This window comes from Triplophysa dalaica, chromosome 14, assembly GCF_015846415.1.
Source record: "Triplophysa dalaica isolate WHDGS20190420 chromosome 14, ASM1584641v1, whole genome shotgun sequence".
NCBI classification, from domain to species: domain Eukaryota; kingdom Metazoa; phylum Chordata; class Actinopteri; order Cypriniformes; family Nemacheilidae; genus Triplophysa; species Triplophysa dalaica.
This window is the reverse complement of record NC_079555.1, coordinates 20,146,160-20,218,248: the sequence shown is the minus strand read 5'-3', so window position 1 is coordinate 20,218,248 and position 72,089 is coordinate 20,146,160. Positions and strand designations below refer to the sequence as shown.

Genomic DNA, 72,089 nt, shown 5'->3' with positions numbered 1-72,089 from the left:
AAATGTTCACTTCCGAAAAACAAATATAATAATTATTCCAAGTCTGTAACAATGGTAACCTGTGGATTATAGGACATACAAATGGTACAGTGCAGAAAGATTTGGTTTATAAATGTAAATACTTACCTGATTTGAAAGCTTGAATTAGTCTTCGCTGCTGAATAGGTGGCAGAATTCCATCAACATCCTCAGTCTTGACAAAGTTAAGGTCATCTACATTGTTTACTCCAATCTCCTCCAGTCTTGCCATGAGTGAGTCCATTACATGATTACTGAGCGATGGCATAGCTTTCTGAACTAATTCTTTCACAAGCTCCATAGTGGCATATGCTTAAGTGGGATGAGTAACCTTGCACCTCTGTGGTAAAATGAAAGTGGAGCATAATCATTAAGCTTGTCAAGACTTTCACAAACAAGCTTATCGGAACTATTTTTGTCGATTTCATAGACGCCAAGCTCAGGTATCCAGCTGGCAGTTTTCCCCCGTAGCAAAAGCAGGACAGTTGCTTCACTTTTGATAATAATGCTTGCTATTTCCCCCAACTGCAGTTGTCTTTTGGTGTATCTCTGTACAACAAGCATACCATTTGCATATGAAGTGCCTTTAACTTGCACTTTATCTGTAACAACTGAGTTACATGAGTTAAGTCCAAAGTCTGCAACTGCTGCCCTCATGCCACCATGATAGAGCTCTGGATATAAGGTAGTCGAGTCTGATACCTGAACCTGAGGGCTGAAAAAGCTGCCCTGACTCTGATAAGCCTGAAACAGCTGATGTCTATCAGCGAGTGACTTAGTGACATTCCCGAAGTTTTTACTTGACCTGATACATCTTTTGAAATAGCTATGCTTACTTTCAAAGCGCATGGTCCAAGTATGTATGAGGGGACCAAACTGTAGACTCAAGTCTGCATAGTGAAGAAGATAGTGGTGTTTTGGTCTCAGATTTGAATGCGGGAATAACTCTTGCCTCATTTCCACATACTCTTCAGTCAGAACTTTCATGTAAGCAATCTGAGACTCTGAGAGGCTAGGTGCACATACAAATTCAACTAACTCCCTCAGAAGAAGTACCAGCTGCCAGACAGCATTGTCAGCATCTGCAATTCTGTCATGCACCAAAATAGGAAGAAACCGCAATAGCCACCTGTTTTGGGCTGCATGACCTCCAAGCTTTTTTCCTTTGTTTGGAATAGCATTTGGCTTGTTGCTGCTTTGACCTGGAAATAATTTGAGTCTGTCATTTAATGACTCGTAACTGAACCACTTCTCTTCTTTAATTAAGCACTGCAAACACATTGCCAGGTCATAGTCCACAACACCCTCAAACAAGTCATGTGCTAAACAGGGCGGCAGTCCAGGCTGACAAACGTGGAAATGTGACAGTTTGTTGAAAACACTGTTGCCTTTAATGCCCTGATGCATGTTCACTTCAGGGTGACTCTCCAAAAACTCCACAGACTCATTATAATCAGCAGGATCTCTATGAGTAAAAACTGTGAGAGGGTTAGACAGAAACACATCTTTAGTGACTAGACAGTATCTACAGAAATACTGAGCAAAACTGAAATTTTCTGTAAACCCACCAATCATGTGGGAGCCCAGATTATCTCCCATTATGCATGCAACAGTACCTCTGTATATCTTATCCTCAAAAGATATGCCCTTTTTCTCAAGCTCACACAAGTCTGACACGAGCTGACTGAAAACTTTATCCACTCCAAAATATTTACTGTCTTTCTCTGTACAGAGCAGTACCAACTGGATCTGATCAACAGTTGATCTGATGTGAGGATAGAAAGTTCCAAGAGTGAAGTACACAGCTAAAACTTTGTGTTTTTGCTTGGCAGATCCAAGAGGATTAGCCACCTCGAAAGCGTCTTGAAAAAGCATCACCTTTAAAGAATCTGGATCTGTGGCAAACATTGCATTAGATCTAATGGCATGCCCATCAGTGAAATCACGAAGCGTTCTATCTTCAACATGTATAGGGTTAAAACTGTGCTGAGTTTCACTTCCCTTTTTCAGCATTGCTCTGAGGCTATCCAGTAATGGAATGTAATGATAGTGTCTCCTCTGCCCTTTATCATCGTAGCCAAGTGTGACTTCAATAGGCTGAACATAGTTAAAGTGCATCTTGTAATACTGCAGCCTTTGATGGTGTGTAGTTAAAGGACCGCTTAGATGTAAAGCCTCATGCATAGGGCTCCGCTCATATACACTCTTCCCCAGACATGTTAATGTTTCTGTTGGAACACCATACTGTTCAAGTTCTTGAGCTAGCACATCCATTGTATACTCCTGTTGAATATCCTGAAGAGTTTTCATCTCATTTGCTATCTCGGTAATTGTGGAGGCTGGGACTAAATTCTTTGCCTGCAAACCCAAGTAAAACAGAGCTAGATTTTCTGTGTAGGCATCTTGCACTTTATCACTTGAAGTAGCCTTACTTTGGTCTACATCAACATCCTTACTTTGGTCTAGATCAACATCCTTACTTTGGTCTACATCAACATCCTTACTTTGGTCTGCATCAACATCCTTACTTCGGTCTGCATCAACATCCTTACTTTGGTCTGCATTACTCACATCAATTATTTCATTCCATGCAACATGTGCCCTCTCACCTGGAAAATACTGTTCTGCAGCTTCGCACAGATGAACAGGTGCTATCTGGGTGACACTCCACCCTCTGTGATATCTGGATAGATGAGATGAAAAGGATGTCTTTACATTAAATGTCTTAGAACATCCATCAAAGGGACATGTTACAGTTAGACCCTCTTGTATGTGGTCACTCAAGTGAGACACAAGCCGTTTAACATCTGCATATTCTCCGCTGCAAAAATTGAACAAACACTTCAACTGCACAGACACACTCTGGTTCCAAGTTTGTCTGATCCCTGTATCTGGGTGTGTTCGTGACATGTGAACAGCAAGACAGTTAAATGACGAAAACCTTCTTCCACAATCTTTATGGCCACAGGATAAAAGTACATTATTAAGATGTCTGTGTGATCTGCAGTGCTTCATGTATTCTGTCAATGAGACGCATTTAAATGCACAGACATTACAAGCCAACATGACGGCACTCGTTAACTGCCGGGTTCCAGGCTGCTGAGAGATAACTGGACTCAGCCGGTTAGCAGGCTAACGTTGGCAAGCCAAAACAGACGGCTAAGGGCTAAAATATCATTTCTGTATCATGACCGAATAGGTGGATCGACTGAGGCTATGGTAACTTTAGCACGTTGTCTCGCTAATTTGTGTTAGCTGGTTAGCTACTGTGCCAGACCCAACTCTTACAGGCTAATGGCTAAGTTAGCATTGTGATAAGTCATCCGTTAATGTTAACGGTAACGTCAAAGACAGGTTAACACAGACTGGATAAGTCGTTATAATCAAAACTACACAGAACTATATATATGCTATATTATTATAGTAAAATAAAATAAAATTTGTACCACAGAGGAGCAATTGGTTTACACAACTTCGAAGATGAAACTTGAGGTAAACGTACGTTGATGCCTCCGCTGACCGCTTTTTCATTCAGACGTCACCACGTAACGGCGCTTCATGCTCCCACAATGCATTGCGTCTTTAAAAAATACGGCTAAAACGCCTGTAAAAAAATATTACGGAAAATTCCTTCACACTTACACGGTACATTGTGCCGTATATTTACGGACTTTTCTTACAGTGCAGGTCTTTATATCTGGGATTAAGTTTGCTTTCTCTACTAACATAAAAATCAGGACATCCAACATAAAGGTTAAATCGAAAAACACTGGGCCGGATTTATTACTGCCTGTGGTGCACAATTGGCGTAATTTTAGTGAGACGATCAGTGATTGATAAATACTAAACACTTCAACTATTCAGTGGTTCTGTAGTTTATGTTTCACAGACACGAGTGGAGATTCCCTTCCTCTGATTAGAGCTATGAAGTCATCTACATTCAAATAAAATTATACATAACTAGATACATTTTACACTGATTTTATAACTGTGATTATGTTTTTTTTTTACTCTAAGCTTGAGTTAAAATATTTTGGAAATGTATAAGACCATGTTTAAACATAAGAGTGTGTTACCGTGCAGCATATAAAGTTTTGAAATATTTTATATATTTGTTCTTGCTTTTTTCTCTTTGTGTGTATTGCTCAATTTTTTTGTCGGTCTTAAGAGGAAGCTTGACAACACTCTGTAAAATGATCAGAAGGCTTATAGTCTGTAAAGCAGCAATGAAATGATATAAATGGAAGATTGGACAGAAAATGGGTTGAAGAACAGAGGTCTATATCAATGAAAGCAACTTCCGCCATAAAAGAAAGGTGACATTTTGGACAATTAAAACAATAACAAGATAGCAATGTTTGTCATTAAAAAAAATTACGTTGTGGTTTAATGTTTGTTTTTGTTATTTATTGTTTTATTGTGTAAATTAGCGTATTTTAGCATATTATGTAAAGTACATTTTTTAAATAAAGCTGTTAACTTTTTCATTTCCTCATCCTCAGAAATAAATTGGTTTAATTAGAATTAATCTTTTTATAATAAACACCCCCTGATGTAATTTCATATTTAGTGGCTGACAACCAAAATATAAACCAAGCGTTAAAAGTCCACACTGAAAATAAATATTCTTAAGGGTTAGTAAATATTACCCATGCAAATCAGTTAAATTTTACTTGCATATATTAGGTAGCAAAGTAAACTATATGCAAACTTACTGAATCTACAGAATAAAATGAAGGCAACAATTTGGACTCAATGTTTTTTGGGACTACCAGTCACTACTCTCCTCTTTCTCTGGTAGTGTTACCAAAGCTAAAATGTCTTTCTATACCACCAAGGTGAGTAATGCACCTAACACTCGACAGCTTTTGACATTTATGACATTTAACTCTCTTCTTTGCCACCCTCCTTCACCTCCCACTTCATCTTTGATTGCGGAAGACTTCGCTTTATTTTTCACTGAAAAAGCATTATCCATCAGCAAACAATTCTCTGTACCTCAGACCTTGGTACACACCTCCCACACTTCAACCATCAAACTCACCTCTTTCACCCCACTGACGGACACTGAAGTAACCAAACTTCTCTCTAGCCACCCCACCACCTGTCCCCTTGACCCAATCCCATCCGATCTACTTCAGGCCATTTCCAGCACACTCACACCTGCACTCACACACATTATCAACACCTCCCTGCTCACCGGCACTTTTCCATCCACATTCAAACAGGCCCAGGTCACGCCCCTACTGAAGAAACCCTCATTGGACCCCTCTACTCCCGACAGTTACAGACCTGTATCTCTCCTCCCATTTTTTGCAAAAACACTTGAAAGGGCAGCGTTCAACCAGGTGTCTGAGTCCGAGTCCGGAGTTCCCGAGTCCTGTGGTGTCTAACCCCAAATATTTTTGGGGGGGGCGCTGTGGGGAGGTGACGGTCCGAGTGTCCAGCCCGGCCGCAGATTCTCTCCAGAGACCGTCACCCAGGCTGGTCCAGCAGCCGTTGCCAAAGAACGCTGCCCAGCCGCCGTCTAAGAGCGCTGCCCAGCCGCCGGCACCAAGCCCGGTCCAGCAACCGGCACCAAGCCCTGTCCAGCCGGCCTTCCGACCGGCACCAAGCCCTGTCCAGCCGACGATCCAGTCGGCATTCCAGCCGGGGTCCAGCCCAGCAGTCCTGCAGGGGACTAGGACAGTTCCCCCCAGGACTACCCCTGTCAAGCCTCCTGGGGCGCCGCGCCCTGGCGCGTCCCCAAGGGCTGGAACTTCCCCACCCAGCCCTACCCCTTCTGGACTTCCCCCAATGTTTCCTTGTTTGCCCCCACCCCCCCTCCCATGTTTGTTATTTTTATTGTCTCACCCTAACCCATTTGTAATTATGTCTTGTATGCCTCTTGTTATGTTCACCTTGTCTGTCTGGTTTTTGTCCGCTCTCTGCTGGACAATATCAAAGACCACATCAGTCTCAGAGAAGATTTGTTCATATGTGTACAACATGAACACAAACTCAAAATCCTCCAGTTTCCTCACGAAGCCTTTGGCACAATCCAGTGTATCATCATCCATTGTCGTATCTGCCATGATGTTATCAAATGTCTGCAGGAGGCCATCATAATTGTTTGCCACAGTGCTCACTATTGCATGATGTGAAATTCCATCGAGTAGGAGCGTTTCTGGGCAACCTTGAGCAGCCTGCAGACTCCAGAAAAGACGTCCTCTTTGTGGATTTTGAGAAAAATGTGGCAAACCCAGAGAGTGAGTGATGAAAAAAAATCTGCACTCAGGCAAGCATTTGGCCCCCTGTGACAGCACCAGATTCAGTCTGTGTGCATAGCAATGCACAAACATTGCACTGGGGGCTATTGCTTTCACTTTGGCCTGCAGACCATTGAGAGCTGAAGCCATGACAGCAGCCCCATCAAAGGTCTGTGCCACAAGCTTATCCTTAAAATTGTAGCCTGTTCTCATTTAAAACATCAAAAACGGACTGAGCATCTCGCCCCCCAGAAACATCAAAAAATCCAATGAAGCGCTCCTGAATTTTACCTGCACTATCCACATAGCGAACAATGACAGAGAGTTGGGCACGGCAGGATATATCAGTGGTTTCATCCACCTGCCATCCAAAAAAGGGAGCATCCTGAATTTCATCTCTGATCTGGTCAGAAATGGTGGCTGCAAGAGCAGAGATCAAGTCATTTTGAATAGTGTGTGACATACCAGAAAACACAGTTGAGGACTCGAATTGTGTGGACAGGACAGAGTCATAATTAGCTAATGTTTCTGTGAACTCTCTGTAATTCCCCTTGTTGGATGATTCACTACTCTCATCATGTCCCCTAAATGACAGCTCCTGCCGGCCAAGCAAGGATGTCACATCAATAAGGGCGTTTAGGAAGGCCCTGTTTTGTTTAATAGTTTCATTATGTTTAGCCACTTGAATGCGAGCACCTTCATTGATTGCATGCTCAACCCTGATCCTGCCCATGCAACTTAATCTTGCACATGCACTCACATGTTCATTGCTATTTTCATGCCTTTTATATGCCCTGTCAAAGTTTGACAGATCTCCAAACCCCAATTTTGACCAAACAACACATCCATGAGATGGTTTCATCAAGAGACATGGCCAGCAGTACATTTTCTTTTTCACAGCACTTCCAGTCAGCAAGCTAACTTTGTCATAGCAGGAGAGCTGAAAAGACCTGTTACTTTTCCCTATCTTTTGCACTAAATCAATCTTAGGTGTTGATCTGCCCTGCTGTTTAATTCTAAGTTTCTCCTCGTAAGGAAGACTTTCTAATGGCTTTGCCAAAATCAGGTCGACAATATTAGCACTGTCTGCCATCGTGTGTAGTTTGCTAGCTGGCTAGTTCAGACTATATGAATTAATGAACAAACGATCTAATATATATATATATATATATATTTAACTCAACGGGAGGAAATGTGGGAATTATGTTAAACTGAAACAATGAATGTGGTGTGAAATTGTGTGAAATATACGATGAAGGTTGCAGCAGTTTGTCTTTCGACTACACATGCAAAATCCGCGATAGGACTGAGTTGGAAATGGAGACACAGAGTGATTCGCGTCATAATCTGAAGACCACGCCCACACCAACCGTCTCTTTGCATTGCGAGAAGCTGCCGCCCCTCCTTGTCATTTATGATTTATAAAGAAAAAGAAAAAAAAAATCTAAAAGCTGATATGTGACAATGTGTATAGCAAACAAGCTAAAAAAAAACAAGAAATACGTTTTTATAAGCTGTCAACCCCAAAAAACGAGCGTTTTAGGACATAAAAGTGTATTAAAAAGAGATGACAGACCCTCCAATCATCACGCAGACGCTCGGAGTCCGGGCCAGCCCACTCCTCCATTCATCCCAGAGACGCTGAGCGTCCGTGGGCGGGACATAATCGCAGCATTATCCAATGACCGTCTTGTTTCTAAGCACTGAAAAAAACTGTTTAAAGCAGCCCCATTGAAGTCAATGGACGCTGGGCTTCAACAGAAAAATGCACTGTACGCTACGGGAATGAATGAGAAGGATATCGAGTCAGCCGACCAAAGTAGCCGATTCTGAACGAAATTGTTTTTGTTCGAGATGAACGCATTTTTAGTCAATAAAATGTTAACATAATAGTACATATATTTGACCATTCATTTTTTGACAATTATAGGGGAAGCAGAGCTTCCCTTGCAGTCTTAAAGAAATCGCGTCTGCATGGGACGCTTGCAGAGTGATATTAAACACTGGATACAGGATACAGGATTAAGAGAACAAAGTTTATGTAAAAAAGGTAAAGTTAATGAAATTAATAAAATGTTAAAACCTGTTTTTCCTGTTAATACTGTAATATGCTTAACAGTGCTGCTTCAGACTATCATTTACAACTACGTTTTTAAATGTTTTTCAAATGTTTCAAAAGAATACTTTTGAAAACTGGGATACCATGTTTCATAACCCTTAACTCCTTAAATCTTGAGTAATTACTAACGGGTTCCTGTGATTTTCACTTTGTAATACTGATCCAAAGTCATACGTTGGTTTTATCATTTTGTGTGTTCTCTGGGATCAAACCCCTGACCCTTGCGTTCCTAAGCTACAGGAACACTAAAACAAAACTCTTCAGTCATTGTCTACCAGAGTTGTCATGAGCAATGGGGAGAGACATCTAGATTTTTGTGAGGTGAGTTGGGTTGGGATGCAGTGATAAAGAGAAGGTGTCTTTCTTAAGATACTTTCTGGTAAAATATTGTAAAATAAATTTTTTTTGAAATTGAATATGGAGATTCCTAAGGAGTTAGCATATTTACTCTTTAGTGTGATGATGGGTTAAACAAACGATGCAAAATTGATGAAAAATGAATGTAATTAGTTAGAGATATATAATGATAATAATAATAATAAAGACAATAAACTTCCCCTTTATTGACATAATTATGCTGAAGTGAATGTTAAGCTATAGTTAATTTGTAGTTATTTTAAATTAATCTTAGTTAGTGAATAGTTCTGCAGGAAGCATGCAGCATTCCGTAGTTAATAATTACTGCAGTATAAGTAATAAGAAATGAATTTTTTTACTTACATCAAGCATTATTAGCTACTGATTAGTTATTAGCTAGTAGTTATTAGTAATTACTACAGTGTTAACACTGCGCTAAGCAGTTGTTCTGCATTAGTTCCTGATTAACTGCCTATTAAGTATGAAACAGTATTAAAACGTGTTATCAACGTTTCTATATAAAGAACATATACTTCTATGAGTGTAAATGCATGCCTAACCTCAAAATATCATTACTGTGTATTGTTCATGATGACCCGGTGATTCTGATGAGGACATCAAAGGTACTTTATTAAGTGATATTGACCCATATATCAACACAAGGAGACAGGTCATACAATTTTATAAGATATTGTTATGTGTTGGATGACTTTAGTTAAGTGGGTAAATTTAGTGGTGAACATGTAACTTGGGTCTACTGCTGAATAAAACAGAACTAACCTCAACGAGGACACATGTGTAATCTGATGTTCTGTTTTCAGGTGTTCATTCCTGGAAGCATAGATATGACTGTAAGATGTCTGTGTTGAAACTGGTGCAATGCTATTATGTGAATGTTTTCTTAATGTCAAATGTTCAGCATTAAATATTTTGTGTTGTTTATAAAAGTTAAACAACATCATGTGTAACATTTTTAGAAAGTGCAATCCTTTATACAGGTATGTATCTTGCGCCCCTATTTTTTTTAATTTTCTGATATAACAACATACCCAAATTGAAACGCCTGTCGCTCTTAAACAATATGGTCTACTTGAAATTCTGTTGCACAAGAGTCATAATATCTTAAAGTTTAAAAAAACAAGGTAAAACAAGGTAAAACATGGTAAAACATACATGGAAAGTGAATTCCGTTTATTTTGAATGAAGTTTACTTAGAGGAAAATGAATGAAAACTTGATGGTAAGAGTTCGAAACAAAGGATAAAAATGAATGTCTGATCATTGTTTGATTCAAATTTGAGGATGATAATAATCCCAAAAATGTAGCTTCTGTAACCTTTTTTTAAAGACATCTCTAGGCGTCCTTTCAAAAAGGCCACTTGGAGACACCAAAGGGACACTCAGTAACCAAATGACATCAGGAGTTAACACTTCATACTACATTTTGTATATCAATTCACCACTACTTGGCCCAACAAGACACACAAGAAAAAACTATTTCAGAACAACATTTGTACATTTGAACTCTTTATTTTGAACAAATATTATATATATATATATATATATATATATATATATGTATATATATATATATATATATATACATACACATATATATATGTATATATATATATATATATATATAATTATAACAAATATTTCAGAACTTTGGAATTGTAATAATAGTTTTTTACTCAAATAAATCTACAGTAAACTTCCAGTTATTACATAGAAAATATACAATTACTGAAAAACTAAAATATTTACAGTATTTACAAAGTGCAGGGAGACATGTTGCTCATGGCAGTCACAAAGGAGGTTTCTTCTCTAACAAACTGGAAACCCAAGCCACTAAAAGACAGAAAAAAAGAGAGAGTGAGTGTGGGTAAGTAGAACAAATTAAATTTGCAACACTGTGTGTGTGTGTTACATACTTACACAGTGTACTGCCTCACACCAGCATGTCACATTTGATTCAGTTAGGCCAAGGATACTGCAAAAGAGGGAGACAGAGGGAAAAAGAGAGCGAGAGCAAACAACCGAAACCAACAACAAAGTCCTAACTGAATAAATCTATAAAAATTTCTTTTGGAATAATGGAAACACAATAGCTCACAAACAGGATGAAAACTTACTAGTCATCTAAGTGTGAGTGTGAGTGCGTACTCGACCATTACCGTCTCAAGAAGCGATTGCTTCTCTCCATTCATTTTCTCCCCGGAACAGGAAATTTATGCAAGGCTCTGACCTAAACTAGGAAACACTTCTGGAACAAGTATTAGTTTTGAATAAACTGAACAATGTAAAAATAAAATAATCATTCAAACAACGATTAATATTTTCCAGTCTGCACATGCCAGTCATTGAAACAGTCCCGTTTAGGCAAAAAACACAGTGGCACCTCACATGTTGCACACATCACTGGCGTCTTCTGATGGCAAAGTCTGCACTTTCGTCGTCCAGAAGTGGTGTCGTCTGTGATGTGTTTTGGGTTGTGGCGACCAACATCAGAAGTCTGAGGGGCAGCAGTGCGTGATTTCAAGCCTGCAAGTTCCAGAACGAGCGTTTCCCTAAATGCTTTCTGTGTCAAGGGTTTTTCGTTTTTTGCTCTGGACAGATGCTGATGCAAAATGAAAGCGTTGACAACAGCAATATCGACAAAGTGATAGAAGAAGGTACGGTACCACTTCCGTGTCTTGTGGAGCACTTTGTTGTATCCAATGAGGGCATCAGACAGGTCCACTCCCCCCATGAACCTGTTGTAATCCAGCACTGCACCGGGAATAGGCACATGCACTTGAGACCACTGCCCATCGTTAGACTTCACCCTTCTCTTCACTGTGTCACCTTCATATGCTTTGTGGAGAGTGGAGCACATCAGCACTTCCCGGGTGTCTTTCCATTCCACAAACAGCAGCTCACCTTCTCTAAGCCATCTAATGGACCCTCGTGGAGCATTCCGTGGCAGTCGGTTTCTGATGGTCTTTGGGAAACCGATCCTGTTCGGACGTATGGTGCCACATGCCCAAATCTTCTTAGAGAGGAGGTCTCTGAAAAGCATGGGGCTGGTGTAAAAGTTGTCAACGTACAACTTGTAACCAGTGCCCAACCTTTTTTCATCCACAAGTGCCATAACAGAATCATAGCTCAGCCCATTCCGAGACTGCATTGCCTTGCCCTCATACACAAAGAACTCAGAAGTATAGCCACACAGGGAGTCTGCCAAAACAAAAAGCTTGTAACCCCATTTGGTGGGTTTGTTCTTCATGTACTGCTTGAGTACAGACCTTGCCTTGGATGCCACCATCCTCTCATCTATGGAGATGTTTTGATGTGGATGAAAGAAAGTCCTGCAGTCATCCCTAATGCTGTTATAGAGAGGCTTGATCTTCCCCAATCGGTCGTAGGCTGATGTACCCTTCCTCTCTTCATTTTCTTCATCATCCTGAGGATCGCTAAGATGAAGAGCAGATGTGATGGTAAGAAACTTCCTGCAGGACATGATCTGAGCAGGAAAGGGAAGACTGTATATCGTGGACCTCCTCCAAAAATCAGTCAAGGTAAAATCCTTAACAAGACCCATGTAAACAACAAGCGCCAGGTAAGACTTAAAATCTTCCCCCGAGATGTTATGCCATGGCTTGTCTCTTCCCTGATTCAGTTTAGCCCCATAGGCATTCGAGTTTTGAATTAGGGTCTGCAGCACAGATGTGGAAAAGAACAGCTGAAACAACTGCAGTGCTGTGTATGTTGCATTTAACAGCAGCTGTGGCCCAGGAGTACGAGCAGGCCTAAACACAGGTTGCTGGGGGACCCAGGATGCACTGACTGGCTCCATCTCCCTCTCCCCCCTCTCGCCCGCCCTCCTCTCGCCCGCCCCCCTCTCGCCTGCCCCCTCTCGCCCTCCTCCCTCTCCCGCCCCCCCCCCTCTCCCGCCCCTCCCTCTCCCTCTCCCGCCCCTCCCTTTACCTGTACCATTTTTAGCTGCAGCAGATGGAGATGCAGATGATGTAGTTGCAGATGATGACGATGGCTGCCGTGATCTTTTCCGGTGCTCAGGACTAGACTCTGGACACCAGTCCTCATCTGTGTCATTTGAAGGCCTATTTGACAGCACAGTAACAACAACAAAAAACTATTAGCAGCAGTCAGTCAATATAAAAAACAATATTAGCAACATAAATAGCATCAATATTACATTTACAAATGCCTGTTTGTCAAATTCTTTACGCATATAATGCTCAGCATTATAAATGATTTGTAAAACCAATACTTTTCCTACATATCTTCACATAATAATACAGATACAAGATAATAATACATGTCACAGATAAAATAAACTCTTTGCAAATTCCCATTTATGAATAATATAATAACTTTATGTATTATACATAAACTGTCTATAAAAATAAACGCTTACTAATCTCACCGCTTCGTGGCTTGTTTATCAAGTACATTTTCATTATCGAAACAGCTAACGTTATGACATGATGACACATACACTGCTAATCCACAATAAAAATGTATAAGCAATCGAGAAAATATGTTGTAATTTACAGATCTGACACGGGATCAAGTCCATCAACAGACATGTCGTCTTCGAGGGAATCGACGCTCGACCCCGAACTATTCTTCTCGGAGACGCATGTCTCCGCTTCCTTCTGCTGCTCTTCATCGCTGCTCCTCATGATCTCCTCCAAAGCACTTTCAACATCAAAATACATCGTCTGTGGTCGACGATCCATTGTTGAGAGGATCAGGTGTACCCTTCGGAGAAATCCGTTCACTAAAATGTGCTCCGTACAGCGAATCGATGCTCTTCTCTTTACTAGCGGGCCTAAAATGGCGACAGCGCTGGGAGCGCACTGATGTACGGTGTGTTTGCGCACGGGTTATTCTCCAAATCTGTTTACGTAAACTTCACAAATGGCCAATCATTTTAATCCCCAAAAAGTTGAATATTACACCCATTTGTCAAAACTTTTCTGGCCAGGCATTGGATGGGTTTACCCAGTCAAAAACCAAGGTGCCCTGACTGACACCTCTGTGTGCCGGTAAGGCACCCTGGGTGTTTTGAATGATCGCAAAGTCTGTGATTGAAGGAAAGAGACGTGAATGGGCATATTTTGTTCAGAAGATATTAGATTACGAGAAATCATTGATTTTGAACTGATTAAAATCAATATAATCGAAAATGGACGTTGACTCGAAACGCGTATGCAAAAAAGTGGAATCTTTGGAGTTTTTTTCAATTTGTTCATTGTTTTGGATGAAACAGTGGTATGCACATTCAAAGACGACCCTTATAAGGAGATATATGGTTTTTTTTTTTTTGATTCGTCCGAACTAAACCGAACCAAAGGAGTTGAAAGATAAGTAGTGCCGTTTATTTTGTAATGTTTGAAAGGCCGGTCTTTCCGCGTTTTATTTAATCCTTTCCTCTCTGGTGTTTTGATTACAAAAACAAGTTCAGAACACGAATCTTGAGTGTTTTAGCTTTAAAATGATGCATAGTTTATGACAGTTTATCGAAAATTAATGTAAAACAAAGGTAATAAAAAAACGTAGACACGCCCACAAACGCCATGACGGCCCGCCAACGGGCCGATGCGCGAAATTATTAATAGATCCAAATGAAACACATTTCGTGCTTTATATATATTTAACATTTGCTAGACGCTTTTAACCAAAGTGACTAACATTGCATTCTATTATACATTCGTAGCCTTAGTAAAGTATGTGCAATACCTGGAATCGAACCCATGACCTTGGCATTGCTAACGCCATGCTCTAACCACTGAGCTACAGTAAAGCTGTAAATATTTCTTTACCTGTCTCCCTCATTGTTTTTCTTCAGCTCCTTTCCTTCTGCTGACTTGTAGACTCAACCTTGGCTCTTTGCTCTCTCATATTCTCATGCTGCCTTCACATGCTCTCAAATTGTGATAATTCCTACTTTAAATAAGTTATGGCCCTGCGGTGAAATACTTTCTTAGTTGCTTTATCTCTTCTTCCTTTTTTAGCTAGTCAGTCCTGCCCACCACCAAGGCACTGTAATAATGTTTGTAAAAATATTGTTTATTTGTATTTGTGTTGCGCCTAAATGTATGGTTGAATAATTTACTGATGTCAGAATTCTCCCTTAAACCAGCTTGGCCAGTATACTTTGCCAGTAATTCTCTCTGTAAGCATACACTTAACCCAAACCTCCACTCTTTTGCAAAACAACATTTATGGGAGAATTGTATGTCAATGTAACTAAATAATAGTTAAAAACACAAGTTATAACTGTTTTTATTTTATTTTGACACACTGGTAAAGAAAAACCCAACATAGCTGCAGATTTCTTTTTGCGGTGTTAAACAAATAACCTAGCTGACTAGGAAAAAACAGTGCATGCTTTTAAAACTCTCCTCCCATTAGGAGTTGCAGAGGTCTCTTTCAGAGGGCTTCTTATAATGTGCCAGTAATAAACAGAGCATTAGAAAAAACGCATAAGAGTCTTTGCATGACAGAATATACTACACGGAGATATTTTTCGTAAAAATTAACCCAATCCAACTACATGAAGATGAACCAAATATACTCTTCACTGTTCTTATTACTTATTTTTAGGGCTTATAACATGCTGGCTCAGGTAAGTGATATGCATGATAATTCCATAAATAACAAAACATATTACAAAAAGCAATATTTTTTAAAGGAAACAAAGCTAGACTTGTGAATTAAAATCCACATTGAAGGCAATGACATCTATGCAAGGCTCTTTTTGACTTTTTATTTCTTTATTATTCAGTCATTCATTGCAAGTGTTTTTGTTTAGGTTTTAAATATAAGATAACAATGATACAATTACATTTTTGTACATTAGTTTAGTATACAATTTAAATTTGTTTTAAAAATTTAAACATTGATACCTTAAAGTGTATGTGGACTAATCTGGCCGACTCAGCATTTTCCCCACACACCAAAGAACAATGATTGCACTGTAAAAAAAAAATTAGCAAACGTACAAAAATGAGGCAACCTGATGCAGTAAGACATTTGTGTTGACCCAACATATATTATTTAATTCTTCAAAGTAATGATACTTTGTTTAGCCAACTTAAATTTGTTTGTTTATGTAATGCGGATTGTTTTATTTTTCTAATAAAGATATTATTGTCACATCAATTACTGTAATTCAGGCAAATTAATATATTTCTGTTGTGAGGATGAAAAATGTTAAATTAGCTAAATGAAATATTCCAAGTACGCTGTAAGTGCAGTTAAATATAAAAATAAACAAATGTATTTATTTTTACTACAATTGTAAATGTTTTCTGCCTCAAACAGACCCAAACTTTGATCATATAACTGTTTAAACAGTTTGTGGGAATTTTTACAAACAGGTGTTGTGGTTGTGTCATGCACTTACACCTCAACATTGAACACACAAACCATGGTAACAATCAAAAACCATCGTTCATTAAAAGAACTCTAAACTCAACAGATAACAAACAGTCACAAAGAAATTAAAGCATACATTAAACCAGCAAGATCTAAAACACTATCTTTAAAAGAAAAACTAATTAGAAACACAGAATTGAACATGCTGCAGTGCATCTTGGGAACTTGTAAACTCTTGCAAGATTGCTTGTTCAGAATACACTGTTTTGTAAGTTGGGAAAACCTTCTGACGCATTTTGGCCAGTCCAGTCAACAAAATAATTTTTGTTAGAAACATGTTTAGGCTAATTTTGTTCAGTATATCCAAAACAATCATTTGACTCTTTTTACTAAAAATGCTATGTTCAAGTTACTTATTTAACTTTGTAGGGAGAACATTTTGCATGTTGGATTTTTTACATTGTGTAGTTTGCCCAATTAAACACCTATCCCTGGAACACAAAGGCAGTCTTCAGTAGCACGGGAACATTTTTAGTAAAAGCCAAAAATACATTGTATGGGGCAAAATTATCAATTTTTCTTTTATGCCAAAAATTATTAGGAAATTAAGTAAGGATCATGTTCCATGAAGCTGTTTTGTATATTTCCTTCCGTAAAAATATAAAAACTTTATTTTTGTGAGTGGATGGCCTGCCACAGTGCCCCTGATTAACAACTTCAAAATGCATTTTCTCAATATTTAGATTTTTTAGCACTCTCAAATACCAGAGTTTTAATTGGCTGTATCTCCGCCAGATATTGTCCTATCCTAACAACCCATACATCAATAGAAAGCTAGTTTATAAAACGTTCGGATGATGTAAGAATCTCAATTTCGAAAAATGTACCCATAAGACTGGTTTTGTCGTCCAGGGTCACGTGTTGACAAATTAAACCAACATGCAGAAAAAATAACTACTGGAACACATGTGGTGCTCTTCCCCTCACTAAGAGCCTATAGAAAGGCAAGATCATCTTACCTTTTGACAGTCATGAATGAAATCTTAGTTTCTCTAAAGATGTTTTCTTCACTTCCAAGCCACACCGATAGTATGGCTTGCTCACTGAAATACACATATGTGTTTGTCTATCCTTATGTTATTCCTCTTGTCCTCTTTCCTATTTCTGCATTAATTTGTGCTGTAGACCAGTTTGCAAGATGTAAACACTGGTTCAGAAGCTCTTCAGGTTTCATTTTGTATTATTTTTTATCTTACATAAATAATTAAATCCTAAAGATACTAATTTAACATTTGATTTTGTTATAAATGTTCTGTTGATTGTATTGATCTGTCAAATGTTTGTGCAGTGTTAAAAAACTGAAACAGAAAGTGCCTCTGGCCCAGCGCTGGAAGTGTCTTTCGAAGTGATATACAGAATACTGTCAGGCTAACTATGTCTTTGATCCCTAGGAAACTATATAATTTAAGCAAATATAAAATAGCTGTTTTGGTGACAGCTATTCTTTGTTGTGTTAAACTCCTGTGGCTATCTATGACATCATCATAATTCTGAAACATGTCATCATCTCACTGATTTCTTTGTGTCATCTGATCATTACTGGATATTAGAAAAGTGAAAACATTTACATGATTAATAAGGCAAAGTACGTCAATGCAAGGAAAGTTTATTTATATAGAATATTTCAAACACAAGGGCAATTCAAAGTGCTTTACATAAAATGATTAACAAAGAGAAATAAGATGTGTCTTTAAAATGCAAATGATTTAAGATCACAAATACAACTAGATTTTAAGAAACAATAAAACATCAATACAATTTATGAAAAAGAGAAGACTACTTCTGAGTTACCTTAAGACTTTATAGATGGTGACAATTTTCTTAACAATCCATTTGATATAGCACATAAAAACTATTTTTTCATTAATATTTGATCCAATTTAGCTAAAAATATTTCATCTGGACATGGTGAACCTCTGAATTTTATATCAGGAACTTTTTCTATTGTTTCTATTTTCAAGCCACCGGACCCTCAAGAAATATGTGAAATAATTCATGAATGAAATAAATCTTCCGCCGGTCATGACAATATTTCTGTATCCATTGTCCACAGATCAACGATTCAACATTGCAACCATTTGCTCATATTTTCTCCCTCTCTCTGAAAACAGGCATAGTTCCAGAGGATTTAAAATTAGCTAAGGTTATTCCACTATTTAAAGCAGATGATCCTCAATCATTTAATAATTATAGACCTATATCTATTTTGTCTTGTTCCTCAAAGATCTTAGAAAAATTAGTATATGAGCACATTCTATCTCATTTAAATTCCAATTCTATGCTTTACAAACATCAGAATGGAATTCGTAAAAAAATTCTACATGTATGACTTTGCTCCACCTTGTTGACAGGTTGACATGTGCCCTTGAAAACAATGAATTTACTTGTGGCATTTTTATTGATCTTTCAAAGGCTTTTGATACAGTCAATCATTACTTTTTATTGGACAAGTTGTATAAATATGGTTTACATGATATTTCATACAAATTGTTGCAAAATAACATCTTTAATAGGAAACCATTTGTTTGTTTAACTCATTCCCCACCAGCCTTTTTAAAAAAAAGTTGCCAGCCTATGCCAGCATTTTTTAACATTTTCACCCAAGTTAATTGGCTCACAGTACATTTTGTGTAAAGAATATACAGACAAAAAATATGTCAAATGAAAGAACAGAGTCTCAGCTTTTAAACAAAAGAAACCGTATTCTTCTATCGTCATGTGTTAGTTTTTTAACACTCTGTAGATGTGGGTAGGTTTCTTCAAAAATGCATCACTTTGATTAAACAGCTGAGATAATTAATGTTTTTTGTCAAAGATTCCGCCCAGATTCCACTCAGAACAATCATTAAAATCTGCTAAAACATATACGTTCTAGGTTCTGGGATTCTGTACTTTTTCCCAAAGGTGTGTAATAGCGCCACCTGCTGTAAAACAGTACAAACACAGATTGCCTTAATGACTCGTCTTTGGCGGGGAACTGTTTTTTATTAAATGACGAGATAACTCGTCAATGGCGGCGAAAGAGTTAAAGGCCCAGTTTTTTTGCCTGTTTTCTAAGGTTTGATCGTGTTTTCGGGGTGTTTAACAATGGATGTTCCTGTTTCTAGTTAAAAAAAAAAGTTATATTTCACATATTTCAAGACTATCGTCCACCGCTATTCGAAACGCTCTGATTGGTAAAGCTGACCAGGTCTGTTGTGATTGCTTCCCAGCTTAGAGTGTGTGTGTAAAGATGTCCCACTCATACCATATCAGCACCAGTTCCGCTCCTCAAGCTGTTGTGATTGGTCGGTGCCCCTCTCAACGCACGTGAATTCCTAATCATTGCCTTTTAGCAATAAGCATTACATTTACATTTACATTTATTCATTTAGCAGACGCTTTTATCCAAAGCGAGTTACAGGTGGGGTAGGCAATGGAAGCAATTGGGACAGCATAAGCACAACAAAAGCATAAGTATAATCAAAAAAGAAGACTGGTCTAATATAACCCAACACAGTATACAGAACCATTCATTCATTAATTTTTTATAGAGAGAGAAAGAAGAAAATATAGTCAGAACAGATCAGTCAGATGTTGACGGAAGAGATGTGTTTTCAGACGTTTCTTAAAGATGGCTACAGAAGCGGAGGTTATTAAAATCATGTACCCGGGAAGTAGAGGGCTGTAGCACGATCTAGCTGTTCTCTGTAGTCCTTGAAAAGCAAATTCTATTAAAGACAATATCTCGCTTGGCACGGAACTTTGAGCTTTATCATTTTGCAGGTATTATTTATGCTCTAACAGCTACATTACACATTAACTAAAAGTTGAAAAATGGGATTGCGGGGAACGTGCTCTTTAAGGGTCAATTCTCTAGCAAAGTAACGTTATACTTTGGGGTTCCTCCTGTTTCAAACGCTCCACCATTATTCCCATCCCAAAGAAATCCAAAATCACAGGACTTAATGTTTACAGACCCGTTGCCTTAACATCTGTGGCCATAAAGTAATTTGAAAGACTGGTGTTGGCTTACCTGAAAGACATTACGGGATCTTTACTGGACGCCCTGCAGTTTGCTTACCGAGCAAACAGGTCCGTGGATGATGCAGTCAACATGTAACTGCATTATATCTTACAACATCTGGACAGACCAGGAAATTACGAAAGGATCCTGTTTGTGGACTTCAGCATTTTACGCCATCTTCCTAAAACTCCTCCAGACCAATCTAAACCAGCTCTCTGTTCCTAGCTCTCTCTGTCAATAGATCACCAGCTTTCTGACGGACAGACAACAGCTAGTTCGAATTGGTAAATTCACATCCAGCAGCCGTACCATCAGCACTGGTGCCCCAGAGGGATGTGTGCTCTCCCATTTATCATTTAATAACAATACAGTTTTTGGCCTCATCTAGGACTGTGACGAGTCTGCTTACAGAAGCAAGGTTGAGCAGCAGGCTGGCTGGTACAGTCATAACAACCTTGAGCTAAAGACCTTAAAAACCGTGGAGATGATAGTGGACTTTAGGGGGAAACACCCCTGCACTCCCCCATTTACAATCATGAACAGTACTGTGGCTGCAGTAGAGTCATTCAGGTTCCTGGGCACCAGCATCTCACAGGACCTAAAGTGGGACAATCACATTGACTCTATTGTCAAAAAGGCCCAGCAGAGACTGTGCTTCCTTCTCCAGCTGAGGAAGTTCAACCAGCCACAGGAGCTCCTCTTACAGTTCTACTCAGCTGTCATTGAATCCGTTCTATGCACTTCCATAACTGTCTGGTTCGACTCAGCTGCCAAATCCGGACTGTTGAGCGAATCACTGGCACAACCCTCCCCTATCTACAGGAACTATACTCATCCAGAGTGAGTCAAAGAACTGGACCCCTCACAACTCGCACACTTTATTCTTTTAACTTGCTACAGAGCACTGAGCATCAAAACAGCCAGACATAGGAACCGTTTCTTTCCTCAGGCAATCTACCTCATGAACAGTTAAATGTTTTACTGTGCAGTAAAAACACATTGAATACACAACTATATACTCGTATTTATTCAGCTACCACATTCCCCTACATAACTTGTATAACACCGAATAATTCGTATTTAGCACCCTTTACGGAACAAAAATATATGGGAATATACTGCAAAATATAATGTGATATATTACATAATAGATTTCCTTATATTGGAAGCTGGAATTAATATTTTTCAACATACAGCAATATATGCATTGACAATGTATGGCTATATATTGAACATATAATTATATAACGAAGCCAAAAACAAATCTCATATTCATTATATATGATCCTTTATTGAGTATACAGTTGAAAGAAAAAGTATGTGAACCCTTTGGGATTTCTTCATAAATTGGTCATAAAATGTGTTCTGATCTTCATCTAAGTCACAACAATAGAGAAACACAGTCTGCTTAAACTATGAATGTTTACATGTTGTGTTCGATAAAAACATGAAAACGTATAATGTTTGTGCGGTATTAGTTTAAGCAGACTGTGTTTCTCTATTTTTGTGACTTAGATGAAGATCAGAACATATTGTATGACCAATTTATGAAGAAATCAAAGTAAGCACCAAAGGGTTCACATACTTTTTCTTTCAACTGTATATGGCACATAGATATTCCCATATGGATGTGATTGTTTATTATTCACATACATGGACAGATTCACAGAATGAGTTAAAGCAGATTTCTAGTTCCAAGCATGCTTAGCTTCTGACTAAAGGAGAGTAATTTTTTTTAAATGTATGTGTTATTTCATGTCTTTTGCTGAATATTAATACGGGGAAGATCTTTTGGTGTTTAATGTTGTATTACTTTGAAATTTAGAAGGGTTTCTAGTATGTGCAAATGTGAGAGCTTTCCATAAAGTGCATATTTTTCACTTTGATTGCAGCCACCTACTCTCTGGTGTCATGATTCCACCTCACCGTGTCAGGTATTTCTTGGACTAGAGGTGGAATCATACAGGATCCTTTGTTTCATGTGGGAGAGAGACGATTTTGGCACCTATTTGTCACCATACTCTCTCTCTCCGGTCTGCGTCATCGTTCCTGCCCTCCTGTTTCCAAGTTTGTGTTAATTAGTTTATCCCTTGCACCTGTTCCCTCTTGATTTGGTTCCCTTTAAAACATCATCGTGTTCATTGTCCTGTGCTGGTTCGTATTTAGATTACAGTTCAAATTACTCTGTCAAAAAAGTATTTAGTTACTCATTATTAATTACTTTCTATATCCTACATCGACATTGATTAGTTAAGTGATTCAAGGATAGACATGAAACGGCTTATTTAATTCATTCAAATAAATAATATTATTAACTGACCAAAGTATTACAAATGTGAGAATTATACATTAAAGCACAGATTTTAAAGTAAGACTTTGAATTTTGATGTCAATTACACTATTGAACACGCATATATTTCATAAAGTATTTCGTTTAATTACATCAAAAGTAACTAATTAAATTACAGAAAACATATGAGTAATCCCTTACTTTACTTTTTCAAGGGAAAAGTAATTAAATTACAGTAACTAATTACTTCGTAACTATTTACACCCAACACTGACCATGACACTCTGGTGTGTTTGACTTTATGCGGCGTTTTGCAGAACGTTCAGCATATGAAATCAAAATAACGTGAGATCAGACTGTTCCATATGCTTTCAAATTACTCTTATTTTGCTTTTTTGTCACAGCAATCGCTCTGCGCAGCGCCTCATAAAGTCAAACACACCAGAGTGTCATGGTCAGTGTTGGGTGTAAATAGTTACGAAGTAATGAGGCTTTATGACACTTTATGAGGCGCAATATTCAATCAATATTCATATTTGATTGAATATTGCTAGACGTTCCTAGTTAGCTCAACTAAATTTTGCACAACCAACATGATTTAAATTGTACTCTAAAACAGAGTTCTCAACAGGTGGACCGTGGCCCACAAGGGAGCCTCAGCTGACTTCCAGGGAGACCTCAGAATGGCAAATTATTTTAAATTAGACAAAATAAGCATTTTAAAATACATTTTAAAACAAACAAAACCAAGATACGTATTATTATTTTTCAATGTTTGTATTGAATAAATACTCTTTCCAGTTAATACCAAGCTCTGAAATGGGACTGTATTGGATAGAAATGTTGTGAGTCTGAGAGGGGCCTATGAATATTGTTGAAAACCGTGGGGGGCCTTGGAGTGAAACAGGTCGAGAACCCCGTCATAGACCTATTTGCATCTAAAATATTGACTGTGGAAAAACTCATCACTTCTTGAAATCGTATTGCCAGAAAACAAAAGCAAATACGGAACACTCTCCATGGTTTGGCTTTCAGGGTAAAAAAGGATTCAAGCAGTCAAGGTCGCACACCCCACAGGCCCTACACTTCCTCCTAAATAAAAACTCTGAAAGCTTAATTAATTTGCTCAAAGTATTTTTTCTAAACTAAAAACCCTCACCCGCCCTCTAATTAAAGAGTTCACAATAGTGTCTCTAGTGTCAAATACTAGTCTCACTTAGCACTTCCAATGAAAAGCCTTAACAACACAAGTGTAGGATACTGTTGTCACCCCGCTCTACTCTTCAAGACAATGGTAACCCTCTCTTAAACTCTTATAACCCTTAACATAATATCAACCACCTCCTTTAAATGCCAAAAATAACGAGATGTATAACTATAATAAGTGTCACACTTCTCAATTCCATAAAATAACACTTTAATTCTACATCAACTCATCCAGTCCAGAGCAAAGCATGCTGGGAAATAGAAATCCTCAGCAATCATTCATAAAGCTCCAACTCTAATAGTTAATAGTTACTACAACTTAAAAATTGTTGTAAAACACATAAGTAGAATTACACACAATATTAAGTTGATGTATCATTTTAACATTATTAAGTTAGCATCAACTCATCAGACTTTAGGTCTTATTTTTTTATCAAATCAGACACTTTCCCTATAACAATGCATTGCCCCACTTCAGTTAGTCAACAACAAGCCAATGAGAGATTTTGTCATATTTGTAAGAACGATAATATGTTACACATTTTTGTTGTTGTTGCTGAATCTATGGTACAAATATCAGTAATGTAGGCTTCTTTTTGAAAAAAAAAAAACCCTTTTAGAAGGACATGTCACCACCGCCACCGCATTTTATTCTTAAAAATGTTTCCTATTCTTTAATTTGTTGAATTTGCACTAATTACTTTGATTTCTGCATCATGTGCCAGTTTTGTTTCAATTAAATGAATGAACTGAGAATGAGAATTATGGAAAATGCATGTCAAAGAATCACCAACATTTCTGTGGACCTTTCATGCAAGACTCTAAGCATTTTAAACAGACTGCTCATTCAGCTAAGCAGTACAATGCCCCATTCATGGCCATAATTGCGCAGTACCAAGTACACTCGTACACTTCATATCGTTGCCATTTTTAGAAAGTTAAAGCTGGACATCACCTTATCAGTTTTGCAACTCATTTTACCACCAAATTTATGTCTGCTCTTTATATGTGTTTGACCCCTTATGTTAATGAAAAGTTTTAAAATTCTTGCATTTGTGGTAACAATCAAAATCTTTAAGGTTGGTTCACCGATCTCACCTGGATTGTGTGCTGCTGATCCTGAAAGAACGTGATAGTGTCAGAGAGTGTTGTATTTTGATGTCTAGAGAGATGTTTGAGAAATATAGTGCAAAAAAATTAAACTACAACAGCGTTTGACACACACTGACATCAAGAATCAGAGTATGAATATCAACAATGGTGAGAATTAGCAAAAGAAAGCTCCATGCAGCAATGCACAAAGAGATTCATGCACAATTTTTGAACTGTGATGTTACCCAGCATGCACTGCTGCAAGACGCGTCCTTTTATTAATTCTCACCATTGTTGAGATTCATACTCAGATCCCAATTTTTTTTGTGACTAAACTAAGTTAATTATTCTATTCTATGGAGACATATCCAAACATATGCAAGACTAAAATACCGCAAACTACAGTATGAAAGAAAAACTGGACTTCATCAAATCAAATTCTCACACAAATCTTCAATAGTATTGCTGGGTCCATATTCTTAAAGCTTTTAAGAATCCTCTAAGTAAGCTCTTAATTTAGCTTAAAAACTTCTACATAGGAGTCTTAGCCAGATGTGGGTAGTAACGCGCTACCTTAACTTCGTTACATTTACTTGAGTAACATTTTGGAAAATATGTACTTTTAAAGTCAAATTAAAAGTGTGTACTTTTACTATTACTTGAGTAAATGTCTAATAGAAAATCTGTAATTTTACTTCGTTACATTTTGTGATGTTCCTTCATTTTAAAATATATATTTAAAACACTTTGTTTATTGCAAGGTTGTCATCTCTTTTTACGGGCATTCCAGAGTGAGCGATTATTTTGAAAGCATTAAAGTGGGTGTACCACATGCGGTTTCTGCAATCTCATAATAATCTTGAGTACCTATAGAGTAGTACTGCAGATCGTATCTCCGAAGAGTATTTAGTTTGATCACATTTATAAAATATACATGCAGATTTACGATTGTTTCCCAAAACATACGGAGCATTGTGGGGGAGGGGTAGACCGAACCAAAGCACGTGCGCACCCATTGTCAACAAAACACAAACATCAGTTTCACTCACCACATGCGGTTCATGTCCGGCATCTTTTAGCTAATGAACACAGAATAGAGAGAAGGTGACATCTGCGCATGCTGCTCTCCATGCTGACGCCTGGGGGTATTGCATGCTTTTCCGAGAGAATTGTCCAATAAGGGACTAAGAAAAATAGTTACAAAACAGTTTTATATGTTCGAAAAAACCTTTCTGAAACCTGTACGGTCGCTGGGGGTATCGAAAACAGAAATACTACGTAATATGGCCATCTCGTTTTTGACAAGTTGACAATGTTAAGCATGAGAAGACAGAACGTTTAACATGGTAAAGAAGTCAGAATGCATGACACATCGTTGCAGGGCTGCTTAAATTGAATTATAGGCTAAACCATTTGAATAGGCTAATGAATCAGTTCAAATGATTTGCTTAATTCGCAGCACGATCAAAACTGCAAATGTGTCGTATGGTCAGACACAGCAACATGCGTGTTACCTGTCACAGAGACGTGGGCTTGCAGAAAAATTATACATTTGAAAAACATAAAGAAAACTTGTTTATGTGCATGTGATTCACTTAATGTTTGTTTACAAGTAAGAGCTTTTCACAACACTCACGTGACACGAGCAAACATGAGCTTTATATAAAAATTTGTATAACATTTAAGAGAGCACTGCAAATGTTATAGAAAATCTTGGGAAATGCTATGTGTTTAGTTAAATGCATTTTAAACGCAAAACTCTGCAGGTTCACTTAAGTTTGATATGGTCTATTATTCTAAATAACTTATGTAAACTACATTGACATCAGGACAAGATGAAATTTATAGAAATGCTTGTCTCTTCTGTGTTTGTCTCTTCTTTAGTCTCTGCTTATGATAATTAAAAATATTGATTAAAATGTAATATAAAAATATTGGCGTTAATATAAATTTTATGTAGTAGGCCTATATAATCAGATACAAAGTAACTAAGTAACTAGCTACATGAGTAGTTTCGATACTTGATAACCTATCAGCTCTAACTACTTTAGAAGAGGCCAATGAAATTTGGCTAATGAAATTTGCATGCCGGTCACCGCCCCCGGATATCGGGTATAAAACGAAGACTGCGTGCAGCATTCATTCACCATGGGACATGGGGACTGAGTAGTTAACCGCGAGGTGGGGGTCCACCTGGGGAGGTCATGGGTTACCATGGGTGGGAACCTTATCATGAGGATACATCAGACGGAACAACCCACAGAGGGGGTGTTACAGACGTCCGGTAGCACTAGGTCCGGTTAGAGCTATCTGTGACATTTCATATGTTATCTTGACCTAAGGGGGAAGGCTGCTCTGCCCAGCCGACCCCCAGGGGGTGCTTGCTTAGTGATGGATGCGATGCCTGTTCTTAGTCACGTGGTGGGGAAGAAGGGAGGCAGATAGCACACTGACCCAACCCGCTGGAGGGTGGGGAGGTGCTTTCGCGGGCATACGCCCAGCCGGATGCCATTCCTAAATGCTGCGGTCCATTTTCTAGTCTGTCTGCATTGCCTGTCCACATGCCATTTATACGAGTGGGCCACGTGTAGAAAGTTGTTGGAAATAATGCTTTAAATAACAATATTTAAAATGTATATATTAATTTCTAGGTCTCAGAAACAACACGATTCAGTGAGAACACTGTTTTAGACACACACGGGTTAGGAAACAGATCGTTAAACGATCAGTTTGGCCTAAAATCTGGTATCTTACATGTTTAAGGTCAGGGTGTAAACAAAGGTCCAGAAAACAAGGTTCCTAATGTCAGAGGGCATCAAGCCTTTGCAGTGACCACCGTGGCTTCTTCTTAAAGGGTTTAATAGTGGATGAGTACATGGCTAAAATCAGGCCTCGTTTCTAAGTGTTTGCCATTGAAATCAATGGGCTTTTTAATTTACATGAACACCTCTGGAACGCCGAGACTTCCAGGGGAAAGTTGCTGCGGGATAGGGACAATCCGCTGCTCCATCGTAGATCCGGCAATTGTTTTTAAGTTTAAGTAAACTGGTTGTACTCATGAGCAATGGCTCTAAAGAACAAAAGGTAAATGAATGCTGCATGCTGTCTTCCTTTTATACCGGACATCCGGGGGCGGAGACCGGCATACAAATTTCATTAGCCAAATTCCATTGGCCTCTTCTAAAGTAGTCAGAGCTGATTAGGGCGAACCCAATCTGTCGGTTCAACACAACGTCAAGAGACAGACAGAAACGGAACTAAAGTTGAACACATACAAATAAATTTTTTTTATATATATAAAATCATATAAACATTGAAAGTTACATGGAAATTGTCATGCATTTCAACACATTTCTTCTCACTTTTCGTGTTTCATCCATTTTCTCTGCTGCTTAAGAAACTCCTATGTCTCTAAAAAATCCTGCTCACAACTCCTAAAGTTTTTGACCTTAAGAGCTCTTTTAAGGGTTAAGATGCTTTATGAATTGGACATTCTCTTGACCTGCTTCGCTAAAACTACTAAGCTTCAAAGAACCATAATTTAAAACATCCAATTTAAAATTTTAATGCCAATTCAAAATCAAGGGTCAAGAGTCCAACTCAAGGAAACCGTGATCACCATGATGGTGACATCCAAATGAATACATTCAACAAAACAAATATAGTGTTAACTCTTAATAGTATATAAACTAGTATTTTGTATGTAAAATACATGTATTTGAAATATTGCCTATCCCTGATAACAGAAACTTTTTTAAGACTGTCCCAGTGCACAGGACTTACAGAGCTCAATTCAACAGGGTCACAAACTGCTTTTAGCAGAGGAAGCCTCATACTTGCAGAATGTTCGTACTTTGAGGAAGAAACTGAATCTTTTGCATGATCGTGTTGTTCGCCTATCTGCTAAACCAAAGAACAGTAAGTATCATGTAAGACTTTTATGAAATGTTCATTTGCCTAATGAAATGTAATTTTGTTTCCGTACTCTGTCCATATTTTATATACTCTCTAGTTACTTGCTCAAGCCTGGAGAGTCCCATCAATGGCAGAATGTTGGGAAAAATGCAATTTCCTGGTCATGAAGTTCACTTCCTCTGTGATGCAGGCTTTGTGCTGGTGGGCTCATAGACACGGCAATGTAAAGACTCACTCAGGTGGAGTGGTCAGCAACCTGTTTGCAAAGGTGCCAAGATCATTTACATTCTTTTTTGTCATCTACTAACAGGTTACTTTCATAAGGATGAGATCCAACAAATCCACATCACTCTATAACAGCTTTGCATGACACATGGCCACAGCTCAGTATCATTTTTCTCTCAAAATAACTGTTAAAAACACACAACGCATTTGAATACAAAATCCAACAAGGCCAACTAAAATCTTCCTAATGGTGACCTACAAAAAATGTGGCTTACTAAATGCGAGGCGTATGCTTAGCTACAACTAAACTTTTACATATAGGTGTTCGGCGATTTAAATTTTCATTTATTTTTGTGCAATACAATAATGTACAAATATACTGTTACAAAAAAAACAGTCATTGCTAACCTTCTAATGTGAACTGTCCAGTTTATGACCAACAGGGGGTGGAACACAACCCTCTTCTCCCTTAACTCTTTCACCGCCATTGACGAGTTATCTCGCCATTTTAAAATTAAAAACGGTTCCCCGCCAAAGACGAGTTTATGGCAATCAGTGTTAGTACTGTTTTACAGCAGGTGGCGCTATTACACACCTTTGGGAAAAAGTACAGAATCCCAGAACCTAGAACGTATATGTTTTAGCGGTTTTTAATGATTGTTCTGAGTGGAATCTGGGTGGAATCTTTGACAAAAAACGTTAATTATCTCAGCTGTTTAATCAAAATGATGCATTTTTGAAGAAACCTACCCACGTCTACAGAGTGATAAAATCGAACAAATGAAGATAGAAGAATACGGTCTCTTTTGTTTGAAAGCTGAGACTCTGTTCTTTCATTTGACATATTGTTTGTCCATATATTCTTCACAGAAAATTGGGTAAAAATGTTAAAAAAACGCTTGCGTAGGCTGGCAACTTTTATTTTAAAGAGGCTGGCGGCGAATGAGTAAAATGCCGCTGCCCAAATAAATAGTCAGGACATTTGCAGTAGTATTGTATTACCTTTCAAGATACATTACATTTGTTCTAAGTGTTTATGAATGGAATAAAAACTTATATTAATAAAATGAAATTACTTTTATGACATCTGTCTCCAGGTTAGGTCTAGTAGACTTATAACATCTTTAAGTTTTCTATTATTGTCTGTTTGGTCTTGCATCTGTTTTAATGTGTGACTCCCGGTACTTTCTTAGATATGAATGAGTGTCTTTCATCACCTTGTGCCAATGGTGGAACTTGTAAAGAAGAGGTAAATGGATATAGCTGTGTCTGTGCAAAGGGCTGGGCCGGACCTACCTTCCAGTCTCCAACTCCAAAATGTTGGTTTGATTTTTTTTTAAATATTCTAATAAGACATCAATGTATAACATTCTGTTTCCCACTTCAGATGAACATGGCTGGGAAGCTAAATACATTCAGAGTTAAGGTGGTGAATTTATACAGTATACGCACGCACACACACACACATAACCCATATAAGCATATATCTGATTGCTCCAAACACTGCTGTAATAATACTCCAGCAACATATGAGCCCTCCCTACTTATCAATAAGCAAACAAATAAAGGGCAAACAGTGAACAGATACAGCACCCTTGTACTTACCCTAACTGAAGGCTGCTTTGCTACCGTGTACCACTGGAAAACATCTCACAATGTTTCTGCTCACCTATTTTCAGTGCTTAAACATCAACTAATGGTTAAAAACGCACTAACCAGTCAGATAAAGAGCTAGTCGTATAATGATAACTATCTAAGAATTCATGTGAGTCACCTTAAGCCTATTTTGAAGCATACATTTTCGGATTCATTTAGGACTAGGTGTTATAATCCCAAATTTTCAGCACAGTTTAATTGCCCAATATGACATTTCCCACACCTTATGCATGGCAGGGGGAGCAGTCAAAAATATGAATAGAGGAAAGAAGGTTAAAAGTTTCACTGGGTTTGTCGGGTAGGCATCCTCTGTGCTTAGTGGATATGTCATTAGAGTTATACATAACACATTTATACTTACCTTTCCTTGCTATTATCAAAGAGACATCTCATGAGTTATGTGTCCCATCGCTTTCCTCGTTTGACCCCCAGAGCGAGAGAGTGAGGGGACAGCGAGGGAGACACTGTCAAGTTTACCAGAATAGTAATGAATTGGGCGCAAACTGCCCCCATGATACTGCATTATACATGAAAGGTCTCCCTGATAAAGGAGGAGCCACCGCCGGACGCCAGGGGGCGGACGGTCGAGCCGTCCACCGAAGCCCCAGGGCCACCCCAAGCCACCACGAAGGAGAGTACCCCGGCCGGTTGAGGACCGAGCGGAAGCAAGTCGGGGAACCGGACTATAATTTTTTTTCCCTCTCTCCCCTGTCTCTTTCCAGTCGCTCAGAGGGCTCCCGTCTCCGTTGTCTCGTCTCGTCACTGCATACCACCCACTCCCCCTCCCTCGGAGCATGCACAGTCTCGGGGTTACCACCCGGCCTGTGAGGGGTGATGGGGGTATGTAGTGGAGTAGGCGAGACCATGGTTCGAGACTGGTGAGTAATTGTCAATGAGCGGCAGCTGTGCGCGCACCGGTCTCTAATCATGTAGTAGATCGGGAGCATGTAAGAGAACGAGCGACCGGACCGTTGACGAGAGAGGACCGGGCCCGAACATGTTTTACATTTGTATGTTTGTTCTTTTGTTCCACCTCACGGTTGACTGCCGACATTTTACTTGAGTATTTTTGGTGTGATTTGATATTTTCGCCGGCGGTCGGCCGTGAGGGGCCGCCGGCTGCTATTATTTATATTAAAACTTTTGTTTATCTGTCTTCCGGTTCCCGTCTCCTTCCTTTTAATGAACCTCTCTACCGCTGGTGCCTGACATAGTGCTTTCTTCAAATCATTGAAAGCTTTGAGATGAATTTCTTCCCTACAGACAGTATCAGAATTATTAACTTGGCCTTTCAACAAGTCATAGAGCAGGTGAGCAATCGAGCCATAGTCCTCGATCCAAGGTCTACAGTTACCTGTTGTTCCTAAAAATGATCGGAGTGTTTTTCTGTTAGTAGGCGGAGGTATGACTTGGACTGAAGCGGCGCCATTATTTGTAATAGATCAATTTCCTGAACCTGTATCAAGCAAATTGTCACTCTCTCTCCTGTTCTTGTTGTGCTCTTAGAAGAGCCGGAGTAAGCTGTCTTTAAGTTTCAGTGGACACTGGCAGAGCAACTTCAGGGTTGTAGGCGGGCTGAGAATGAGCAGAATTATGCTTAGCATTTCTTCTACTATCTTGCGACTTCTTACAGTCGTTCTATTGTCTTGATTCGTTGTGCTAAATTGTGCTAAGTCTAGCTCTCATTTACTCTCATTTTTGCCTTAACATCAGCATCTCTTTCCCATGTAGCTAAGCTGTCTAGGTTACTTCTAGCACCACATACCTTCACTGAATCTACAGGCACACCAGTTACCGATTGAATGGCTACATCTGTTTCAAATAATTATCAGGCTGACAAACCTTTTCCACAACAATTTTTTTCTGCAGCTTTGTTGAGGTTAAATTTCTTAGTAAAAGTGGATACTCTAGCACAAAGCTCTTTGTTCTGTTCTTCTAGCTCTGAGTTACGCCGAGATTGTTGTGTAGCTAGCGCTTAACCAAATCTAGGTCAAAGTAAATCCATGAAAATGTGCCCTTGAACACTAGTTACAGCACTTGTACTTTGTTATGAGCAGAGCTAGAAATGTGGTGAAAGGTTAGGGTGACAGAGTCCAGGGCGTGAATTTATAGGGGGGATTATAGAGAGAATTTACATCTTTTATCCACGTAATAGTCTCCAAACAGTAGACAAATCTCATACATAAAGTTGTGCTATTTTCTGCATTTGGGATTTAAAAATATTAAATATACTTCCTAGAGCACCCTCTGTCATTTTCACCCTTTGTGATTAAATAATAAGGCCCCGTGTTTTTATCTGATCTTAAAATCCATACAATTTTCTCACCAGTTTTTGTCACGTCTGTCAGCACTGGAGCTGAGGCTGCTGCCTCATTTCCTTTGTCCCATACATCTGCTTTCATTCGTCAGTCCAAATGCAGCATTGTACAGGGAACCACCCACTGCACCTGTGAGCCAGGCTACACCATCTCTCACCTAGACAATAGCATCTGCACAGGTGAGTTTCTCTAAGAATCGTTTTGCAAAAAATACTCATGGAATACACAATAATTTTTACGTTTTTACATGCCATTGATTAATACATTTGTTTCAGTGTTATTTTTGCTTGTTCAGCTTGTCCATGTTTATTTTCAGACATCAATGAGTGTAAGCAGTTCCACAATGGACAGGCAGGCCGTCTGTGTTTGCACTCATGTGATAACACTCCTGGTGGTTACCGATGCAATTGCCCCACTGGTTACAACGTGACCCATGATGGTCGGAACTGCAAAGGTCATTTATTGATAAATTAACATTTGGGATGCTTTACCCTTTTTGGACCTGACTGACCATTCAAAATAGCATGTAATGTCAGTTTTTATGGAATTATTTTTGTGCCAATAAGAATGAGTGCAAACTTTTAATAAATTAACATAAATATTTAATGAGAAAGAAGAAAAACACTATTCAAATCAAAATGATAAACTTAACTACAAGAATTTAAAATGAAAGTGCAAATACAAACTCATCATTTGCAACCGGAGTGAACCATCATTTGCAAAAAAAAAAAAACTTAAAAATTGATTAAGAAAAATGCTGATTATAATACAAACATGTAACATTCTTGCATTTGAGTTTATTGACAATTAACAGAAGTTTATTTATTGATGGTTTATCAATAGTCACCATTAATGGGGCTCGCTTCAGAAAGGAGGTTTAGTAAAATTTCATATGTTAAAAATAGAAGTTCCTTTTAAACTCTTGATTTCTTTCCATGTTCCGATCGAGGTTCCATTCGAACTCTGTTCCTCTAGACTAGGGTGCCTTTGAATTCTAGGTTTCCTCAAATAATTTGGCCAAATTCATAAATGGGTTGGATGTTGTGAGAGAATATTCTCGGCAGAGCTCTGGGAGAAAATCGACCAACACAGGTGGTGTTTCTCACTCGTTTATTTCCACACAGCCAGCCCTTTATTTTAGGTACAGAAAATTAACACAAAAACAGCTGCAAGCGAAATATGTTTAGGTTACTGAGCTCGATGTCTGAGGCTATTGCCCCCGCCTGATTCACTGTAAGCACTAGCGCCGGGTCGCGGTTTTCCCGCACAATTGTGCTATATTGGAGGCGCGGGTTGCGGGTTTTTAGGCTACTTTCAGAATGTTTCGGCAGTCAAAATGTTTATTTATATTCTAAGGATAAATGTTAATTGATGAGATTCTTAATGTATATTCATCACTCCGATTAATACCTGGCAACTCCAGGACCGGCCCCGTTCTTAAAAGTGTGGAGAATGAGTGACTGACAGGCAGGCTACAGTTCAGGGAGGGACACGGGAGCTCATCTCAACCAAAGAGGAAAATATAGCGGTGGTATTAGACAATGCATCCGAATTATGATTTTACTAATGTTTCGTATTAAGGTGCATGTCACGTTGCACAATGAAAGAAATCTTGCGCGAGTGTACAACAGTTGATTCTTCCCAAATAGCACGTTTGAGCAGTGCTATACGCTCTCTAGGACAACTTAAACATTGAGGTGCTTGTACACAGTATACATATGCATTTACATTTAACCATACTTGCAGGTTTCTGCATGTCTTACGAAGAGAAACATGTTTCTCGTCCATTTCCTTGCATGGCCTCATTCACACGTGGATCTTTTTTAAAGGGACACTCCACCCCAAATTGAAAATTCTGCTATCGTCCATCTTGGACGAGGCATGGAACTCAGAAAAGCCGGACGGCTCCATATCTCCTATATACTTTTTTATTAAAACTGTACCATTTTTTAACAGTGATTTGGATATTTCAAAAAAATCATCCATCGTAACATAAACAACATCAGACATCGAGCATGGATTACACCAGCGCATATAGCTTTGTAAGGACCATGAGAATTACTTAATAAAGTATATTACTAAAGTGCACGAATAAAGAAATACAGACTTAAATGCAGAGATAAAGGAAATAAACAATTAATTTAGATGTGTACCCATTCCTACCCAAATCTGCTCCGAGCAGGGATCAAACTGGTGATAAGTCTGACTTTGACACGAGAGTCTGATGCCCTACAGGTGTCCTATACACCATGACCTCCCATATTTATAGCTAAAGCAGTAATGGGGAGTTGATTTTTTTATTATTTCTGTTGTTTCATTCTATTATTCCTTCACAAAATGAATGGAGATTTTTTTACTTGGCACAATTGGACATCAGAATCAGAATGAGAAAGAGCTTTATTGCCAAGTGTGCTTGGACACACAAGTATTTTTTTTAATAACAGAAGCTTCCAGTGCACATACAGGTTAAAAAAGTGACAAGTGTTGGACTTTAAAAAAATGTTCTGCATGTCCAAAAATTGGAGAAAAGCGATATCTAATCAAACTGAGGTTTATTAATCAGATTAACAAAAATACAGCGCTGGGTTGCTGGACAACACTCCTCTGTCCTTCCCAGGAAAACCAACCCCCACAGCACATATTCACAGTATTTATTGTTATTTCACGCCGATCTCTCTTCTGCCGGGTGCCGCGATCCCCCTTGCCTCCACCAATCACCAACTTCTGCCTTATCTCGTTCCTGTAAAACACTTCTGAAACAACATTCCAAATACCTCCCCCAACCCCCTAAACAACTGCAGCCGAAGATGCCTTTTCTCCCCCACAAACTAACATTCCTTGTTGCAAGCACTTCAATATCAGCACATAGCTTGGGTATCAAATGTATGTATTAAAACACTCACAATATTATGACTTCACCTCTATATAAGACAAAACTAATTAAATGATTAAATGTAATTACGTAACTAATTAAATGATTAAATCCTTCAATCCCTCTCTTGACCTCTGAAAGAGGTCACCTTTTAATCTTCATCATCGTCCTTATCTTCCTCGTCATCACCATCCATCAATTGGCTAGCCAACAGGGGCATACTGTAAGGGGGTGGGGTGAGATCTTTCTTTTCTATTGCTGCAATAATCAGTCGGTTACACAATGATCTGATACATGGGATACAGCAACAACAACAAGTTACTAAGATTGCCAAGAACACTGCAATTGAGACAATTATTGACATGACCAGCGCTTTCCATTTGCCTAATGCTTTATCCAGCCAGTCACCTATGGGGTTATTTACACCTGAATGTTCTTTCATTTCTACGGAAAGTGTTCTCAATCCTTCTAAAGCTTTTGTTACAGTGCTATTGGGGGCAGTGTTGTTGGGAATGAAAGTGCAACACAAATCACCAAACATGTGACATACTCCACCCCTCTCTGCTAACAGCATATCTAATGCCATTCTGTTCTGCACTGCCATAAGAGATGTTGGGGCTAATTGTTCTGACAGGCCTTCAACTGCGGCCCTAGTCATGTTAGTCAATCTCATCACATTGTAATGGACGTAATTTATTCTATCAACATTTTTGTTTGGGGTTACTGGGAATAACCCTGCTAAAATAGGAATGTTCTCAAAGCCTGCTGCTATCTGATCAGCCAATTTAAACTCATCTGGGACACCTCTAGGTACTCCAATAGCATCAATATAGGTTGGGCTATTTAATGACAAATCAATGGAAGTTGCTGACCTTTTGCTAATGACATGTCGCCGTCTGCGGCGGGTCAGTGAGTTCGTACCTGTTGTTTGTGGCCCTACTTTTACCTTTTCACCAATCAAAGTCAATGGCGCTCCTAATTTAACCATTGCACATAGGCCCTATGTATTTTTGGGCACTCTAGTGAACAGCCGTCTATCACCACAATAGTAAAATAGTCCTGATCTTGCCCATGGCCCTATCAATGTTCCATTGTCAGGTATGATGACGTTACACCATTCTTCATTAATCTGTCCATAATTAATAGTTGGTGATTGTGACGTAAAGTTAAAACAGGTGTAATTATCTTTTCTGGGCGTAAATGGGCCTGTTTTTGATTCATTAGATATTGGGGGAAATATAGATGCTAGAGTAGTACAATTGGTGTAGCCCAGGGTTCTGGTCAGTGACAACATACAGTCATACCCCCATTTATCATTAGGATACAGTGGGGCCGGTTCAATGTGGAGTCTTGGTCTAGCACCTGCACAGGCAACACAATCATCTAATTTCTGTTCTTTGGCCGTATTTATTAACCATTCTAACCATAAATTGCTTTCACCATAGCCTGTGGCTTTTTCAATCACATCTTCAGGTGTTAATATAGTATAATCTATTTCTATTATGTCAACACTTGATTGTTTCACCGGAGTTGATGGCTGTGATTGCGAGTTATTTATCACAACAGGGGGTTGCACTATATTTATCTTAATCAGTCCTATGGGATCCTTACCCATCACATCCACTCCTAGGGGAATATACATGACAGTTTTGTTTCTACTGTATACATTTTTTGTTAAGTGACCTATGGACAATGTTATGGGATTTTGGGTGATGCTGTAATCACGCTGAATGGAAACCTTTTCCATCCTTCTTTATCAGCACCATAGAATTTGCTCCAGGGGACCCATGGCCCTGTATACTTTACCACCCAACCCCATGGGGTACAATGTTCCATTGGGTTATTTCCTTTCACACATCCTGTCTTTCTTGTGTACGATCTGTAAAAGGTTTTCTTTTTCACCTTTACCTTCAACACCCTCCCTCTCTTGGACCTGAGCTCTCAGGTCCACAGCCGTCTGTTCCAGAGACCTGGTGGGTGAATCACATGACACACAAGAAGACAAATGATAACAGGTGTCGCCTTTTCCTTCTAGGCGGATACAGTGAGATGTTCATGAGATGACACGCAGTGGTTTGGACCACCTGGGCTCGTGCCACTTTATGCAAAAGGTCTTCAGGCGCACCCACTCAGTTGGTGATGGGATAGTTTTTTTTTTTTTTTTCGGTGTGACCTGCTGGGAAAAGTGTTGGATAAGACCAGTTAGTTTGTCAAACAAGGCATAGAGTGTCCAGCCCCAGTTGGTTCCGGAAACGATCGATCTGTAAGGAAAAAGAATGAAGGCCACAATACAGTTAACAAAAGAACGTACAGACATTGATGCTAGAGGCAATATAAATAACCTGGTCAAATTTGTCTGTGCACAGAGTATAGCCAATTTCGAAATAAGGGTCAGGGTTATGGTCTCTAGCTTTTAGAGATCATATAATTAATATTGTTTAATGGCCTTGGCCGTTGATAGATGCCACTTCCGCGGTTATCAACAGAGCCTCTAAACGGTCTCTGCAGCACATGCATGTGTAATAGGTAGACCCGACTCGATAAGGAAATCACACGGTCTGTTTGATGGGGCGGCGCTCCAGTTACATATGAGACTACCTATTGAAAATTAGAAAAGATGTTAACTTTGTTTTCCATAAATATTTTAGAGATTCTGTGAGAAGTGTCATGTCTGCTCGCTGAGCTGATTGTCTTCTATCAATTGACTTATTTTCCCTTGCTAAATCCCTCTCTTTTTCCAAATTACCCTCTGATCGGAAGCAACACCCATCAATTTAGAATGACATCACCTGGTGAGGACTGGTTAGAGACTTACAGACAGATATGGTGTAATACGAGAAGGACATTCAATATTATAAGTAAGTAAAAGTACCGCTAAGGGTTTTGCCAATTTCATATTTCAAAGAGAAAAGAGTAAAAGATTTGTTAGTTAACAAATTTTATAGTTGGATGATTGATGGTAATGATATACAATGTTTTACAATATTGGGAAAATACATTGCTAGCTTGGAGCGAGATAAAAAAATATTTTCTTAATAAACTGAGCATGAAAGGGGGACAATAATGGGTATGGCAAGCTCTTATTTTGCAACATGCCCTGTTAAGTCCTTTGTCACTGCCCATTTTCCAACCCCCCAGAGAACCCCATTACTCCCACTGTTCTATCACTCAGATCGTCTTGTGATATAGTGCCTGTTGTTACAGTGGAGTATGTTGCTCCATTGTCAACTAGAGCTTGTAGTGGTTTGTTGTTAACCACTATTTTCATAAGGGGCTCAGCCATTCCCCTCATGGTGGTTCTCTGTGGGCCCTTTCAACATTCCTCCGCGTCCTCACCCAGGCCCCATGTTGGGGGCATAGGCGCCTGTAGGTAGGGTGGTGACAAGAGTTGTTGCCCCTGGTTTTGGGGACGTGGTCCCCTGCCTCGACCACCAGGTCCACCTCTACGAGGATCCCATCCCCCTGCAGGTGGTCCTGTAACTTGGCCTTCCCCGGACTGTAAGGGGCGCTCTCTTTTCCAATGATCAGGAGCACCACACCCATGGCAAGCACCCCTCCCATGCCCCCCACCCCTTTTTCCTCTTCCCCCATTACCTCTATACCCTCCCCATTGTCTTCTTTGGGATCTATACCACTGGGGTTGAGACGGATACCTCTGTTGCATACTACTAAAATTACTAGGGCCCACCGGGGCACTTTGTTGGGTCATTTGTTTGGTTTTCATTTGGCCGTCAGACTTTGATAACTGTAATTGTTGTCTTAACAATTGATTTTTAGTTTTCTCTAGTTCCCGCCTTACTTCCTCTAATTCACTGGTGGCTTCAGTTAGGCTAACAGCCACGTTTCCTTCATGTACTTTAACCATATTATGCCTCAAGTTTGAGTCTGGGCGTAATTATAGCGAACCGTTTCAATTCCTGATATGAATTTGGAGAAAGGGTCTGTGCCTTCCGCTCAGAGGACTCTCTAAGACTTCCTGACTTTTCTGCACTGTCCTTATCTATGTTTCTAACACTTTGATGTTTCTGTAGCCTCACATGGGACCTCTTTTCCATGTCCCTGGTTTTTGGCGCCAGCGGTGTGAACACCTTATCTGGCTCATCCCATATATTTTCTATACATATCTGACTCCATTTACTCTCCCATATTTTCCTGTCTTTCTTATGATTTTTAGGCTCTGCTTGAGCTATCAACATATCTACTACTCTTTCCCACTGTACCTCAACGGGTAGACATCCATATTCATCATATTATTCTGAAATTATTTATCATTATATTATTTTTAAATTATTACACACACAATTTTAAGCTAATTATCACACATACGTTCAAGATATTTTATTAATAAACACAAATGAAACAGATAAACATAATTTACGGTCACCCAGACCGAGGGCCTCTAACCCACTATTTTACGGTTACCTCAACCGAGGGTTACCTCAACCCAATGGATTTTACAGTTACCTCAACTGATGGACATTAACCCACTATTTTACGGTTACCTCAACCCAATGGAATTTACAGTTACCTCAACTGAGGGCCTCCAACCCAATATTTCACGGTTACCACAACCGGGGGTTACCTAAACCCACAATTAATCAAATCAAAAAACCTCAGAAATCGTTATTTTACTTACACGAGATGATCATCAAATTCAACACATAAATTTAGTTTTTCGAATTCGAATAAACAGGTTTCTGCTTACCTTTTTTATTTTTTCAGGCACCTGTTGTGTTGAAAATGAATCCGTCTCGTACGGTCTTTGACCCAAAATGGTCAGAAATTTACCCAAAAATCGCCTTTTTCCTCCAAACACGTCGTCGGGGTCACCATTTGTTGGACTTTAAAAAATGTCCTGCATGTCCAAAAATTGGAGAAAGGCGATTTCTAATCAAACTGAGGTTTATTAATCAGATTAACAAAAATACAGCGCTGGGTTGCTGGACAACACTTTGCTGTGGGGGTTGCTGGACACAACCCCCACAGCAGATATTCACAGCATTTATTGTTATTTCACGCCGATCTCTCTTCTGCCGGGGGCCGGGATCCCCCTTGCCTCCACCAATCACCAACTTCTGCCTTATCTCGTTCCTGTAAAACACTTCTGAAACAACATTCCAAATACCTCCCCCAACCCCCTAATGAACTGCAGCCGAAGATGCCTTTTCTCCCCCACAAACTCACATTCCTTTGTTGCAAGCACTTCAATATCAGCACATAGCTTGGGTATCAAATGTATGTATTAAAACACTCACAATATTATGACTTCACCTCTATATAAGACAAAACTAATTAAATGATTAAATGTAATTACGTAACTAATTAAATGATTAAATCCTTCACAAGGCCCAGGTGACAAAACATAAAAAAATTCAGAAAGTTGGTGATCAACTGACAGACAGAGCTAGGAATAGAGAGCTGGTTTAGTTTGGTCTGGAGGAGTGTTGGAACTAGGGTGTTAAATGTGCTAAATATGTAAGAGACAATACATATTTGACAAAAAGGACAATGGACATTACATTGTATGTACAGATGTGGTATATACAAATTATACTGTGAAATGCAAAGTTATGCAGGGGAATGTGGATAGCTGAATATATATATATATATATATATATATATATATATAACATATGTATAATAAATATGAGTATATAGTTGTGTATTGCACATGTTTTTTATTGAACAGTAGAACATTTAGGTGTTCCTGATGTAGATGCCTGAGGAACAAAACTTTTCTTATGTGTGGTTGTTTTGGTGTTCAGTGCACTGTAGCGCCAACCAGATGGTAGCAGCTCAAAGAGAAAGTGTGCGGGGATGTGAGGGGTCCAGAGTGATTTTGTGAGTTATTTGACTCACTCTGGATGAGTATAGTTCTTGTAGATCGGGGAAGGTTGTGCCAGTGATTCGCTCAGCAGTCCGGACTATCCGTTGTAGTCTTCATAGGTCAGTTTTTGCAGCCGAATCGAACAACAGGGTTATGGATTCAATGACAGCTGAGTAGAACTGTAAGAGCAGCTCCTGTGGCATGTTGAACTTCCTCAGCTGTAGAAGGAAGTACAGCCTTTGCTGGGCCTTTTTGACAATAGAGTAAATGTGATTGTCCCATTTTAGTTCCTGTGAGATGGTGGTTACTAGGAACCTGAATGACTACTGTGGCCACAGTGCTGTTCATGATAGTGAATGGGGGGAGTGCAGGGGTGTTTAACCTAAAGTCCACTATCATCTCCATGTTTTTGTTTTTGGGAGGAGAGTGGGGTAGCTGGAGGTGTTGATGGCTGTTTAGAGATGTGATCAGTTTGGGGTGTGAGACCGGGGGTTTCAAATCTGCAGTAAAACTCATTCAGGTCATAAGCAAGCAGTTAATTTACATCAGTGCTGGGGGATGGTGTCTTGTAGTTTGTAATGTCTTTCAGGCCTTTCCACACCGAGACAGGGTCGTTTGCTGAAAAATGTTTTTTCCGGCTCTTTGCAAATCTAATTTTCTTTTTCAGTGTGTTCTTGGCCTGATTGTACAATATCCTGTCACCACACCTGTAGGCCTCCGCTTTTGCCTGGTGAAGCTGTCTGAGTTTTAGTGTGAACCATGGTTTGTCATTGTTATATATTAAATATGTCCTGGTAGGAATGCACATGTCCTCACAGAAACTGATGTATGATGTTACTGTCTCTGTGAGCTCGTCCAGATCAGTGTCAGCTGCTTCATTGGGCCATCTCTTTACAGTCCTTCCTACTGGCTAGCAGATTTAACTTTTTGTCTGTATGTTGGGAGAAGATGAACCAGACAGTGGTCAGAGAGTCCATTTACATTATTTACATTTAGTCATTTAGCAGACGCTTTTATCCAAAGCGATTTTAAAAGAGTTAGGGAGCAACAAGCGATATGTCATACAGGAGCCATAATACATTAGGTGCCAATACACAATGCACTCCGTTGTTCACGGATGATGTCAGACAGCCAGGGGCAGGAGGGGGTGGCACAAGCTGGTCTGGAGGACAGAGGACAAACGTTATCTAGACAGGATGGAAGTGTTGAGCATAAGGTGTCGGTGGCAGTGTCGGCATCTAGAGATGCAAAGTTGGAGGGAAGAGATAATACAAGAGGGCTGCCATCCTCCGGGAATGATGAGAGCAGCACATTTAACTCTTCAATGAAGTTGTGAAGAGGACCTGGGAGGCGGTAAACTAAAACAACGGTGAGCTGAGTGGGAAAAGTGATATTAACAGCATGGTATTCAAATGAATAGTTGTTGCATAGGGAAAATAGTGTGGAATATTTCCAGTCGTTGTTGATAAGCAAACCTGTGCCTCCTCCTCTTCCGGTAGGGAGAGTGAGAGAAGGAGTAGTGCGTAGAGAGAGCAGCGGGTGTGGCAGAGTCTTCAGGATGAATCCATGTCTCAGTAAGACAAATAATGTGAATGTCAGACTGGCTGGCAAACTCATGGATGAAGTCAGTCTTCTTCACAGCTAACTAGCAGTTCCAGAGACCCATAGAGAGAGACAGAGATGTAAAAGGGGAGATGTGAATGGGACGCACGTGAGAGTGAGCATGTCGTGTCTTGCGTCTTGGGTGAGAACGCTGCCCACGGTGGACTACAGGAATAAACTCGAAACACATGTTAGTAGACAATTAAATGAAAGCAAAGGTATGTTAAGTATACTGATGTGCCTTTCCGGTGTCTTTGCTCGATGGAGTCGCGCAGGTAGAATCGCAGGTCTTTACACTCGTCGGTCTTTACACTCGTCGGTCTTTACACTCGTCGGTCTTTACACTCGTCGGTCTTACTTGGCGTAAGCGCAGAGGCACTGCTTAAGTATGTGATGAGATTAGCGCGAACAGAATAAAGCTGGAACACGCCTTCTCGATTAGCAAAACAAAGTCTAAACGACTTGAATGGGCCACGGATCAAACAGCGAACAACTAGCTCAGTGCTTTTAAGTGCAAACTTATAATGTCAAGCCGTAACGTAACTCAAGTTTTTTTTTTGATATAGCGCTTTTCACAATGTACATTGTTCCAAAGCAGCTTAACAGGGGCAAACAGGAAAAACAGAAAAGGTAAAACACAGCACAGTGCATGGTGTTTATAGAACAAGCAAGATCATTCTAATAAATAATATCTAATTAATAGATAAATAAATGCAGTCTCCCTGTGAGCAAGCCAACACTGCCCTGCTGTGGCGAGGAACCCAAACTCCAATGATTGATTAATGGAGAAAAAAACCTTGGGAGAAACCAGGCTCAGCCGAGAGGGCAAGATCCCCTCTGACGTGTCATAGCTGCTTTCAGTGACCCCGACCAAAAGCCACAGAGCAAATATCCACGAGGAAGAGCCCACCCTCTGCAACCCAGAAAGTCCCACTCACCGAAAACCGTGTAGGTTCAACCCGGTCCCTCTCCACGATCGACACCAGAAAACAGAGGAACAACCAGGGAAAATAGTAATGGCATGTTGTAACTTTATTCCTCTGTTGTCCAACATCGACCACAAAACCAGGCCAAACTGGACCCACACAGCCCCAGCAGATGAATCCCCACAACAAACGAGCCCCCCCACTCCCCACAAACACCCACCCAACAACCTCCAATCAGGGCCACTGAATGCATAACTTCAACTGCTGACATGTGATGTAAGTTTAGCATTAAATACCAAGTATTGTAACTTCAGCATTAATGAGACAAGAAGTCCGTCTTTGCTTATGGTTGGGGATGTAGTGGTCTGAGCTGGGATGGTCCGATGGTTGTATTTCTCTTGGGGGGTGATGGTATTGCCTTAGATGGAGCTGGGATGGTCAGTCAGTCTGCAGCTGTAGCTGGCGTAATCTCCCGGTGGGGATGGGCATATGTCGATCATCTGGCTCTGGCGGAATTTCTTCCTACCTCGGGATGGGCATCCTGAGGCGAAGGCAGAAGGAAAACAATTAGCGTAGCTGCTGTTCATTAACTATGCAGTAAGTCAAAGCTTGGCTGAAAAGATGTGTCTTTAATCTAGATTTAAATTGGAAGAGTGTGTCTGACCCCCGAATAGTATCAGGAAGGCTATTCCAGAGTTTAGGTGCTACGTATGAGAAAGCTCGACCCCCTTTAGTGGATTTAGTTATCCTAGTTGTCATCAAAAGTCCTGAGTTTTGAGATCGTAGAGAGCGTGATGGGTTGTAATGTGATGAAAGTTAAGTAAGTAGGGGCTAGACCATTTAAAGCTTTGTAAGTAATTAAAATAATTTTAAAATCAATACCATACTTAATGGGTAGCCAGTGAAGCGATGATAAACTGGGGATATGTGATCGTATTTTATTGACCTGGTAAGAACTCTGGCAGCTACACTCTGAACTAACGGTAGCTTGTTTATAGATGATACAGGACAACCACTAAGTAGAGCATTACAATAGTCAAGCCGTGAGGTCACAAATGCATGAATAAGCTTTTCTGCGTCAGCAAAACATAAAATAATTCGTAATTTGGCAACAATTCTAAGGTGGAAGAAGGCTGTTTTTGTGATATTTGAGATGTGATTTTTAAATGACAGGTTGCCGTCTAATATAACGCCTAGGTCTTTAACTGTATTTGTTGGAGTAACAGTGAAGCCTACAATTTGCAGGCTGTAATCGGAGAAATTCTATTTAAGTGTTTTTGGTGCTATAAGTAATATTTCCGTTTTGGTTTAAAAGAAGCAAATTACTAGTCATCCAATGTTTTATGTTCTCGATGCACTCTGCCAGTTTAGATAGTTTCGAAGGAATCATCTGGTCTTGATGAGATATATAGCGGAGTATCATCTGGATAACAGTGGAAGCTAATTCCATATTTTCTAATAATGTTGCCAAGGGGCAGCATGTATATGGAGAAAAGCAAGGGTCCTAAAACTGACCTGAGGTAATCCATAATTTACTTTGGTGAGATTTGACGATTTCCTATTTAAATGGACGTATTGATATCTGTCTGTTAAGTAAGATCTGAACCATTGTAGTGCCTGTCCCTGAATAGCGGTATAATTGTGTAAACGATCTAATAGTATTTTATGGTCTACAGTATCGAAAGCAGCACTAAGGTCAAGCAGGACTAAGAGTGAGATGTTACCTTTATCTGAAGCAATAAGGAGGTCATTTGTAATTCTAATGTGCACAGTTTCAGTTCTATGATGCGGTCTGAAGAAAGACTGAAACTTTTCGTGTATGTCATTATTTTGTAGGAAAGTACACAACTGAGTGGACACTACTTTTTCTAGTATTTTAGACAAGTACGGGAGATTTGAAATCGGTCTATAGCTTCCAAGTTCTTTGGGGTCTAAATTTGTTTTTTTGATAAGAGGCTTAATTACAGCAAACTTAAAGGGTCCTGTGACATGTCTCTCAATTAATTTAAGAGTTAATAAATGGGCTCAATTGCAAAAGGTAGTAACTCTTTTAATAGGTAGTCGGAATGGGGTCTAATAAGCATGTTGTCGGATTGGATGTGGCAATAAGTTTAATTAAATCTTCCTGATTTATAGGAGAAAAACACTGTAGCTTTTCTTTTTGGGTGATGGTCGATACTAATACACAAATTTTACTAATTCTTCATACACACTTGGAGGTTTGGTTTTAGCTATGCTTTCTCGTATTTTCGATTTTCTCTGCCAAAAATTTCATGAATTCATTGCTACCAAGGTGCGGCGGAATAGCCAGGTCAGGTGAAGTCTGTTTGTTTGTTAATTAAGCAATTGTACCAAATAAAAACCTTGATTTTGTTATTTTCTTTGAGGTTACGGAGATGCTCGGCATCGTGCCCATGTTGGTGGTAATGTTATCGAGCGATTCTGTATTTGTTGGCAAGGTTATTAAAAGGAGTCAGATATGGCAGGTTCCTTGTGAAACTGTCTTTAGTAGTTGAGGTGATTGTTCTACCATGTCGATAACGAGATGTACACTGTACACTGCAGAAATCAGTTGTATATGTAATAAGATGGTGATCGGAAACATCGTCGCTTTGAGGTATTATATCGATATTGGTTAGATCGGCTCAGTGAGATATAATCAAGTCTAGGGTATGATTAAGGCGATGAGTAGGTCTATTGGTGTTTTGTGTTACACCAAAAGAGTGTAGTAGCTCTTTAAACGCCACTGCTAATGGATTGTTAGCACTGTCGGAGATTTTAATATCCACGTAGATAATCAGTACTTTATCGATGTTAACCAATGGGTCCGATAAGAAGTCCGCAAACTCTTTCAGAACATTAGTGAACATTAGTGAGGCCCAGGGGGTCTATACACAGCAGCTAATGTAAGAGAAAGCAATGTTTTTTTTTTACTTTTGTTTGGAACAATTCTGTTCAACGCAAGCACTTCAAATGATTTAAATTTATGACCAACCGGATGTGGCTCATGCAAATAACCATAGCTTGGTGGAGTAGACTCAGAAATAATTTATACAGAAATAATTTATACAGAAATAATTTATACATTTTTACAGAAATAATCATTTGGTTGATGCCAGGTTTCAGTAAGGTATAGTATATTAAAACTGTTGTCTGTGAGAAGATAAACATAAAACAGGACTGTAATCATATTCAATAAAAGGAAGGAAGGAGGCGGGAACCGGCGAACATTTAAATAAAGTTTTAATAAAAGAAGACTCTACCTACTCTGCACCAGATTGTCACGTGTTCTGTTACAACAATGCATATCCAGTAGTAATTCAATCTTTCTGAAAAATAAAGGTTATGACCTGATTTAATTAAATTTAATTCTAAAGTCAAGTAAAATATGTCAAAACAGTTTAACCTTTGTATGGAACATTGAATTACACAAATTAAATAAATCTAACTAGTTTAACTAAAGTAGACTAAATATAATGTCGATTTCGTCGACTAGAACAAAATGGATGTGGATGACTAAAATATGACTAAGACTAAAAATAAATTAAAATTTACTGTCACATATGACACTGATCTTAATTGAAAACAAATGCTATTTAACATGAAATTCCAGTGACAAACCTGCAGTTCAGAAGGTTGAGTTAAGCCTTAAATTCTTGATTGAGTTGTATGTGCAACAAAATAGTTACTGAAATTGTTAATATTTTGAAAATAAAATTTAAAATAAAATGATTCTTTAAATTTTGTTCAAAATACTGTGATGTGTTGAGTGTTTCGTTAGACCCCTACAATTGAATGTTAATTGCTGTACAGTCTTTTAATGCTATTTAGGCACTACAATTAACACCATGTTTTATGATGACTATTTTGCCAGTTGTTTCCTGCACATTCCTCAGGCAATTTTTACAGTGTAGTTTGATAAATCAGGGTATAATACGTATTAATATTGTACATGTACTTGCACTGTTTTTACTTTTTTCTGTACAATTTTTCTTCTATGCAAAGATATTGATGAATGTGGAACCCGACAGAATAACTGCACCAGGGATCAGCTCTGTATTAACACCTATGGAGGTTTTCAATGTGTTAATGTTGATTGTCCACGTGCACGGAATGCTACTTATGTTAAAACCTCAACAGTGTAAGTAATATTGTTGAGAACATCTACATTTATATTTCTTATTTCTTTTTAAAATCATAACCTCTTTGTGCAGGCGCTGTAAGAGGAACCCCTGCTTTGTGGAGAACAAAGCCTGCTCTCAAGCGCCAACCTCTGTGTCTTACCACTATATGTCTGTAGTGTCCAATCTCTCAGCTCCGCGGGTCATGTTCCGAGTGTCTGCTGTCAGAATGATAGGACACACACTTCGGTTTGCTATACTGGGAAGCCATGGTCGGCGTTATTTCACCCTACAGCGTTCTGATCGTCAGACGGGTGAACTATTGCTGGTTAGTCCTGTGCAGGGTCCAACCACACTGAAAGTCGAGATTGAGATGAGTGAACTAGAGAGAGGAGAACTGCTGAGGAGTTACATCACCAAAATAACAATTTTTGTGTCACAGTTTGAGTTTTAGATATTAAATATTACGCAGATGTTGTTTAATATTAAATCAAAAATCATTGGTAAGATCTCTCTCATTGTCACTTAATGATGCTTAATGATGTATTTGTATTTTGATTAGTCATATCCTGATTGCAAAAAACTGATAAAAAACATTGAATCAATCATAATAATGTTGCATAAATCATTTTTAACATTATGTAACCATTTAGAATTCACCACCATTAGCTGATCCCATGGATCTTATACAGTAGTTTCCTTTGCAGCAACAAATATATTTTAGCACTAAATATATTTGGATGGCCAAAGAGTCAAGAGGCTAACTAAACCAAAAGACATTTGACAAATTAACAATTTTTAACATTTGATTCAATAGTTTTCATCTGCTCTCATGTTATCAGGGGAAGTACAGGCATAGAACCTGCATATGTCAATACTATATCTGTTGTAGAATCAGTGAGAAAATAATACAATTAAATCTAAGCGTCATTTGAAATACATCTCTCAAAAATGTTAAATGGCAAGGATACCTAATAATATAATAAAATTATCATGGGTTCTCTTTTGTATTTTTGTGTATATTTTACCAGATTGATGTATGTTACATAGCTGCAAACAAATTAAAATAATAAACGGAAAAAATGTTTAATGGGATTGAAGATTATGTTGGATGGAATTTTACATTTTCAATTTTAGTTAGTGTAATCAGGGCCGGCCCAGGCTCTGTTGATGCCCTACACTGAAAAATTAAGAAATGTTTTGAGAAAAATTTGCAAATGAGAAATGCATGGCAGCATGGGGTGCCTAACGTTTATCATTAACAGAGATAACTCCACTCCCTGAACTGAGGTAACATGTTTAAACTGTGAATGTAAGAAAACATGCGAGTAGTATAATCATATACTGTGTGTCAAAATGTTTGATTGATTTATGTACACCTGTCAAATTTTCTGTCCACTGGTCACTCAAACTGGACTTTTATGGCATGACAGCCCTGTTATATTTTATGATTGTTTGGGGATATCCTGTGACCCCTACTCTACCTTCAGCGGTGTCTAACTGTTAGATTTAATTTCTGCATAAATGAATAAAAGCCTGCAAACTAATGAATTGTGAAGTGTTATGCTTACTGAATACATTCCTGGCTAGATAGTTGGAGGAAGGGTTTCCCTCTGGCAATATGGGGGGATAATAAACATTCTTTGTCTGACCTTGTCATGGCAGACAAGGGGAGACTCAAGTGCGGGGCAAAAACAAGGCTTTATTGACAGGTAAATAACTCCACCACAGTCCAGTAAATAACACACCACAGACGACCCCCTGTGGGCCACGGGGAAGAATCTGTAAAGAACTGGGTCCGGGGAGGCAGCTCAAACCGGAGATCGCTAGGCGAGAGAATCTGTAGTGCCTGGTAATGGGTGGAATCCACGAGCAATGGTTGAGCCTGGTGAAGCAGGAGATCGCAGTCCGGAACGCCAACGGGATCTGTTGTAGGTGCAGCGGGAAAGGTTACAAGGCAGGGCAGCAAGAAAAACAGAGAATTAGGGATGTTGTCTCAAAGAGCTAAGGCTAGGACATGACAAGGCTAAGGCAAAGGCTAAAGCTAAGGCTAAGGCCATACCCGTTGACCGCACACATAGGTAGGAGGAGAGGACCGTTGACGGTCAGCTGCGACCTTGGTCCTCAGGGAGGTTCGGGCCAGAACCTTTCTGGCTCTCGTCCAGGTGCGTGGCAACGTTGAATGAAAACCAGAGCCGAGGGGACCGCTGCATCGAGTTCCTAGGTGGGAAACAAAGGGGGTTACCCAGAGAACACTCAAATGGCGACATACCTGAGGAGGAAACAGGGAGAGAGTTGTGGGCATACTCCACCCAAGAGAGCTGTTGGCTCCAGGAGCTAGGGTTGTTGGATGTCAGACAGCGGAGTCTCCGTCTGAGATCCTGGTTGGCTCGCTCGCTCGCAAGTCCAGAGCGATGTGTGACCAGGGCCGGGAAGGAATGGGGAGGGGGCGAAGAAGACCAGCGGGTGGACGGCAGGACGTCTTGTTCTGAGCGCACACCGGGCAAGCCAACACGAACTGTCTGACATGGTAGATACTGACGGCCACCAAAACCGCTGGCGCACTGACGCCACGGTTCCCTGAACTCCTGGATGGCCGACCAACCTGGACGAATGACACCACTGGAGGACTTCAGAACGTGCTGAGGCCGGAATGAACAGTCTATCCGCTGGACACCCCTCTGGCACTTGTACCCCACGACCGGCCTTCGTCTCTCGATGTCCCAGGTGAGAGCCCCTATCTCCATCTTTCTGGGAATTATGGCATCAGTAGACGGCTCCCCCCAGGGGACTCGAAGAGACGAGAGAGTGCATCCGGTTTGATGTTCTTAGAACCAGGCCGGTACAATAGGGTAAAGTTGAATCTGCCGAAGAAGAGTGCCCAACGGGCCTGACGCAAATTCAACCTCTTGGCTGAACGAACATACTGCAAGTTCTTATGGTCCGTCCAGACCAAGAAAGGTTGTGACGACCCCTCCAACCAGTGGCGCCACTCACCCAAAGCAAGACGAACAGCCAGCAGCTCTCTTTTGCCGATATCGTAGTTTCGTTCAGCAGGGCTGAGGCGGTGTGAGTAGAAAGCACAAGGGTGCACTTCCTCATCATGACAGGAACGCTGAGCCAAAACAGCGCCTACCCCGACGTCAGAAGCATCAACCTCGACAATAAATTGCCGTTCGGGATCTGGAAAACAGAGCACAGGTGCAGAGACAAATCTGGACTTAAGTTTATCAAAGGCTACCTGTGCATGAGAATTCCAAGAGAACGAGATCTTGGTGGAGTTCAATGCTGTGAGCGGAGTTGCCACCTGGCCAAATCCCCGGATGAATCGCCTGTAAAAATTGGCGAACCCCAGGAAGGCCTTACGAGAGTCAGGGGTGGGCCATTCGGCAACATCTTTGATCTTGGGGCTGTCAGGTTCAATGCCTCGGGGGGAATTTACGTGGCCAGGGAACGAAACCGTATCGGAGTGGAAGTCGCACTTCTCCGCCTTGACGAACAGTTGATTCTTAAGAAGACGCTGGAGAACCTCTCTAACGTGTCGGTTATGTTCCTGGAGAGAGGGGGAAAAGATAAGAATATCATCCAGGTATACAAAGACAAAACGATTAATCATGTCTCCCAACATATCATTAATGAGGCTCTGGAAGACGGCAGGAGGATTGGTCAAGCCAAACGAGAGTACCAAATACTCGTAATGTCCAGATGGTGTATTAAATACCGTCTTCCACTCGTCCCCCTCCCGGATTCGAACAAGATGATAGGCGTTGCGTAGGTCTAGTTTAGTAAAGACCCGGGCTCCCTGTAAAAGTTCGAAGGCAGACGACATTAACGGTAAGGGCCATTTATTCTTGACCGTGATCTCGTTCAAACCTCGATAATCAATACAAGGGCGCAGGGAGCCGTCCTTCTTCCGCGCGAAGAAGAAACCCGCACCAGCCGGCGAGGAGGAGTGACGAATGAGTCCAGCATTCAGTGACTCGCGGATGTACTTGTCCACAGCCTCTCTTTCTGGACTGGAAAGGGAATAAAGGCGGCCCTTGGGCGGAGAAGTGCCTGGGAGGAGATCTATAGCGCAGTCGTAAAGACGGTGAGGCGGAAGAGAGGTAGCATGTGACTTGCTGAAGACGGATCCCAAGTCGTGAAATATTTCTCCGGGACCCCTGGCCAAATCCACCTGAAACACGGTAGACACAGAAACAGGAGAGGGAGCAGGACCAAGACAAGATAAATGACAAAAAGGGCTCCACGCAAGAATAGAACTGTTAACCCAACCAATGTGAGGATTATGCTGTGACAACCAAGGATGCCCTAATATGAGTTGGTTATTGGGGGAATCGAGGATGTACAGCTTAATTATCTCACAATGATTCCCAGAAAGAAAAAGGCTTATGTGAAGGGTAACGTGAGTGGTTGTGGTGAACGGTCTTCCAGCTATCGTCCAGACCGAGATGGGTCGATGGAGAGGTGAGATGGGAATCCTCCATCTTCGTGCCATGGAGGCATCGAGGAAATTTCCCTCAGCCCCCGAGTCGATAAGAGCAAGGCCGGATTGCGTGGCTTGTCCGAAAGTGAGACGGAAAGACAGCTGTGTGCGGGAAGTAGGAGATGATCTAGAGATGGCGCCCACCCGGACTCTCTGCTCTACGGATGGGCGTCGGCTTTTAACGGACAAACCGCCACCGCGTGGTCCGCTTTCCCGCAATAGAAGCACAGGCCATGAAGAACCCGCTCTTGCTTCTGGCTCGGAGTGAGACGGAGTGAACGACCGAGCTGCATTTGGCTCTGCCGGGGGGTTGTGGGAAGAATTGGAAGAGGTAGTGTCCCAGCTGGCATCTCAGTTGGTGTCCCTGTTGTTGTTCCGGTGTCGCCAGGAGGGAGGTGGAGAACGTCGGCGACGGCGTGCGTTGACACGGCTCTCAATGTGCAGACAGACATTAATAAGGTCCTCAAGGTCCTGGGGGAGTTCCAGCGCGGCTATCTCATCCGCGATGCTCGGACTTAGTCCATCCAGGAAGCGGGAGCAAAGAGCCCCTGTATTCCAATTGCAGGCAGCTGCTAACGTCTTGAAGCGAATCGAGTAGTCTGTGATAGTGCCTCTGGCTTGCATGACACGAGAGAGCTGTGCGGCGGCCTCGTCACCCTGTGCTGACCTATCGAATAGGCTGGCCATCTCCTCCCGAAAGCTACGAAACGACCAACAACAGGGATCCTGAGCTTCCCAGACTGCGACTCCCCACTCACGAGCTCATCCAGTCAACAAGGTCAAGAGGAACGCCACTCTAGTCTCCTCGGTAGAGTATTGGCGCGGTTGAAGAGCAAAAACTAAAGCACACTGCGAGAGGAACGCCCTGCAGGCATTGGGATCCCCATCATAGAAGGGAGGGCTATTGGCGTTAGGCTCCGGTTCGCCATGATTCCCGCGAGGGAGAGAGGATGAATGTTCCCCTGAGTGGGTAGTTCCACTGAGGAGCTCGTTGACGTAAAGCCGGAAAGTTGCTAGTTGACCACGAAGAACTCCGATCTCCTGAGCGAAGGCGGCGAGGAAAGTGGTGGCTGGTTCCCGTAGGAAGATAGCCACCCTTCACCGCAACTTCTGAATGACAATCTGCCCACAGTGTGGACAAGATGTGTCAACGAATGCTGCTTCAGTGTGCTGGACGCCCAGACACCTAATGCAGCGATCGTGTACATCCCCCTCCTCAATGAGGCTGCCCGCACCCAAGAGAACAGCGGGAGTCAGTCCTGAAAATGACCTTTTTAGAAAAAAATCACTAACACCTCCGGAACCGCCGAGACGCCCAGGGGAAGGTCGCTGCAGGTAGGGACGATCCACTGCTCTACGTCGTAGATCCGGCAATCTAGAAGAAGAAGAATTCATTGAATTTGTTTTGTTCGTAGTCATGAGCGAAGGCTCTGAAGAACAAAAGGTAAATGCATGCTGCATCCTTCCTTTTATACCGGACAACCTGGAGGCGGAGACCGGCTTGCAAATTTAATTGGCCAAATTTCATTGGCCTTTTCTATAGTAGTCAGAGTTGATTGGTTCTCAAGGGCGAACCCCATCTGTCGTGCTCAACACAACGTCGAGAGACCGACAGAAAGGGAACAAGGGTTATTGGACTCAACCATTTGTTGATAATTTGGCTGGATGGTCTGAAAGCGCCGGACCGCAAATTGATAAATATCCCAGATTCGCTCCCAGATTCAACTCCTGCTCAGACCAGTTCAAATTTGTATCCCTCTTTGCTTTCTTTTCCCTCTACTCCACAACCCCCTCTTGAGTTATACAAAGAAACTTTACACCCTGAAGCACAGCTGTCAATGGCGTGGGTCCAAGAGGGTCCTCAAATTATTCTTTAACCGGCAATGATGACAGACATTGATAATATATGTAAAACTCTCCCGAACCCAAATAATTCTAACACATTTGTAGATGTTTTGCGCTCACATACCCGCTATGCCCATTATATGCAGGGGATTATACATCGATTTTATTACGAGTTTTATCTGATGATGTTACTGAATCGTCTTTAATTGTGGAAATCCCTGCTTTAAGTCTTGAGCATGATGCCTTGGAGGGCTCTGGTATACAGCGAGACCCTCATGAGTTTTGGTGGGCCGATCCTGATAATGTCACTACATTTTTCGAGCAGGTTAAACGTTTTCTAGATGCCCGTCCTCATGTTTGAGGATCTGAACCATGCCACAAATACCAAACGAAGTAAGGGTGAATCCGCTTCTACTTTTGTTTCTCGTTTTAAACGTGTGTAGAAGGAGACGCTCGTATTCCAGTAGGAGGGGAAATGTCTTCACTGTTTATAAATACGTGCTCAAATAATATGAATCCTTATTTGGCACGTTTGGTTCGTGTAACTTCTGTAAATTGAATGCAACAAACTGTTGAAATTTTTTGCAAACGCATTCGTGAGTTAGATGCATCTGGTGGATTCACTTCTTTTATGTTTACGCCGAAACAGGAAGTTATGCTGGCAGCTTCTCAACAGCAAATGGCTGCAGCGTCGGTGCGTACCAGAGGGAACCAAAGGGGTGTGTCGCTATTGTGGTAAACCAGGGGGTATTGCACAAAAGCAAGATAAGGGATTAAGCTGGGATTTTCCAGTTATCCTGTCTGAATTTAGACCTGACTCGGTTGCATGAAGGGAGGCTAAATTAATCTACAGTAAATTTCTATGGAGATTTACACTTTGCAGCTAGCCTGGTCAGGAGCAGGCTAACAACTAGGCTAAGATTAATCCTAGTGATTTATCGGCTAGTTCCTCCCTAAATCCTATTAGATATTAATGTGCTTTAGTCACTTCATGGTCCTGCATTAAAATACAAGATATACTGTCCTTCATCTAAGTATGCATACTGTTATTTTAGTTATTATTGAAAACTGCTGTTCATTTCACTGTAAGAGGTTTGATGAATATATATATATTATTTGAGATTTAAAGCATTTATTGTCATACACCCAGTGAGGAAAGCAGATTTTCCTGAGCAATTATTTCTTTGCTGTCCACAATGAATGCCAGCACAGTGCAAAAGAACTATACTATACAATATGAGAAATAGAATATAGACTATGTATATCTATATATGCAAGTATAGAGTAGAAATGTACTGTTTAATGCGAAAAAATATCAATATATTATATTTTATTGCAGTTGATGAGATAAGAAATGGCTCATGAAGTTGCAAATGTGGTTTCAATTAAGTCTGTAACGAGGTCAATATGTAGTATATATATAGACTAAAGATTTGTGTGTTTCTGATTCACAATGGCTTGCTCTTTGTTGGATGATGTAGTTGATGAGGAAGTTTTAATACTCAGACAAACATTCAGGCATGAAAGAGGCTTCCGAGAAAGGGCAGACCCATTGGCCTTTTCAGACGAATATCTGACTGAGAGGTACATATTCTCAGGTGATGGCATCAGATATTTGTGTAGGCTGCTGGGTCCAAACATACAGCACAGGACAGCACGGAGCCATGCTCTCACTGTCCCACAGTTGGTCTGTGTAGCACTGCGATTCTTTGAAAGTGGCATGTTTCTGTATTCTGTCGGTGATGCAGAAAACCTCAATAAAGCCACTATTTGGTGCACAAAAAGAAATGTAAGTCTGGCATTTAAATCTCTTGTGCACATATTTATCACCTTCCCTGGTCACAGAAGATTCATCCACATCAAGGAAGAGTTCTACAAGTTGGAGGTAACACGAATAGATTACTACAAAATGTTACATTAGCACAGTCACAGTATGACACTCATTATTTTGTGTTACAGCTTTTCCTAATGTAATTGGTACAGTGGATTACACCCAAATTCGCATCCAATGCCCCTTAGGGGCACATGAGGGAGATTATGTTAACAGGAAATCCTTCCACAGTGTCAATGTTCAGGTAAGAATGAGTTATGGTTACTGTCAGCTACATAATTATTCTGTGCATGAAATTACCTTAATAGGCTATATATGTTTACAGATGATCTGTGATGCTGACTGCCTTATCACAAATTTAGAGGCAAAGTGACCTGTCTCAGTCCATGACTCCAGAATCTTTCGGGCCAGAATAATTCACCAGAGACTCTCTCTAGGTAAGTCACCCCATTATTTTAAAGCACCTTGAACATCAAGCGTACAGTACTTGTAAGAATTATGTTTTGTATTCCCAGGTGAGTTCTCTGGTGTGCTGCTGGGGGACAAAGGCTTTGCCTGTGAGACATTTCTGATGACTCCCCTTACAGACCACCAAACCCCAGCACAGCAAGCTTACAACCATGCCCATGCCAAAACCAGGGCTTGAATTGAAATGACCTTCGGCCTCCTGAAATCATGATTTCAGTGCCTTCACCACCTGAGGGTCTCCCCAGACAGAACATGTGACGTGACTGTTGCCTACACAGTCCTGCACAATATTGCCAGCCTAAGAAAAGAATGGGCTCCCAGAGTTGCTTTGGATGTTGATTGGGATAATGCTGCCATATTCCCAGATAACAGAAATGGTAGACTTGTTACAGAACAATAAATTGCAAATTATTTCTGTTAATTTAGTTTTGATTTAGCCCATCCCTTAATAAAGGATAATGTAGGCTATATAACTTTTTCATGTGTACATTCATTTTATTTGGCATTGGTAGTACACACTGTGGTTATCTTCCCAAATTCTAGTTCCATTTCACTGGATCAATAACTATAAAGTGTACTTGACATTCATAAAAAAGTTACAAGACCACAATGGTTTTGGAATATTTTTCTTTTATTATTTTGCTGTTATCACTTGTCAGCTTGGAGCTTTGGACAGAAAACATTATGATGATTAATACATTGTGTTACAGTCATGGTTACAGTATGAACTGAAGTCACTTACTTCTCTTTGTAGTTTCTGGATTTCCAGTTCTAGTTTCCACAGTGTCTTGCGTTTAATTTGCATCTCAAGGTCCATGTCCTACAGCTTTCTTTTGTTCACATCAATCTTGACTTCTGTCAGCTCGATCTATCTCTTAAGATCTGTTGTGTAGAGATATCTGACGGTTTGTGAATTCTTCTAACACCTTTTAGATAGCATAGCAGAATTTTTGCCTAATGTAAATTTACTTTAGGCAATACTCACTATGTTACCAGGCTGCTTATCAGGCTGCCCAATGTCAGGATCCTGTAACAAATGATATTTTCTATTACTACCACTTCCCTGACTTCTTATCTATTATGAACTTAAAAAAATGTGTCTATTTCCACAAAATTGACATGATACCTCGAGCCCTCTGGAGTCCAGCGACACAGTCTCATCATCGGCAGACGTGCACTTCACTACTGTAGATGTGGCTTCCCACTGCCATATTCAATACTTGTATTGATATTTTTGACAGGACATGCAAAGCCTATGATTTAATAAAGAGTACATACCGGCGAATCATAGTCTGGTGACTCCAAAAGTGTAAGGATGTGCAGCCAATGAAACAGAGGATTCGTTGTATATATTTTGTGGTTTTGATTCTACGTTGGCAGATGTCGCGAATGGTCATGTTTCACCGGGTTCTGAAATTTGTTATGATTTGAAAATTACGTTTCAGTGGAGAGACGTATCTGTGCTTGATTCCATTTTTACAGATATTAACAAAATGTTCAAATGGTGTAAGCTGCGTGATCGCTACAACTCTGAGAGTTAAATTGTTTACACCGGATGTGGAACTGGAGGCCGTTGAGTTCTGACACCACCCCCATGTGTTACAACCAATAAAAAGCTACTGTTCAGAAAACTCCGAAACCACAACTGTCGAGAAGCTAACCATGTCTCAGGAGTCTACAGACACAAGCTATAAAGCAAACACTACCCCGCAGTGTGTGGGGATAGCACCGGAGTACCTACAAACTTACAACATCATTCTAACAAAACCTGGTTGGATAAATTCTGCGCAGAGCTGGGGTATCACGTCCTTACATTCATCTCGACTCGCTGCCAAGACATCGCCGAAGCCGTAGAATGCACAGACGGTGATGTCGTGGATGGATGTATCGGAGAGGCTGGTTTTAAAATAATAAAAGCTATAGTGGCAGATCTAATGTCACATATAGTTAATACGAAACTCAAAGATTTGTGTCACGGCTGTGAGATCGATCATCAGAGTCAGATGCAGCACTCTTGTCTATTTGAACCATCACCCTATTTCTTCGAAGGCTACTTTAAAGAACTTTCAAGCAAACTGCTCAACCAGCAATTTAAACATACTATTGTTCAAGCGTTAATCACCAGTGGTTTAAGACCCCACCCCCAGAGAATTCAGGGTGTCGTAGAAGCTATTCTATGTGAACTAGTCGACAAACCTTTTATCGTGGAGAAACTTAACGAAATCATTGATAAACTAGTGGATAAAGAGTGTGAGAAAGTTGTCAACGATGCTGTAGATTTCTAGAAAGGTGGTGGTGGTAATCTCAGTGTGTGAATGTTGTGGTTAGGATGGGGAACACATGCATTATTGGGGTTGTCAAGAGTGTTTTTAAATTGTATTATAAGTGTAATTAGTAAATCTTTTGTACTGTGTGATATATGATAATGTTGACATGCAAGTTCCTTCGGATTGTATAACATGTGATTCCAGACTCTTAACCAATTTTAAGAATGAAATTAATATCGTTAGATATTTGTCATCCTCGTGGGTTAATCTGACGCAGACAGGTATCATTGGTGACGATTTGGTCGCAGTTTTCATTAGAAAATTAAAAAAAACATTGTGTAAAAATGATAAGATATTTGATATTGCTCATGCCCTCAACTGTCATGAAAAACTAAGGGTGGTGAGGACATGGAGATAGAGGACCCAAGTGCAGACATTAATAAATAATAAAATACAAAACAAACACCAATGAGGTAGTAACATAACAAAACATGGAAACATCAACAGTAACAGGAACAAAGACTAACTAAACTAACAGGACCAGAATAGTAACACATCACTACAAAATAAACTAGACTCACTGACAAGACAGGAACTCACCCACATGACACAAACAATGAACCAACACAAGACAAGAGACACAAGCTCAATATATAGGCAAGGCAAGGCAAGTTTATTTATATAGCACATTTCATACATTAGGGCAATTCAAAGTGCTTTACATAAAATGATTGACAGAAAGAAATAAAACGTATGTTTAAAATACAAATGATTTAAGATCACAATTACTTTAGATTTTAAGAAACAATAAAACAGCATGTTCTTCCCGTGCCTCGGGGGTTTCCTCCGGGTACTCCGGTTTTCTCCCCTGGTCCAAAGACATGCATGGTAGGTTAATTGGCATCTCTGGAAAAATTGTCCATAGGGTGTGAGTGCGTGAGTGAATGAGTGAGTGTGTGTGCCCTGCGATGGGTTGGCACTCCATCCAGGGTGTATCCTGCCTTGATGCCCGATGACTCCTGAGATAGGCACAGGCTCCCCGTGACCCGAGGTAGTTCGGATAAGCGGTAGAAAATGGAATGGAATGGAATAAAACAGCAATAAAATTGATTAAAAATGTGAGTGTGTATATATAAAGGAATAAAAGCAAAAATTAAATAAATTAGAAATAGAAGTGCAGTTGATGTAAACCAGCACAGTGCTCAGGTTGTGAATGCACAGCTAAACAAGTGTGTTTTTAATCTGGATTTAAAAGTAGCTACTGTTGGTGAACGTCTGATGTCTTCTGGAAGAAGATTCCAGCTACAGGTGGCGTAGTGGCTAAATGCTGACTCCCCCTGTTTTGAGTGAACCCTTGTTTTCTCTAACTGACTTGATCCTGATGATCGAGAAGTCTGTTTGGTTTATATTCAATGAGCATATCTGAGATGTATAGACAGTTAATAATACTTTGAAGTTGATTCTAAAACTAACTGGTAACCAGTGTAAAGACCTGAGGATTGGAGTGATATGCTCAGATTTTTTGGTTCTGGTCAGAATCCTGGAAGCAGCGTTCTGTATGAGCTGCAGCTGTCTGATGGTCTTTTTGGGAAGACCTGTAAGGAGTCCATTACATTAATCCACCCTGCTGGTGATGAAAGCATGGACTAGTTTCTCTAAATCTTGGCTTGAGACAAAACATCTGATTCTGGCTATATTTCTGAGATGGTAGTATGCTGATTTGCTTATTGCTTTTACATGACTGCTGAAACTAAGGTCAGACTCCAAAATGACCCCAAGATTTTTTACCTTGCTTTTTGTCTTTACATTTACATTTACATTTAGCAGACGATTTTATCCAAAACGACTCAAAAAGAGTTTAGGAGCAATAAGCGATAGTTCATACAGGAGCCATAATACATTAGGTGCCAATACAAAGTTACTGGTTTCAACAAAAGCTAGACCACTACCTGTTGAGAAAAAAGGGTTAGTTTTTTTTTTTTTTTTTTAGACCTCGTAAGTCAAGGTATGTGTTTACCTTGTTAGTTTCATCCTTGTTACCAAAAACAATGACTTCAGTTTTGTTTTATTTAACTGAAGGAAGTTTTGACACATCCAGCTGTTAATTTCATCAATGCATTGGCAAAGAGAGTCAACAGGCCTGTAGTCATTGGGTGAGAGGGCTAGGTAGTTCTGAGTGTCATCTGCATAGCTGTGGTAGGCAATTTGGTACTTTTTCATTATTTGGCCAAGCAGGAGCATATACAAATTGAAGAGGAGCGGAGCAAGAATTGAGCCCTGTGGAACACCAAAAGTCATGGGTGTCCAGTCAGATTTATGGTTGCCTATGTTCACATAGTAACCTCTCCCTTTAAGGTATGACCCAAACCATTTAAGTACCAACCCAGAAAGCCCTACCCAGTTTTCCAGCCTACATGGGACTATAGTGTGATCTACCGTGTCAAAGGCAGCACTGAGATCTAGTAAAACCAGAACTGATATTTTGCCTGAATCAGAATTCAATCGAATATCATTAATTATCTTTATGAGCACTGTCTCTGTGCTATGATGCTGACGGGAACCAGACTGATAACTGTCCAGGTAGCCATTTGAGTTCAAAAATTTGGTCAACTGATTGAAGACAACCTTTTCAATGTTCTTGCCTATAAAAAGAAGATTTGATATTGGTCTGTAGTTAGACAGTAAGGTTTTGTCTAGATTGCCCTTTTTTAGAAGAGGTTTGACAACTGCATTTTTAAAGGACTCTGGGAAAGTTCCTGAGAGCAGTGAGGTATTAACTATTTTTAGGAGATCTGCTTCCAAACAGTTAAACACTCTTTTGAAAAAGGATGTGGGAAGTGTGTCAAGGCTGCAAGGTGACGCCTTAAGATGCTGTACCGTTTCCTCCAGGGTTTTGAGATCAATTGTCTGAAATTCAGACAAAGTTACTAATTTCTGATGTACTGAAGTCAGTCTGACCTGACTGCCGCATGGAGCTTTGCTGATTTCCATTCTGATATTACAGATCTTTTGAAGGAAAAATGTTGCAAACTCATTTCATTTGTCATCAGACAGCATTTCTCATGGAACTTGACTAGGGGGATTTTTTAGTCTCTCTACACTTGCAAAAAGGGTGCGAGTGTTATTTATTTTGCAGTTTATAATGTATAATATTAGAGAAAAAATTATGTCTAGCTTTGCCTAAGTCAATATTGAATGCATGCAGACTGTCTTTATAGATGTTATAGTGAACTTCAAGTTTGGTTTTTCGCCAAATACGCTCAGCTTTTCTGCATGTTCTTTTCATGCTTTGTACTGCTGGTGTGTTTCTCCAGGGTGCTTTACGCCTGCCAGTTATTGCCTTGACCTTTACTGGAGCAATGGCATGGATAGCATTTTTAACTTTTGCATTAAAGCTATCGAGGAGAACATCCATGCAGATATACTCGCTGACAAAGACATAGCATTCATAAATAGCTCACTGGTGTTCTCATTTATGAATCTCTTTTTTATAGAGACGGGTCTATTTTCAGTGGTAGGGCTGATTGATATATCAAAGAAAATACAGAAATGATCAGATAGTGCCACATCTCTAATAATAGTGGATGAAATGTTGAGGCCTTTGCTAATAAGCAGATTGTGTGTGGGACCGTGCACATGCTGGATCAGATCTAAAGTGTTTAAAACATTTAAAAGTTAATTTTCAGTGTTATTTTCTGACTTGTCTACATGAATATTCAAATCTCCAGCAATAACAAAGCAGTCAAATTCTGAGGAACTAGCTGATAGCAGTTCTGAAAAATCATCAACAAAGACTGGAGAGTATTTGGGAGGTCTGTAAATAATTGTGAACAGAATGCGTGGTGCACCTTTTAAAGCAATACTCAAGTATTCAAAGGACAGGTAGTCATCAAGTAAAACTGGCTAGCAGTCAAAGTGATCTTTAAATATAGCAGCTATTCCTCCACCTCTCCTAACAGCTCTGCAAACGTTTATAAAAGTATAGTTTGGGGGCAGATTCATTGAGGATTGTAGCACTACAACTATCATCTAACCAAGTTTCATTTAGAAACATGAAGTCCAGTTTGTTACTGGTGATGAGGTCATTTACCAAAAAGGATTTGTTTTTTAGTGAACGGATGTTTAAAAGTGCTAATTGAATAGTAACTGTTTTTAGTTTTTTACCCCTGTCATTCTCAGGGTGACTTCTAAAAGGTATTAGATTAGATAGCTTTGCCATACGACTGAAAAGGGCCTTAGTTTTTCGTTCACTTATCAGGACAGATATAGGGAAAACTAAAGGAACACCGGGTTCCCACTTATTCTGTAAATACTTGAGATTGTTGCTGTTATCATAGCAGGGACCCAATTCATATCAGTTACCAGTACTCTTTGCAGTCTTGTTTAGTCCATTTCCAGCAGATGGGGGTTTGTGTGATCCCTGGCATTGTGGCAGAGGCCGGAGAGCTCTTTCAGAGGGAACAGGTTGGCCAGGTTGACCCAGAGGCTTTGGTGGTTGTGGGGCCCGTTGCTTTTTAGTTGAAACGTGAGGACGCGCGACAATAGAGTGGGAGAGTTTTGTTCCAATTTCTCTGAGATGCTCAAAAGAGATGATGTAGTAGAGAGGAAGAGAGTGTGTAGTGAGAGGGGCTGTGAGTCTGTTGTTTCTGAAGACTGAAGTATGTTGTTTTGGCTCTCCTGGTTGTTATCCACAGAAATGTCCTTAGTGTCGAGTCCTTGTCATCATCCAACTGATGTGATGTCACTGGGCAGGGTACAGCTTGAGTGGTGTTATCCAAATGTCCATCCAACTGCTGAGGTGGGTCACTATGGCCAGGTGTAAGAATGTTATTCTTTATGTCCCCTTGTCTAAGTATTGTTCTAAGGTTGAAGAGTCTGGTCGACGGAACACACAGAGTTTCAGGATCCTGGAGACCAAGAATGACACAGACACAGAAGTGCAGTTCAATCAGAGTCCCAAGTATATTGTATTAAGGACTAATATTTATATGCTTGAAACAGGAGGTAACATTGGTCATGGAAAATCACCAGAATGGAAAATCACCAGACCTTCTGTTTATTCTTACTCCTCCTGAGAACAATCAGATTCTTCATAATCAGACCAACGGTCTTACAAGCTGCCTGTGTCCCTTTAAAGAACAAAATTTGGCCCTCGGTACACTTCAGGGGTGGCTACGGAGTCACACTGTTGGCTCAATGGGCCGTCTATCTTCTTGCTTTGGGCTGCCCCCACCTCACAAAAGGTAGTTCTTTCCTCAGCTTAGTCAGTGCTTTCTCCACCCTGAGGTGTAGTAAGGTGAATCCCCTGTTGAGATTCTATTTTAAATTGGAGCTTTCCTGCTCTCCTGAAGAACACATCTTCAGTCTGGAAGCGTGTATCCCCTGTGGCTGGTAGTCTGTCAGAACTCCTGTCCGTGTTACGGCAATCACAATCGCAGGTCCGTGGTACTTTGGTTCTCCAACCTTTGTTGGCTTCATACTTCTCACAAAGACTTTTTGTCCTGGAACAAAGTTATGAGTAGGCTGTTCTGAGGGAAGAGGAAGGCACAAAGAAACAGCAGCACATATAGAATTTAACTTTTTGACTACACTGTAAAAAAAGATTTGTTGGTTCAACATATAAAAATAAGTTACCTGGTTGCCTTAAAATTTTGAGTTACTTCAACTTAAAAATATTAGTTAACACAATGAGACACACTCATTAATCCAACTAATAGCTTTTTCAAACAACTAAAGATTATTTGTTACCTTAACACTGCGTTTAGTTGATCCAACTAATACATTGTTCAAACAACTAAAGATTATTTGTTCCCTTAACACTGAGTTTAGTTGATCCAACTAATACATTGTTCAAACAACTAAAGATTATTTGTTACTTTAACACTGCGTTTAGTTGATCCAACTAATACATTGTTCAAACAACTAAAGATTATTTGTTACCTTAACACTGCATGTAGTTGTCATAACTAAAAATATTTAGTTATTACAATGATCTACAAAGTTGACCTGGTTGACTTCAAATTTTGAGTTAAGTCAACAAATAATTCAAAGCTGACATAACAAAAGCATAGTTATTCTGACATGACTGATGTATACCATACACTGTAGGGATGAGCGAGTACAGCATTATCTGTATCTGTATCTGTATCTGTATCTGTTAACCATATGAATTATCTGTATCCGTATCTGTACTCGGACTGGGCGGGGCCTAACCAGGAAGTGTGCGGGATTTAACCCGGAAATTGGGTCGGGTTGTCTTGGGATGGGCGGGGCTTTAACCGGTATGTTATTTTAAGCATCAGCATTGCGCTTCAGATCAATGGTTTTGATCACGATGACAAACGAACTATATACAGAATAAGTTTTGCAACAATGAATACAACACATGCGGTTGCAATTATGAAGTACAATGTAATGAACAAGAGTTTTCATCTCAACATAACTTTATTTTTTTAACTTTTAATTAAAAACTGGTTAGAGCCAGCTGACTGTTTAAAAAAGACAGGCAGAGACGCAACGCGAGTCGCATTCTACCAAGCACCACGTCTGAACAAACCCCACGTTTACCAAACTCTGCTTGTTAATAAGTAAGTACTACAAACCGAAATAAAAAACAAACCTGAAGCTGAAGAAACCCTAAACGTTAACGGAAAAGACCCGCAAACCTGAGACGGAGAGAGAGAGCTGCGAACACAGTCAGCAACACAATACATCTGTATGTGTGTAGGGGAGGGGCGCTGAACGCAGACAAGGTCAGCTACCCAATGAGGATTTTTATTCAATCCGAGCACTGATATTGACTCGTATTACTCGTATAATACTCGTACTCGGCAAAAGTGCTTTATCCGTACCGGATACTCGGATGAAACGAGTACTCAACTCTAATACACTGTAAAAAATATTTTGTCATTTAGTTGTTTCAACATATATTTTTAAGTTGACACAACTTGCACTATCTATGTTTGTTCACTCAACCTAAAATTTTAAGTTTTGATTGTCTCAAAGAGTTTATAAGTTCACCCAATACAGTGATCGTTGTCTCAACTTAAAAACATTTGTTGAGATAACGTAGTATCCAAATCACGCATTCGCATCATTATTCGCGAGACTTTGTGCAGAGCACAGCAGACCAAAGACCATGTCAATACCATGTTTAAACTTTACTCTTCTCAAATGTGGAAAGTAGGCTAACTATGTGTCTATATTGGTGGTAAAATGAATGAAAACTATTGTAATAACGTAAAATGGGAAATATGATTTAACAGTGAAAATAATTTTTGCAGCCATTAATTGTGAGAGGGGGAAGGATATAACTGGTTTGAAAACATTTTGGATGTGACAAGAAAATTTCCTATTTTAGATTTATACACATTGTGAATTCATTACGAACGATTTACTCAAAAATGTGTTCAGCTCCTGTTTCATGAATGAGGACGGGACCTGTTTATCACATGCATGAGTGAACGTGCAGTGATGTTCGACTCTTGAGCGAATCGTTCTTTAGCGCCGGTGCTGAGCCGTTCTGAAGTAGAGCCGAAGTACACACATCCGACACAAAATGAACCGAATGAGCCGGTTCGCGGAAATGAATCGGACTCTACATCACTATCACTGTGGGGGAGGGGAGTTGTCAAGCTTATTTGAGGAGAGAAGAGAAGGCGCCATTTTGTCATCAGAAATGGATTCATTAAACATAGTTTTTGGTAAATAAAACTTAAAATTGTATATCTTTAATTGTGTTTTTATCTTAGAATTTTATAAGGTTTAGATATACATTTTTTTCTTGTTTTGGAACGTAACGTTAAATTGAATCAGAAATACGTTTTTAGCCACGAAAGTTTTCTGAGGGAAGATTCCGAACTGCTTTTTTTAATTAACGTTAGGCCTAATGCCACGACGTGTTTTGAGTCAGTTTTATGGTGTCATCTTTACAAAAATGGAAACCAAAGCATTATATTTTAAAGCCTCCACACTACTTTCCACATTAAACGTTAGTTTAAGTATGGCTGTAAGCAGTTCAGTGACACGAGCGAGGCCGCATTGTACTGCTGGGGGGAGGGGTCCTAATTTTTGTATGGGTGTAACGATAGCGAGATATGAAAGGGTAAAGTTAGCACAAATCGATGTCAGCTGGATGCACGTCACATTTCGTGCAACTTTGCTCTTTCTTGCAATTAAAAGGGTGAATTTGGGTAACGTTAAACAATTGTTGTGGTGCAGCCAGTTTTCAATTCTGTACAAAACGTTTGATTATTTCTGTGGACAAATTGTTCGCCTGCAAAGAGCTGATACTGCGATCGCTAACCCTCTATCCAACGCTACATGATCTCTTCAGATTTGTTAATTTTAGCGGTGACACACTCGCTGTCACATTTAGAATTTGATCTCTCATAATTTGTCTGTCATTTAGAGGTATTCTCTGTATGTTTATGCATATTCTTACCTGTGCGTCATACATATCTCAACTCAACTCAACTTTCTTTATATAGCGCTTTACAATTTTCATTGTTACAAAGCAGCTGGACATGAGACACATTGAATACAAGTATGAATTCTAAATTCTAAAGCAGCCCCCCCGGCCAGGCAGATAGTGCAAAACAATATGCAAACGGTGGTGAGGAACCCAAAACTCCCATCGAGAAAAAAAGCTCAAGGGAACCCAGGCCCAACCAGGGGATTCCAGTTCCCCTCTGGCAAAAGCTGCTGCCTCTGCACAGGCTCAACAGTGCTTGCACAACAAGGCTTAATAAAAATATAAAAATTAAGGATTTAAGATTATCATTAACATTCTAATAGCATTTGAAATGTTGTAGGAAAAACAAAGTTGTCGCGTCCTTTATCCAGCTCTATCCTCTTAGCTCTTGTCAGGTCACCGCTTCCCATTCTCAGCTCTGCCATCAGGTCTGGGCATGAACTGCATCCTGCGGTAACCTTGGAACAAAGAGACAAGACTGGCTGAGAATAGAGTACTGTTCTGCACTCTTTGATGCAACAAGTACATCATTTGTTGTTGGATGTGTTACTGGTTCCGGTTGATCTAAATAATGCAGCCTAAATCCTCTGAGGATTAATATTATGGAGGTGTAGTGTATGCAAGATTAAAAAGATGAGTCTTTAGTCTAGATTTAAACTGACAGAGTGTGTCTGCTTCCCGGACCGCGCAGGGAAGAATATTCAAAAGTTTAGGCGCTAGATAAGAAAAGGATCTACCACCTGCACCTGATTTTGAAATTCTAGGTATTACCAACTGACAGGATGCCTGAGAGCGTAATGTACGTGGAGGTCTGTAATACAATAGAAGTTCATTCAAATACTGCGGCGCTAGACCATGTAGGGCTTTATAGGTAATGAGCAAGATTTTAAAGTTAATGCGATGCTTTATAGGTAACCAGTGCAAGGTTGACAGAACCGGGGTTATGTGCTCATACTTTTTTGTACGTGTAAGAACTCGAGCTGCCGCGTTTTGAACCAGTTGCAGTTTTTGTCATAGGCCCGCAGGGCAACCACCTAGAAGTGCATTACAGTAATCTAGTCTTGATGTCATGAATGCATGAATTAATTTCTCTGCATCTGACAGTGACAGCATATGACGTAATTTGGATATATTCTTAAAATGGAAAAATGCAATTTTAAAGGTGTTGGCAACATGGCTTTCAAATGAGAGAGTACTGTCAAATACAACGCCAAGATTCTTAGCTGATGACGAGGCTTTTATGGGGCATCCGTCAATCGTTAAGCAGCATTCTTGGTTGTTACGCATAGCAGTTTTCGGTCCAGTAAGTAACACTTCTGTTTTGTCAGAGTTTAGTAGTAAAAAATTGTTACTCATCCACATTTTTAAGTCAACTATGCAATCCTTTATTCGATCGAACTGCTGGGTTTCATGAGGCTTCGAGGAAATATAAAGTTGAGTATCATCAGCATAACAGTGAATGTGATGGGGAAAATGTTGATCTTCAAGCTCAAAAAATTGCTCAGACAAGGAAGGTCCAGGTGTCAAAGTTTCAACTTTATTTGTACAAGTCAAACAAAGTGAGATGTTCCAAGTCCCCAAAACATCTGAAAACTTGGTGTTTTCCAGCCTCTAGTTATAGTGAAACTTTTTAAAGGTGTTGCCTCTCGAAACCAATCAGGTAATTACCCGTTATCTCTTATTTTTTATTATCCTAACTGTCCTTGTCTGCCACCATTATTTTTAGGCAACAAGGTTTTATGTCTAATGGTGGAGTCTCAACCTTGACTCATTTTTAAAAAAATAAGTTGTGCCATAATTTATTTGAGTCTGGCTTTTCAAAAATGAGCTGTGCTATAATTTATTTGGGTCTGGCCTTCACACCATCCCTGGATTTTGTATTGCTGAAAATGATTAAAATAGTTTATAAAATCAAGAGTCATGCATAAATGTATTGATTATATCATTCAAACAATCTTATCGTTCTAATACTCATCACTAAGTTAATGTGATTTCTGATCTACTAACACGTCTATGTTACAAACATTCCTATGAATACTTCTTCATAACCGGGGTAAATAAAAAGCCCAATAGTATACAGAATATGATCAGAATTATACACAATATATTCCCCCCTTTGGGACTCCGTAAGAGTCCCACACATGATTATTACTAACATAGGAGGAATTTCTACTTAAAATATGTGTTCTGCAAAAAGAATATATGTGTACTTCAAAACGAATATATGTGTGCGTGAGCAAGAATAATCAACAGTAATGATAATAGTTATTGCCTTAAAAGGACATGCTTATAAACTATAAAAATAGAAATCCGTCTGACCGATTAGGTTATCTCGTAACACGGACAACTCCTGCTTGTTACCATTTACTTAATAACAATGCCTTCTGTATTAGATTGCAAAAAATTGATCGTCCCTGACTGAGTATACTACCATCTGATGGTGAGGAGCAGATCTAGCAATCCTCCTTACCGCCTGCATTATGCAAGGCCAAAAACACAGTAACATCAGAATTGGCGCCACAATGCAGATTATCAACATCAATATATTATGCAAATTGGGAAATATGTTGTTAAGACAGATCCATATATTTTTTGGCACTGGGCTGTCCGTTAGGAAGTTGAATAATCCTCTTCTCACACGCCGTTGACTGTTCATTGCGTGATGAGGCAAGATAATAACTCCTCCATGTAGCTGAACCAAAGCGCACAGTCCTGTACAGTTCTTTGGTAATGACAAATATACTTGATAGCCACAGGGCCAATAGTATCCTTCAACGACTCCAGTTCCCTTACGATCAGGAACATGCACAGTTGAGCATGATGGACATTTTGCTCGTCCTTTTTCGGTAGTAAGAAGATATTGGTAGGTAACAATTGGCTGTGGTACTTTATGAGTAACAGTGACAGTCGTAACTGGGGGATTTAAGTCGTCTGCATAACGAAGATAGGCCATACAACTTCGTTTCACCGATTTGCTTATAGGCTTATAGATGTCTGAACATTTTGGCTCTGGTATCGTCCCCAAAGCATGACTTCCTGACTTTCTTTCATAACAGACTAGATTGTTAGGGACATGTTTAACAGTTGCTATCTGAGCAAAAAGTCTATTAGGAAGAGGGTGTGGAATCCAAGTGTCGTGCATCATATTCTCATCATTTTGGGGTAGCTTTAGTCCTATTGTTTCTTGTAATTTAGCGTCAAGGCCTTTCCTTAGTCCAGCAGCTGCTACTGCAGCCTTGGCTGCTTCAAATGTGTTGTTGGGATTCTGATGTGGCCACCAATCCCCTCCGGTGGTGCTGTGAGGAAAGTGAGCACAAACATAACAGTGTCCGGCAGCATTCATTCTTACGGTATGATTCGTCAATCTCCACCACATGTTAGTAGCATAATGATGAGGGGGATTGGGGTGTTCCATCCATGCGTCGGAAGGCTGTCTCATCTTGCTGTTGACACTTCGTCTTTTCTTTCGATGCTTTGACTCAGACTCTGGAACCAGTAGACCGCCGAACAAATGTTCAGATGATGTACCATTTACTCCACAGTCCACCCGTCCCAAGGTAGTGTTCAAGACGTCCATGTCATTTGGATCCATATTCATGCCGTTTCTCATAATAATTGGTATTATTATTACACATGTTAAAATGAACAGCATAGAAGCTATGTCTCGCTCTCCGCACAGTCCTCGAAACCTCCTGGGATGCCATGGGTGTCTTCTTCCTTCCATTGTGATAGCTGCTACGGTTCAATTCACCTCGTATCCTTCGGTACGATAATTGAAGATCATCCACTGACCTGGTCTTAATCTGGATCCCGCTTTGAATCGTGTGTGACAATTATGTGGTTTTAATGTCAAAATCCCTGTATCTAGGTTAATTGAGGGCCAAAGCAAATATTGGGTGTACACAGTCAAAGTCCAACTAGGTTTTCTTTCAGTCCATGTATCCTCTTGTGTTGAAGTAAATGCTACTGCCAGTATAGCATCATCCCGCGGTAACAATCTCAAAGTGTCTATCTGTGACTGTGGTTGTCTTTGTCCTGAAAATGCAGACACATAACCCGAGATCACCAAGTCATAACAACACTGTCTCTCAGTACCTTCACTTCTTGATGGAAAATAGAGCGATGTCCTTCTTATTCTGTCCGCAGGTAGTTGTCGGTGTGGGGAATCGATCATATGATATGGCCTGAACTTCTCAGCAAACTGCTCAAAGGCAGTTGACATCAATCATGTATTCCTATTTTAGGTCTAGTTTCTTGGGTAATGTGCACACTGGTATTCCCACTCCGTGATAGGTAAGTTGTGACGTGTAGTTGTCAAAATGTTCTGTGCTCGATTTATAACTGGTAGTTGTCCAGGTTGTGTGAAGAAAAAGACAATAGTTATTCCAGCCAGGTTGTCGTAATAGGCTTGGACAGCGACTGAATGTCCTACGGCCAGAACTGCTGGATCCTGTTCCAGTATTTGTCGTGCTG

The 72,089-nt window shown here is 40.0% G+C and overlaps 1 protein-coding gene across 1 annotated transcript; it reads left to right on the top strand.

The window, feature by feature from the left end:
- Positions 1-15,366: 15,366 nt before the first annotated feature.
- On the top strand, positions 15,367-48,700 carry LOC130435275 (fibulin-7). The gene is given in 10 exon segments (XM_056765764.1): positions 15,367-15,378; positions 20,585-21,036; positions 22,891-22,940; positions 28,544-28,702; positions 28,797-28,967; positions 30,118-30,243; positions 32,910-33,077; positions 33,215-33,352; positions 48,131-48,266; positions 48,340-48,700. Coding segments are annotated over 10 exon segments (1,773 nt in total).
- The last annotated feature ends 23,389 nt before the right edge of the window (positions 48,701-72,089 follow it).